We start from the raw sequence: 72089 nt of genomic DNA, 5'->3' as shown, positions 1-72089 counted from the left end.
GATTCGTATAAATATGCGAATACTTCTCTCTGGTCCTCTCAGTTCAACTCAGAAGCTTGTTGCAAGAAACGATTCGGGCGTAAGTTATCTTTAATCTGTCACTGTGTGGAAATTTATTGTGGAAGTTCTTTTGCAGAACTTCCAAAAATAATTTTAAGGCCGGTAAAGCAAAACCTTATCTGCTCAGAAGATAAGTAACAGACTTAATTTGTGAACGGAGTAAGGAATAATTTTTCCACATATCATACATCAGTTTCAGCGTGAGTGCTTTCATGTCAATTACGTACGTATGTCTTCCCAGGAAGCCTATTTTACTTGTATTCAAAATTTTAGGCCTGACCATGATTTCTTTATTGATGTTTTTACTGTTAATGATTTTACAAAGGCAGAATTGACGAGAAAACAAACTGGCATTTCTTAGTGTTTCATTATACAGTGGGGGGAAATAAATATTCGTACACTTGAAAAATCGTATTTTAATGTATGTAAGTACACAAACTTATTTTAAATCACTTTTCCTGTTAAGTTTGTGTACTTACATACATTAAAATACGATTTTTCAAGTGTACGAATATTTATTTCCCCCCACTGTATCTTAGCTTGGTCTAGCACTTCGCCATTACTCCATTCATTTTGAACTTCATTCAACTGTGGAGGATATCACGGGTACATTTTGCTGTTTTCCACGATTTTGTTCAAGTTATAGAGGGTATATATGAGTGGAACAAATTTTCTAGTCTTATTTGTAGCGTTATTTTTGATCTTCAGTAAACTGGTTCCATCTTGTCCACGGATTCTTCTTTAAAGTATTTATCCACGCTTTAATAGGATGAATTGCTACATAAATTTTATGTAGTCTCATTATTCCTGGCTAGGTATTGAATTGTACTGCGTTATGAGCCACTATCTCTTAGTGGCATTTAAAAATCTTAACTGAAATCTGGTGTTGGCAAGTGGAGTTTTGTTTGTTCAACGTAAGCGGTTTTGACTTTAGTTTTTGTGGCATGAATATCATGCGTCCAATATTTACTGCTATTTGATCTATACTCGGGTTGGTTTGTGATACATTGGTTCGTGTTGGAGGTCTTGCTGTGAATATATATACATGTACGTAATTTGAAGTGAAAACCTTGAGGCTAATAAACAACATTATATCATCTTTCTACGATAGTGGCATAGCTTCTGAATCTTCGTGTGCAAGAATTTTAAGTTAAGAAGGCAAGTCATAAGTGTACAGCTGTTTTTGTTCGCTTTAAATCTCGGTCTCCAGCAGAAAATAATTCAGATTAAAAAATGAGGCTCCCAAATAGAAAATTTTCTTCATTTTTCATCAGCTGGCGATTTAAAAAAAATTATGTCAGTCTTACACATCTCCGATTTTTGATAACTTCTTCTTTTAATTTAGTGTAAATTCGGCTTCATGTCAATTCAGTAAATTTACTTCTTGTTAATTTATGTCTCAAATATTCATTAAGTTAGTCAGATTTATATAAGGATTTTCGTGAAATGAGTTTATTTGCCTTAAGAAATCTGCATATCCTTGTGGGTTGCATCAGTTGCAATTCGTCCACGCTAATGTTGGAGTTTTCAGCATAAAACAGGGTAATGACATATGTTGCGTTATGCTTACCCATTACTATTTCATGAGTTTGCTTATTAACAAATTAACTCATTTTAGTGTGGCAGAGCAAGTTTACGTCGAATTGTGTGTCTTTACGCTCTCGACCGCAACTTAGATATTTCTCTGCTAGCTGATCCGAAATATATACATTGATATTGCACGAGTTTTATTGCTGTAATTATGCCGCTGCAAGTTATTTCATGGATCTGTGTATGCATGATGATTATACCCGTGCTGCATATCATAGCCTCCCTTATTTCTTATCAGCAAGTCTTGTTTTAATAACTCAGTTGTCATTATTATAGTATACTCGCTACGGTTTGTTGCTCTTGTGGATGGTATGCATTTTTGCTCGGTTTTGGCGTGTCGACTTTTTATCCAGCCTCGTAATCGGAATAATCTCTGTCAATGTCGTGTATGTTGAACATTAGAATCATTTTCATCGTCGGTATGGTCGGATCAACATCTGAAGATGAGAACTGGCGCTTGACGCTACGTTAGTTTAGGTTGGCAGAAGTTCTGTATTCGTCCTTCCTCTCAGCGATCCAATCTGTTGACTTCACCAAAATTAATTAATGAATCGTCAATCCTCCATCAACTCGCCTGCCAGTTGTCCATGTCTGCTGTCTTTCCACCCTTCGCTAAAAAAAATATTTCTAGGTCATTTAGTTCAAATAGTGACACACTTTTTCCGTGTAACACCGATACCTCTGTTTGCCGAGCAAAGCTGGGCCACGATTCCCCATACAAGGTTAAAAAGTGCATCGCTATTTGGACAAAGTCTCAATTTTTCTGAGTGTTGATCCCCTCGTGTTGCAATAATCAGCAGGTCCAAAGTCGCAGGTTCATCAATGGAGAATATAAGCGGAAATTTTTAATTCTATTTAGCGCTATTGCGTGTCTGTGACAGGAGTTCCTTGTATTTCATTGTAAAGTAAATTCCGGGATATTATTTACCATGACAAAAACAGATGGAAGGATGGATCAACAATGATTAAATTATCCTGTATGGCTTCTTGGATTCTCATTCATGATCCTCATGCAAAATGTTAAGATTATTATAATTTACATCCACTTATGTGAATTTCGTCATTATCTTGTCGATTCATTACAATAGTATCGATATTAGTAGCTTGAAAACATGCTAATGCACTTTAGAGGTACAACAACACTCGTAAGAATGAGTGTACCATGAAACTTACCCTACCTCACTACTGCGTCGTATTAATTTTTCGGGAAAGATTCTTGTCAAAAGTACGACTTGATATTTTTTACCGCTCATCACCAACTAGTCACAAGATTAATTGGATTCCTGAGTCACAATAGCTATCTTGAGTGATAGCAATCAGCTCATTTAGTATACTCATTTAGTGTTCAAATATCTTGAGAAATACTATACTTGGGATTTTAAATCTCGGTACCCGTTACCATTTTTTGATCTTCACAAAGGTTATTCCCTCTAACGGATTTATTCTGAATGGTACAAGTTGGGATCAACGCATATGGTTTTACACTTCGACTCCGATTGCTTTATCTTGTACTACTTTTCATTTTTTGTACTGTTTTTAACATTGTTGCCAGACGGTCATTTGTTTCCGGACAAATTCCGTGATTTAGTTTTTCTCAATTGCGTTGGACGGCTAAAATTTATGATAGGGGTACTTCCTAATTAAATTTAAATACTGCAAAAAGAAAATAAATGGAATTTTTATAGCGAAACCTACAAATAAACTAGTATATATCGAGTTATCGGCCTTTTTTGTTCTCAGATTTGGCCGATTTAGGGCAACCTGAATTATGTACCACTACGTCCTGGAGAAATACATTTTGTGGTTCGCATAGTTACCACTTCGGAGTCAACGTGTTAACGGGAGCGTTACTATATCTATATCCGATCATGGGTCAGGGCCGTCGTTGGCCACTAATATTGTTCTCCAAGAGTAGCCCTGTAGCCGACGCTCGGATTAAGCTTGCAACAGGTCGTTTATATCGTGAGAAAATTGAGTTCTAGCCGATTTTATGCAATCCATCATTTAGGTCCGACGATTTCACTTTCATATACAATTTCCACAATCGTACGCACCAGCTACAAACATTGATACACGCAGTTTAAACTCGACTTGATAAAGTTTAAATTGCGTGCTTCATCCTGCAAATCTCGAGCAAAGTGATTAGTCAGGTAACTGAGAAGTTGCTAATTTTGCAAGGCTAACTCAATCATAATAAGCGGATACATAATGAGTAAACACTTTCGATACATCACCTTAAAAGCTTGGATGCTTTCAGAATCAGTTATTTGTATGCTTTGCGCAAAAATGCGTGCAGCGAAATAGCGTGATATTTCTGATAAAATTCAAACTATAAAGTCACTTAAAATTGTTGATAAGAAATTATATTTTATCTATGTTGAGCAGAAAAAGAAACGTTATTGGAAAGCTTTGTGTCTGCTTCTACTTTTAATTTGTTATTTCGACTCTTCTTGTAACGGAGTTGCCCGGTCGCAGATATCGACCTCCATGCAATCATGAAGGATTAGATTTTTAATGTAATCAGTACATTTGATTATATATTTTATTTCGTTTTAAATAATATGATTACTTCAAATATTCCCCTTTTGACTACTTGGGATGTCTGCAAATAATAAGGCCCACATTCAGATCGGAATGTTAATAATGCTTTATTTAATTTTTACTCTGACAACCAGCAGTTGAGGCAAATGAATGATTAAGAATTCATATGATCAATTTAATCTCATTTCTCTAATCACTAATGCATACTCTTCAACACTCGTACTATCGGGACAAGTAATTGCTGCCTGCGCATTCGTGTCTCGATCGATACTTGTACCTGGTTTGTAATACAAGTAATGTTCTATCAATTTTATTATCGTAAACTCATTCAAGAAATTAGTTGGATATTCTTATTATAACTTCATCGAAATGGTATATGGAATCAAGTCCGAATGCTCGGCAGAGGCTGAGCCCTAGCTATTTTCTCCTCACTTGGCTGCACATGTGGGCCAAGGCAGGTGGGTGGCCCAGTGGTTACAGTTCAGAGTACCAAGATTGGAGCAGAGAGGCGCGGGTTCGATCCCGTACTGTACTATACTATACTATACTATACTATACTATACTATACTATACTATACTATACTATACTATACTATACTATACTATACATCACATCGAAATTTCAATTTTCGCAATTAGGTCTATTTCCCAATTTATTCAATTGATATTGTTGAACAACACAATATTGACAATATTTTCAGAATTTCCACAATTGAACTGTATCATTATAGGAAAAAGATAAGTGAAACGAAATTTGATTGCAATCTTTTATATATTTTAAGACGTGTGTCTGTGCATTTCAAGCCACACAATACAAATAATGTCGGGCTAATATGCGGATCTCAAATACTATATTAGATTTTAAAATCGTCAATCACTAATTGAAGAACCGGGAAGAAGAAGAATTAAAATCGAAAATTTCTAATCAAATAACATCTTTTTATAACTTCTTCACCTTCAAATTTCAAACCTTGAGTAGAATTTTTTGGTGAGTTCGATTGAATAGAGAAGACAAGGTTGATTTAACATAACATAGCATATTGATTTCGGCGCTGAAGTGTAGGCCTGATGTGGCCTGTCGCCGATTATTTTCCTTTTCGTGCCTTGTTCACAGAAGATCTAATATCGTTTCATTTGACCGGATATTTTCATGACTGACGATAGTTTCAAGTAGCTATACTAGACTTCCACCGGGTTCGATATGGTGCTAGGCATTTCAAATCTGAACATATATTTTTCCATAGCTTCATCTAGTCTGTTCTTGAACGCGTTCATACTTGGAGCGCCAACGATGTCATTGGGGAGGCTGTTCCACATGTCGGTGATTCGAAGCGAGAGGAAATTTTGTCGCGTGGAGAAGTTGCAGCGCAGTTTTTTTAGTTTATAGCCGTGGCCCCTGGTGTTGGTTCTTGTTTCAAATTCTATTAATCCTTCGGGGACTTTGAATAAACCATGAGTATACTTGTATATTTCAATTAGGTCCCCACGCAGACGTCGATAACTGAGGCTTGGAAGCTTCATAATCTTCAATCTTTCTTCATAGGACTTGCCCTTCAAGCCTGGAATTATCCTTGTTGCACGTCTTTGAACATTCTCTAGTAACTTTCTGTCCTTTTCAAATCTCGGTGACCACACAACGTTTCCAAACTCGGGCGCACGACAGCAACAATTAAACAACTGCTTCATCGTTTCTGCATCTAGGAACTCGTATGAGCGTCTGATTAGTCCAAGAAGTTTGTTGGATGTGTTAGCTTGCGTTTCAACATGATTAGAAAATTTCAGCTCCTTGTCGACATAAACTGAGGTTAACAAGATGATATAAATATTGTTGCAGCTGATATATAAGGGCTGTTCGAGCGTGTATTCCCAATTTTTTTATATTAAAATGTAACTTGACATAAAAATTTATTCCTAGTGGGAGAATCGTAGAGCATTGCAAAATTTTGTAGGAAAATATCGGATAAAAAAATTAATTTTGATTTGCAAATAAATGTTATAAATTTTATTTAAAAACGAGAAAAGTTTTTTCCTTGTTTTGAGACGAGATTCAAATAGAAGTTCTGTGTAAAACGTGGCTCATCAGTAAGAATATCTATATTGGATGGATTAATTATCCCGGTCAACCCAGTGCCATAATGACATAATATCAAACACGCATTCATAAGTGACGTAAGAAAATCGTGAGCCGTGACAAAAGTTCAATAAGAACATCCGGCTATCATAAGCCTTTGACATTATCAAGTCTAAGAGAGTGTCAGGTCGAAGCATACATTAGGATGCGTACATAATAATTAAGGGGCCGCTTCTTTATGATCAAATTGAATGTTGGATTGAATTTATGATGACAGATGTCTTTACCAAGAGTGTATTTCAATAGATCCTCGCGCACAACACTGGCTCATAGGTCGCAGCGAGGAAAACGGTATTTTCCCAAGACATTTGAATTTTGCCTTCTGATGTGAGAAGAGCTGCAGGCGTCCGTCCGGTCCCTGACATAATGTCGTTTGCAGTGAATACGTCGCCAATTACAGGAGTGTTGTCGGGCCAGTAGAACGTCGCGTTGTTGTGAGTTCGGTACGCATTCAGCCAGGCCACGGTGCCCACGGGGAAAATGAACGTTCCATGATCTGTGAATACGCACAGTAACAGATGAATGAGGGTGGTTAGGCACGAATTAAACCTTATTTAGTACCTCATGGAGCAGTTTCTAGTAAAATAAATAAAAAGTAAAGACTTAGTGACAACTGGAGCCGTGAGGGACATGGGGGACAACCCCACATCCTCAATAAACAAATAAACAACAACAACAGATGAATGAGGTGAATGACGGAGACAATAATTTGAATATCAGCAGTAAATACAGGCTCTACGTTGCACGTATTCCAAACATATTCATCAGAGCAGCTTTTCCATGGTTATTGGTAACTTGGAAATTACGCGTCCGGCAAAAAAGTATAAATAACTTGATCTGTGCGTCAAGTCAACATTTGGGTGGGGTGGGGGATTAAGGGTGAATCGTTGAACATATCAGGCAGCTCGCCAATTCAGTACCTATGGAGAGATGGTCGATAGAGCTTCGTATACAAGTGTACGACATGTTTATTGAAACGACCGTTCTGACATTTAAACACATAAACGTTTCCGGAATTATTTCAGCGTTGACCGTCTTAACCGTGCTCCAAAGTTTGGCAGGACCGTGGAGAGTGTGAATAGTTTCGAAGGAACTGGCTCTGTGAGACCCCTTTCCGGGCGAAAAAAATGATGAGAAAGTTGTGCGTATAGTGCTGGCTTCAATTATTACGCAAGTTTTTCCTAGTTTTGTACAGTTTGATCACCTTCTTATGCAGTCCCGGTTCTCACAGAACCAATTTGTTCAAAGTTATTCACCGTATCGTGTCAAACTCCAATCACGACCATGCAGTCAACAATGAAATTATCCTGGAATAACGAATGGCCAGGTTCAATAAGCGTTTCGAACCCGAACACATGATGCTCTATCAACAACCTCTCTGTTGCTACTAAAATGGCTTCTGTTGATAGGCAGATAGCCCAACTAGTCGAAGTAAGCTAAGATATCATTATTAAGGTTATTTTCAGAACAACGCACCTTTCACCAGCTGCTGTGCCATCCGTAGCCGGTGCTTGGAGTTGATGATGAGAGGAACCCAACCTTCTGCAGCACACATCCTCCTCAGGTTGTCTGGAGAACCGTTCGATGTCTTGCCTTTGGTAATGAAGACTTCAGCGAACCCTATGGAGATATTAAACTGCATGAAATTGTGAGATATGATTAGCCGTCTGATATACCTGACGCACTTTATTCTGATGAGAGTTGAAATGCAAAGATAAATTTCTCTGATATATCGTATGTACGTGACTGACTCGCATGAAAAGAAAACATTACTGCAGTGAATGCATCGGAAAGTTATTGAGCGTACCAGATTTAACGAAGCTAATGGATCCTGGTGAAATTTTTGTTGTGATGGCATCGCCGTACGTCAAATTGCACGTCGACGTCACCAAGTCGTACGTGCCAGCCCAGCACTCGGTCTGCTTGGCGCAGTGCAGGGTGCACACACCTGACAACACAATATTACGTATAACGGCTTCAGCGTTTATTAGGCTGATATAATTAATAAGGCAACCTTCCCAGGAGACAATGTCTGGTAAATCAACGTACTTCGCAACGTTGAAAAAAGTTGAATATTTGTTCAGAATAAGGAATTAATGAATGTCATTTTTCCGACGTTGTTTCAATGTTGAAATCGCGATCATGAATCGACATTCATGATAGAACATATTAGCTTGATACAACTTTTTATAAAAGCGCTTTTAACGTCAAATTTAACCACGATTTTAGCATTAAACAACGTTGAAAAAATTACTTTGATTCACTTTTAACTCTGGACTAATATTCAACTTTATTTCAAAGTCGCGAAGTACGTTGATTCAACCTAACATTGCCTGCTGAATATACATTCTTATTTTTAGCATCATAAACGGTCAATTTTACGTCTGTGAATATTTTTACCTGAAGATGAAATGAATACTGTATTTGATTATGTAGATTCTACTCATGATATTGGGTTAAAACCTAATGAGACCACATTTTGTGTAGGAGATCTCAATTATAGAAAGCGATAATATCAGTTCATTTACCTGTAAGCATTCTCATGAATAAATTATTTACCAAACCGAAAATAAAAATACGGTTGCTGACTGTTAGTCGACTGTCAATTGTCACCATCTAGATTGATATCGTTGACTATAGTGATGAATGGTGACAATTGATCAATTGATTATCTGATTCCTTTGACTAGTGAAACCAGGGGCTGTCTCAGTTTATGATTTTTTTGTCAAACCAGTTGCACTCACATAGCGATGTGGTGGTTATGGAGAGGTTCGGTTGAAGGAAGGCTATGTCTTTCAGGTTAGCCTGGTACACCGTGGCAGTGACAGCTGTGGCCAGTGCTAGCAAAGTTGCTGTCGCTGCCTTCACGTACTGGAAATTCATTAACGGATGCAAATTTCTGCATAACCTAAGCATGATGGACGGGCTGATGTGCCGAAAAAAATTAAAATCTGCCTGATCATGGATATTTAGTTCTGAAATTGTAAGAAATTTATATGAGATGATATTAATGAAACGTAAATATATACATTTACGTCTCATAACGAAGAAAGTTATTCGAAGTTATACGATTGGTAAGCAGGCTGATGCTTTACTTTGAATATCACAACTTTCGATGATGGAAATGTCATTGAAATTCAGGACTCGCTCGAATCCCAAGAAAACTTTTATGGGTAATAACTCTCAAGTATGAGAAAATTTATGATTTAACTGAGGTGAGTTTGATGGAACATTCCGACTTCACTTACATCGTGCAAAAGAGGCTGTTGAAACACGGTTGTGGAAAATTGTAGAAAAATTTGTGTGTAGAAAAATTTTCTTAATAATAATTTTATAAGTTCATTAAAATGTTAAAGCAGAGAACGGAGCTCCTATCATGTGTCTCTGTTCTACAACGGAGCAACTTTCTTATTAAATGTGCTCGTGTCTTATTATTGCCCAAGATTCTAAATACAGTTTTGTGTGATCAGGACGAGAAAAAAAAACTCATAACTAGCCAGCCATCAGTTTCCAAACTGTGTGACTTTGATGGTGGTAGGTGAGAACTTTTGGGAAAAAAGGTTTTTAGTTAGTAATTTTTGGGAAATAATGGTTTTTAGTCAGTTATTTTTTGAGAAATGAATTAATTTCAGTTAGTTATTACTGAGAAAATAATGGCTTTTAGCTAATTATTTTTTTAAAAGAATGGTTTTTACTTTGTTATTTTCGAAAATTAATGGTTTTTAATTGGTTATTTTTTGAAAAGGTAATGATTTTAGTTACTTATTTCTAATTTTAAACGAATTTCTACTAACTAGTTCAATATTATAAGGCAATGATATGATACAGTAATATCAATTACTCTTAAAAACACTCTAAAAATTCCCAAGAACACTTTAATTTCCGCCAGTTTTTTTATCAGATATAATCATCTAAATACCCAAAATAATTTCAAATATTGGGAACACAAGCGAATAAGACTTAGCGTGACAGCCTCGACATGCTCTGTAGGAGTGACACCTCCTTGTACGGGCTGGGGTTCACGCTGGCTTAGAGTGAGCATGGAGTGAAATTACGTCTCATATATATGCTCTTCAAAAGCCATAAAATAGGGGCTTTGAAACTTAATATGAATAATATGAAACGTTAATACCCCAACTTATGCCCAAAGTTTTGTCTCATGATTACAAGGCAAGCGCCATTTTTCTGCGCATGAATATTATTAGCCTTTCATTTTCTAAATATTAAGAACGTTAGCTTCGAGGTATCGGTGTCGTAAATAATAAAATTATTCTCTAATCCTTGCACTTATTTTTAATGATTGGGACGATCCGGTGATGAATGAAGTCACTGCTCGATCGTGTATAAATCCATGTAAGTTTATGACATTACCTTGATTTGTTCATTACCTTGTGGTGTGGTCTTAAAATATTTTCTTGACGCACATTATCGGTTACTAACTCATTTTTGGCAATTTTGAGTCAACGAGTCAAAAAGTTCGCACGAAATTGACTCAGGGAGTTTTAATATAATTAATGTCGAGGTTATTAATTTTTAGTCACTTTAATTTGATATAGCCAAAGAGACCCGATAAAAATATATTTACGAACATCAATGAACTATCGCCTTCATTATCAGCATGATGGAGCCTCATTAGAACCTTAATCTAAGTTATGGAATTGAGCCTCCAGACAGGGTCAACTGTTTAAAAAATATTCACATTTATTAATTGGGTTCTTTCGGGAGGTTCTAATCCCAGAAATAAATACTGACCGACCAACATACCCGCTCTGAACTCCCGATAATGTTCGCCTATTTTTAAATTTGTTTATGATCTACATGTGGACGCATTCATTTCCTGTTGGCAGGAAATATCATTCAATTATTTCCGGGACATTTATTTCTTTGACGTCTTTTCTTGTCACGAACTTATCAACTCCGTGTAATTTATATCATCTAGTATTTAATTTGTCATTGCATAAGATAAACGTTATTTTTCGGTGTTCTCTTACGCGGTATTTTAAAAATTAAATTTCAATACTTTTTATTACTGTTTACTGTTATACATTTAAATTACTGGTTCTTTGCGGTATTTTTCAAATGAATTATCAGCTTGGGATTGTTATATATATTCACTAATTCCAACTATTCCTTATTACACTTTTCACTTGATATATACAGGTTTCAAATATTTTCTAGATAAAAATGATCACGACATTCGACTGTTCGACAAGAACTGTCGGTTCCTAGATTTGTCGGTATACCGACAAATCTAGGTATACCTAGATCAAGATTTAGATCGAAATCAAACGCAGATGTAGATCAAGTTTCTAGGTCGGCGAGCGACCGACAACATATCCATAACTTTTTATTTATGGAAATGTTTATATATATCCATAACTAAATTATTCATAATTTTAGGCTAATCCTCGGTTTTCTCAAACTTATGTTCAAATTAATAGCGCGAGACATGAGTTACGTCTTCGGTAGAAAGCAATGAATTATTTTTTCGAGGTGAAACCGCATATTCTTCGCGGCATTCTTAGCGTTATTGATATGATTGCATGATATTGATATGATTGCACGATATTGATATGATTGCANTGATATGATTGCACGTTATTGATATGATTGCACGTTATTGATATGATTGCACGTTATTGATATGATTGCGCGACATTGATATGATTGCATGATATGATATGATTGCATGATAGTGATATGATTGCACAATATTGATATGATTGCATGAATATTGCATACTTATATGCCAGTAGAGAAAATTGAAATTTTAGATAGATGGATAGACAATTAATTGGATGGATTCTTAATTGATAATTTGTTGCGGCACTAATGAGATCTAAAAATTCTTTACTTACCATCTATGAAATAAGTTTTCCTTACACTAAAAATGAAATTTCATGTGCATTTTGTTTGAGTTATCCATGCGCATGCCGCGACTGCTCAGTGCCGCTCTTGATATGATCCGTTGACATTTTATCGGTGCTAGAGGCAAGCATCGAGGAGTCTTACTCTATTTGCCTGTCTCTAGCTAGCACACGCTTAATGGAACACAAAATTTTTGTCTGACTCTTAAGTCAGCTACTTCTATCGCTGAACCGTCTAATACTTGAAATTGCTATAGTGGCAATTCATGTATTTTCGTAAAATAAGAGGGAAGCAAGTAATATAAGCTGCATAAAGTATAGTAGGAATACTGTAGTAGTATTCTATTCATTTTTCGAGTACACTGTTGGGATAAATGCTGGTATATTAGCATGTAGTTTTATATTATTATTATTTTTAATTTCGGTGAAGTTTTTATTTTATATCTTTGTGTATTTTGTGTTTATTACAAGTGAATGTGGACCTCATAATTCACGATCACCGCCTTGCTCCGGTCACCTATGCTTGGGATTACTCAGCGTTTCCACAGAATTGGATAACGGGACTGGCCAATAACTTTTCTTAACCTTTTACCGCCGTATGTCACTGTCCGGGAACATAACTTTCAACTTAAATTTTACTTTAGCTATTGAGTGCAGCAACCTGAGGACGTTTGTACGCGGCAGAAAATATTTTAAAGTTGTCGTACGTGGTGGCAACCATCAGAGCAAGTCATTTTGCGTTCACTAGAACGTATCCTTTTTGGGATACGTATCCGCTCACGAAAAAAAATTTCATATATTTATAACCACACTTTTGATTGAGTTAGCCGTTCGAGTATAGCAATACCTCAGTTCCTTGCTTCAGATGGTTGATTCACCAGCACTACATAGTAGTTAGAGGTGTACTATGAAAAAGCTAAACTTCAATTGCCAGTTTTACCAGCCTTGAGATTCTAGCTATACTCAGTATGCGATTGGATTTCTCAAGATTTTGCTGCTGAAATTATCATATATATGCACATATAAAAAGAAAATTAATTTGTAGGTCGAGAGTTTCCATAAAACTAATTAACTGATATAATTTTTTATCTTTCGCACAGTAAACCATCATTATTAACAAGATAAAGCCTGATAAATGCTTAAAAAGCACGTCCTAGAACCACGTATGCTGCTAATCAAAAATACTTAATGGATAAATTTAGATGATAGGAGACGCAAGAGGCTATAATACGCGGAATCCAATACATAAACATAATGAGTACAAAGCATCATCACTGTATAACTTACCTCACAAACGTCAAACGAAGGCAGAATCGAAAATTTTTCGCGACCTGAAACATCCCCATTATGTCCTAATGAACGCATATGATTATAATTAGTGCTGCGTTCTGCAGCGTTTTTTGTTTGGGAGATATTTTATGTTCACTGCATGTATGGTTGCTTCTTCATATAGCCGTATGTATATCCCACGAGTGAAGCCTAATTGAAAAATTTCCGTAAGGTATCTAGAAATGTATAATATTCAATGTTCAGATCTCTTCAGTTTAGAAAATATTGTCGTTTACCGCAAATTTTGGCCCCGACAATATAAGTTGAAACGAAGGTGGGATCTGTAGAATAATCACTACCTTAACATCACCGTTAGGTCTTAATGAAAGTATGTGCAAAGTTTCATCGAGTTGCGGTCATTAGTTTGAGAGACATTTTATGTACACGGAATCTTAGAGACAGGTCGGAAAAGTTTCCTAACGGTGTAAGCGTCTAATATGTGATATACTTAATCAAACAGTGAGCATTAGATCTCGAAGCATTTTTTTTATTGATTGATTGATTTTATTCACAAAGGAGCTCTAGTTACAATTAAAAAAAAAACATTTATAAAATAATAGAGAAATCCAAGTGAATGCCCATAAGCAGATAAGCTTCTCAGGCGGTATGAATAAACAGGGCTGAATATAATTAATCACATTACTTAGAATGTCAGGATGATTTTGAAGTTCGAACTAACACGTATTGCACATGAAGAAAACGGTTTAATGTTTTGAATTGGTGCCGAAGACTGCTCAACAGTCAACTTTGGCCATTCCTTTTGTGCTTGAGAGACGGACGTCGTGCTTAGTCCGCGCCGCAGTTGATTCAAAAGTTTGGCGGTGTTAGTATGCATAGTGTGATTAGTTTGATCCACCAAAATGGATATTTTTCGCATGCCCTGTAGAGTTAGAAACAAGCAGGTTCATATTGTGTGAATCTAGGGCCAAAGATTACCGACATTGATATTGTTGAAATACAGTACTAGCCTTCGGCTTCGAGCAATCGACCGCTTAGCCTAGTCAGCTGCTTATGTACAGTTGAGTTCGACTGTTCGAGTGATAGAGCTTGGTAACGGAACAACCAATTCGAATATAATAATAACTCTGAACACTCGGTCAGTCCGTGAAGACTGAAAATTATAGAATTTGATTATAGAACAAGCTTAGCAGCTAAAATTAATTACTTAGGTATTCTATCTAAGCATGGTGGCAATCCATAGGTTATTCAAAAGAACCTGTTCTTTTGTCATTTTGAACCGATCAACGCTTTTTTACGGACCGATCGTAAAACACACCTTCTGTGACCTTCACCGGCAAAAGCTTTTGCACTTCTGAAGAAAGTCAGCTGACAGCTACACTGGCCGTNTGCTCAATGGGTTAGTCCAGTCGTAAATGAGACTTTCATTATTCCCTTCCTACCAAACCCCCCCCCCCGCTGAGCCGGACCGGTCGATGCTCTTGCAAACGCATAAGTACTCACAATAATTCCCTGCCACCATGTATCTAAGAGTACTAAGATGAAAACCTCTCACATGATCACCATTAAAAATTTGAAAGGTAATGAAAATTTAGGTACATCTAAAAATTATTAATTAATAGTATTAGACTATTGATAATCTGTATTTGTACAGTGCTAACAGTGGTACCCCTAGCCCTAGCTACTTGTGCTACCAGAGTAGGCCTAGAGGCTAGGTACCAGTGCTGCAACTGCAACTCTGCAAGTTCAAGATTTTAGTTAGAAATGGGAAAGTTCCAATAATTAATAATTACTGGTAATTGTTAACCATCTATATTTATAATAAATATAATTATTGCTAGTATTAAGCCTAGTAATATATTATATAATATATATTATCTGATTAAGACTGATTGTTAAATTGAGCACATACCTAGCTAATGTCAATTGGCTTTTAGCTAGCCTAAGTAAGTTAGAAACTTGAAGAGCCTTCGAATTTAGATTGGGCTCTGTACCCCAAGCTCATAGTCCAGGCTGTAGAGTAGGGCCTTTTAGCTCGAGATATCGGCGTCTTTTCAAGCTCTCCATCAGCCACATCGACCTTAAATTGGCGTCCATGGCCTACCGGCGTCCAGTGGTGTCCAGTGGCATCCTCCTCGGCGTCTTTGGTGCATGAAATCGGCGTCCTCGACCTATGTTGTGCCATGCTCTACAGTCTGGCTCATAGTGACAAACCAGTGATTTTTTAGAATCAGTTCATTTTTTAATTTTCTCATTTACCCAAGATTTGAGCCAATATCTTATGTATGATGATGCTGGTATCCATGATACTTTTCTGGTCTACTTATAGTTCTTGAAATTGAACTTGAAGGAGAGTCTAAAAAACTCTCTGCTTTGCCACTATGCCCAACCCCAAGTCTCCCATTCCCAACATATTTTCAATCTAGGTAACTGGTAGGTACCGGTATTGGATATTTTTGGACTTGTTAGAATGTTAGCTTTTCATTTTTTTAGAGCAAGTTTATTTTTTGAACTACCTACAAATTTATTTGTTAAGCCTTGCTAATTAATAAATGAAGTTGCGTTGCTATAATTGCAATTGGCTAACTCATGTCAAATCTTTAAATTGGCCCAAAATAGGACAAAGAACAATTTTTACTTTTTTAGAGGCTTATTATATTTATGTATTTTTTAGTTTTTTGTCTAAGAAACAATTCGGTTGTAGTATGAATTTATGAAGTGACTGATATTCTGAGATCACCAATCATTCAATGAAACTTTTTGGGCAGGGCTAGAAAAGTCCAATTTTTTCTGAAATATTGCGGCTCTAATATATAATTTTAGTAGGTATGAAATCTTATGGCTCTAATGTCATGTATTTTTGTTTGATTGAAAAAATTGCAGTTTGCACCCTGCAAACATGTCATTTCATAAAATTTCCAACTTCTGCAATCCTCACTATTTCAATGATCCTGCCAAAATATCCTGCACAACAAAACAACAAACTAACCTAAAACGTTTCCTTATAGATCGCATAGTTGCAGTCATGTAAGAGCGTTCAGACTGCATTGTCACATAATCAGTTGCCACTCAAGTGAAGACAAATGGTAGTGTTGACTGTTTTTAGGATAAAATTAGAGATTAGGGGTAACACGAGCACAAGACTTGGTTAAAAGTTTGTGGCTGCTGGCTTGTAAATGGCTTTTAATGGCTGAGATATGGAATTCATGGCTCCAAGAAATTAAATCACGGCTCAAAGAAATGGAATCACGGCTGGCAGATCCATAAAACCACGGCTTCAAGAATTCAGTTGCAGCTTGCCTAGTAGATAAATTCCATGCCTGCTTTTGGGTGCACTCACTGCACTGTAAAATTACTGTGGACACTATTATGGCAGGCTACCACCTACCATAATAAAAACTTATGTTGTTCAAAATTTCATTTCATAGAATTTCATAAAACATTTGAAGGCCAAGATTGAACGTTGATCTTACAGGATCTACAAGCCCCAAGATTCTGTAATCTGTATCCATCAAGATGTTGAGATTTTGGCAATAGGTAGTCCTTATTAAAGTTTGTGCTGTATATATTATCAAGGAGGAAATCAACTAAAGAGAGAATTTATTTCTTTGCTCAAACCACACAATACCTTATTAAATGCGACATGTTTATACATGCCCAACTTCCCAAGTCAAGGGCCAAAGTGTTATAGTGAAAACATAAGTTTAGTATAATGTTTATTTTGAGAGCTGTTCATAGGAATCAACATTGGAGGTGTTTTAATTTTTTTCTATCATTGGAGAATAGAATGTGATTTTATGTATTTTTTACAGGTGATTTGCTTGTGGATTGGCACCGGGATCAGACAAAAAATGGTGTGCCTTACTATAAAAAGTAAGTTTTTTTTTGTTTGTATGTGCCAAATTATACCAAGATATCTAGGAAAGTCACTGTGTGCATGAGCCAACTGCCAGGGGACTTAATACTTAACATTTTAGCTTCATAGTGGCAGATTCCTGACTATCTGTCTAGAGTTTTGGCAAGATTTAAACCTGGTGACAAACTGAGCATTGTAGTTGTTTTGATTTTATTTTCAAACAAGGCTACCTTGGTGCCTATTTTTTCAGAGCTATAAAAATTGACCAAAAATGTTCTTATGGAACTCTTTTTCTAAAATCAAACTTTTCTGAGTTTCTTTTTCCCCATAGTACACATTTCTCATGTCTATTATAGTATTAGGTACCTACATATTTAGTTTAAAGGTAAGTCAGCCTTGGTGTTCAGCCAATTTTTCACTTTAAGTTTGAACACAAAGTTTATTTCAACTACTAACATGGATGCAAACCTTTTTAGATGCCTGGGTTGCAAAAATAGGTCATTGAAAAAGAAGCAATGGGAAAACAGAATTGTTTGCCCTTCTGTATACTTTTCATATCCTAAATACAAACCATATTTCCTTTGACTGTATACTTCAATGTGTGATGAATTTATTTGGTTTGGCCTCAATGTAAATCTGACCTTCCTTCTGAAACAAATTGACATCAAAAACCAAGGAATCACCATTAATTTTATTTTGATTGCCCATTTTCAACTTTTACATATGTTACCTATCTCTGTTGGATTTTCCTCCATCTCACTTTTTCTGGTCATCTCTATTAAAAAATGTATTGATTAGCCAATAGAGTGTCCAAGAATCACTAGTCTCTTGTTTTAATGCAATCTTCAAGTTTTCAATAACATATTGTGAGTCCACAATAAAATCTAACTTCATTTAATCAGGCAAAAATGCAGAAATTGAGAAGAAAAGTGAAGTATATTGAAATGGATAGTTAGACATAAATTACATATACCTAGGTATATATAATTTATAGTTCTCTAATCGTTGCTTGACCTGCACATAGTAGCAATGCAAAACAAAGGTTGGTTTTATGCTCTGCATCTTGTTTCTATTACCACCTTTTTGGCACCTTTACTATGCTATACTACCTACATTTTACAATAGGTACCTAGGTACTATCTAGAATCTAGATACTACTTCATTGAATCTCTAGAGAAAAATCAGTGATCACCTTGCCCTAGACTTTTGTGAAAGCTACTTGCAAGTGTTTAGATTTGAACATTGTCCAAAAATCTATGGACATTTGTTTTCTTTTAATAGTTACTATATTTCACTTCTCAGTTGTCGGCTGGAGACCAGCCAGTGGTACCACCCAGACTATGTGTTGCTGCTCCAGGGCGTCATCCAGCGCTTCCGAGGCACTCGCTACACTGCCTACAGAATGGCTCAGAAACTTGCTCATATAAGAGACACTTTGGGAGGTAAGGGAGGGAGGTAATATATTTGCCTCCCTTTGGGAGGTAATATATTTACCACCATATATTAGACAAGGTAATTTTGATTTAAATTATTTGCTTGGCTGTTCATACGTTTATTAAAAAGTTAAAAATAACATTGCATGAAATATAATAGCTGTGGTCAAAATAGTGCTTCAGTCAATAGTAGGTATGTTATCAACATGGGCTGATTTTATCTTCAGAAATGTTGATGACTTTATCCATGTTTGAATGGTACTATAATAAAGTATCATAGTCACTAGTAACCGAATTAGTTGTACTGAAATAATTTTATATTTAGTCCTTTATAGACTGCAGAGCTTACTTTTTTTCAGTGACCTCAGTGAACCTACAAACAATGGTGGCAGCCTTCGCAAGTGTGGGCCTCACAAGCAGTGACTGCAATGATGATCAAATTTCAGTTGCTGTTACTGAAGCTCTGCTGGAAAATCTCTTTGTTTTGCCTGAGTCAGAAAATAATTCATCTTACCGGCGCAGAGGCGCGGTGCAGAGCAAACGTCTGAAACAACTGCATTCTGATGACAAATTAAAAGCAGGTGGAGTTAGTGGTCCAAAAAAGCCTTGCAAGTGTGAATCAAGACGAACGAGCTGTTCAGCAAAAGAAGCATCTCAGAAGCAACTTCATGACAAGAAATATTGTAATGTGTGTGCAAATTCTTTCGAAGAAATTGACAAATCTGTTTCAGTAGAACTGCTTCTCAATCTTCTGCTCAATTTATTTGACCAGTAAGTGGTTCTTTGGAGGAGCTAAGTCATGGATTTTTTTCTCTGATGTAGTTGGAATGAAACATGAAATGCATGATTGAACTGCTTGCAAGAATAATCATTACAACAGACTATTGATGGTTGCTATAAGTTACTTGAAATTGATTATATAATTCCTCAATATCCGCATATGGTTAATAATTTGTTTCTTTAAATTTTGAAGGACTATAGCACCTAATTGATTTGGTGATATCATCAGGCATCCAACTCGCGTGTTTAATTTTCATGTAAGATGTTCATGTTCAGATCGTGCGAGTTATGCTTGAATTAAAACTATTATTCAAAGCCTATTAAATTTAATAATGCTTATTCTTCACTTATATACGTGACAATCATATAAACTATTTTTGTTCAGGGGCAGGTCAGGCGTAGTGCCTGTTCTTGGCTGCAAGCTTGTGCTGTGTGTGTTGTGTGGCGCTGATGTTTCTCTTCAGCGCACCCAAGCCTTCCTTGCTGCTCAACTTACTGGCAATGAAGGACAAATTTCCAGGTACGTACAGGTGTGCTTATAATTTCTCTCCAAACAAATCATGTATTTTCCGGACATAGCTTGTTTCTTTTTTTTCTCTCTTTCATTGTAAGCGTTTCAGATACCACCTCCATCATCAGTTGAAAAATTTTCTGGACATAGCTTATTTCTCTTTCATTGAAAACGTTTCAGAGACCAGCTCCATCATCAGCTGAAAAATCTATAGATATTCTAGTAGTAATTCTTAATTGTATGCATTTTAGATCTGGTTATGCAACTGGTATTTCTTTCCAAAACGTTATTGCTGGATGTATGGTGACTTTACTTTGTGTTTTCTTTGCTTTTCATTCATGATGAACTTGCAATTTAAGATGACTAATAATATAAGTACCTATACTTCATTTTATTTTTGGTTGCTCTTTTCATAAAATGGTGAAATTAGGTCTCAACATAACTTACATTCACTTGACTTGCTGGCAACACTCTGAATTATCCCTGTAATCACCTGTTGGAATTGTGACTTGAATAAAATATAAATTCTGCTCAAAGCTGTGAAAACAAAAGTCAATTACTGTTTTTACATAAATGTCACCTTAATACATGAGGAAACAGATATGGAGATTCTAGTTTGTACATAAATCTATGTGTTCTTGACATAAGTTTCTTGCAGGAGTAGTAGCAGTAACAGACAATAAAAAATTTTTTACTAGTACAATCTAAACACCTACCTAGATACCTAATTTTTAACGTATTGATGTATCGAATCTTCGATTCAAAATGTCTTGTCCATTGTTCATGTTTCTGACTGTGCTATAGAGATTCCCTCATGTTATCCCAGCATCGCCCACATTTTATTCATTCACCATGAGGGCATCACATGCGTACTTTGTTAAATTTATTGTTGTTAAATATGAACTTGACTTCCAAAACTTATCATGGAATGCATAAAGTTGTAAATGGGAAAACCTGTTACTTCAATTCCGAGGATTAGATCGGAAGATGAACGGTGGAGCTTACAAGAAAATTTGATTGGTTAAACTTCCTGGGATAAAGTTACATGCTGAATATGAAGTGAACCATTATGAAAATGAATGTCAGAGCTTACAAGAAAATATGAATGTTTCAAATTTGAAGTCTACTAGAAGATTAATGTGAACCATCTTTTCAGAGGCACTCTACACCGGGCGTTGCTGCTGCTTGCTCGACTCCCAGAACTGCTGGGAGAAGAGCTGTGGTTTGGCAGGCAGTTGGTCGACGCCACTGTCAGCACTGCTTTTCAGCCTCAGGTGCCAGTTTTTCAAAAATAAAATTTGTATATTACTCCTGTACATAGCTACGGTAGGTACTATCTAAACCTTATCCGTCTTGCCTTATATCTTGTTCAAAGCATCTCCAGTCTCAATTTTATTGCAACTAATTTCCTTCTCTTGGACGTCTCTCTCATGAAGGCTACATTTGTTAATAAAAATAGGAATTTTGAGTCATCAATTTAATTAAATGCGGATCGATCCTTGAATGTTTGCTTTCTCGTTTAAAAGAGATAAATTTGACACATGAAAACACTATTTTTCCTGTCTGAAGTTGAACACTCGTATACAATTTCTTTAATTCAGTACATTGCTCAACTGCACTAAAATTTGTCCTTAAATTGCAGTTTCACTAATTTTCACCTTGACTGAAAGCAAGTTTTATTTGAAATGAGAACCGTTCCAGTTTCTAAATTGAATTGCAGTTTCATCTTAACACTCCACTTCAGTTCTTTACTTCCTCGTGTATTTGTCGTGTTGAGGTGTGCTGATGTCGTGTTCTGTTGATCATTTGTGTATCATTTCAACTTTGTTTTTACCAAGTCTAATTACCTCACAGCTTCTTCATCACTTTGTTTTTACCAAGTCTAATTACCTCACAGCTTCATCACAAATATTGACTGTTTGTTATTGTGGTGCAGGCTGATGTCAGGAGCCTGACGAGCACCTCTCTCTGTGCCTGGCTGCATCAGGAGCCGCAGACGCTCGTGTGGTGGTCCACGCTCTACAGGCTCACTTATGCTAGCACTGGTAACCTCTAAATTATAGCATTATTCAGACAAACATTTCTCTAATTTGTTGACAATTTATAGATAACCAAATTATTTCATTTTGACAATTTTTACCCTTAATGACTGACGATAAGAATGGAATTTTTAGCGCATTTTCTCATTTATGGAAAAAATGCACTATTTTGCTCGCCATGTCCGTCCGTCTGTCCGTCTGCGACCTCAAATTTTCGTCAACGAGAAAATGTGCTCTCTGTCACTCACTGCAGTGAGTACTGAGTTATATTTTTTATGTAATTGTCTTGTGTGTTAGAGGATATTTCGCCGTCAGCTGTTCTGTGACAACTGTCAACCTAACTCTCATTCGTTTTGAACATTATCGTTATCTAGTTAGAGTTATTTCTAAAACAGTTCCAGAGGTAACCATTTCATTCGTCTAGACTTGACTCACTCCTTTTATGATATTGGTTCTCCTTAATTCAACCTGTACTTTTTTTGCGTTTTTCATTATCAGTGTTTTCTGGGCTGGATAAATCTTTAGGATAAATAGGTTGGATAAATCTCGTTCTATTATTAATTAATTATTTTGTAGAATTGAAATTGACAATTTTCATTCATGCCCGTCACTCATTTTTCTGAATTTATTTGTTTGCATTTTCCTTGTACTGATTTTCATTTTGCATTTCAGTTGAGCACGCAGGCGTGCAGTGCAGTGCGTGCAGTGCTGACTCCCCCACTGGCCTGCTGTACGTGTGCCGTCAGTGCCCAGGCTACGCTCTGTGCCAGCTGTGCTTCTTCACTGCACGCTGTTCTGCACCGCACAGCCCTGACCACGCTGTGCAGGAGCACTGCCAACAGGTTGATTTACGTCCTAATTCTTCATAATGTTGAGAACAAATAATTTTCGTTCATTAGGGTTTTGATTGAACAGCTCCAGCTTCTCACCAGACATTTGCCTTCGAATTAAACGTTGTTTGCTTGAATAGACGTGTTTTCAACGTCCTTTGCAATTTACTTTCAAAGAAATGTATTAAAGTTTTTGAGTTAGAGACAAGATCAAAAATGTTCTTTGACAAGATTGTCACCACTTCAATATTAAATTGATGGTTAATATGGAAACTAATTCAAAATTCATGTCTCTTGGACAAAAAAGCCAGGCACTATCACGAGGGAAATTTTTATTTTTTTTTTGTATGATGTCTAGATCCTGAATTATTCTCTTCTGTGGTATCTTGCCTGCTGTTCGATTCTAGTGAAAAATTTCTAAAATTTTTTGAACCGATAATGTAGCTGGTAGGAAAAACATTTTGAACGAAGTTATGGTGAGCTTACTGGGCGTTTTCTTTTATTTTAAAGTATTAGAGCGATTGCTTAGTGTTATGCATGGTAGAGGGGGTTCAGTCAGGAGGGCGGTATCCTGACTTACCACCCTGGCACCTGCAGGTCGGGTTACGAGAGCGCGGTGCGGCAGCGCTGGACAGGGTGGCCGCTAAGTTGCGTCTCTCATCGCGCTCCTCTGCCACGCAGCGCTTCCTGCCTCTGCCTGGGTCTGCTATCTGCATATAAAAATCAAGAACAATCTTTTATTCATTTTTATATATCTTTCTAATATTAATAATGACAAATTCCTATCTTAAGTTCTGAAATATCTCATTGGCAATTGTTGCACTCTGATTAATTAAAAAAACCTGTAGAATTATCTCTTTTCAAACTATAAATTTTAAATGAAAAGATTCCTGATAATGATCATTTTTCCTACCACTCACTCATTCACATTCTATTCCAGCTGACTAATATTCTTAACGTGTCCCTAATTCTTTAACCTTTTATTTTGAAAGTTATTTATTTGGGTTATGAGAAATTTCGTAAATTCCGTGAATTTGAGAATATGATTTTATCGAGTTCGTCTGTTGGAACGCCCTTAGGTTGGCAATTAGTATGTGTACATATTATTATTATATTTTTAACCGACTTAAAAACATATGACAATTGGTTGCAATAGAATATAAACGACAATTGGTTACAAGAGAAGTTTGTATAATACTTATCAATCGCTGTATACATTGTTTTGGTTCTTTTCCAGCAGCCACGCCACCACAGTGTCAGGGAGAGAGCACAAGATAAGACCCGACCCCACCACACCTGCCCCCTCAGGAGCCGTGCGCCAGAGCCCAGCTTGTGCCGCCACGACGTCTTCCATGCCCACGAGAACTGTGTCCCCTGCTCCTCCTGGAGGCGACGCCTGGTCAGTGTCCATCGTCCCTGACGACCATTGCTCCACTGAGGATGCTTGTGAGAGTCCAAATGACGTCAACGGGTATAGAAAAATTAATGATGATTTTGACTGCGATCCAGTGAAAAATCTCGAGAGAAAAATTTCTGAAGGAATCCATGCTTCGGACGATGATGAAGTTGAGGCTTTAAAGAAGATCGACAGGGGAGTTGCGAAAGATAAAAATGAAGAATACGAAAAGATCAATGACACTGTTAGGAATATATCTGAAGATCCAATGGAAAGGAAGCTGGTTACTGTTCAGTCCAGCCTGATGTCTCGTCAACCTTTAAAACCTTTGAATCCTACAGAAGTCCAAGAAGCTTTTTCTGATCATCGTCTGCCAAACTTCCTGCATCCTGGTGCAGAAAATGTACCAAACAAAGGAAAAAAGTCCAAGAAGAGCAAGAAAAGCCTTCTTAACCGCCTTTTCAAAGGTCCTAGAAGTAACAAATGTTATCAGATGAATTGCACAACTAAAGATGACATCAAACTTCAGTCAAAGCCTGGCGACTCACCCAGTCCGTTTGTGCGCAACGACACACGTTCGCGCAGTCTCAACGTCAACCCTGAGAATCCAAATCATGGAGTTGCCTCAGGAAATCAGAACCTGTACGGACGATTTCGGTATGGCAGCTGCAGGATGAACCCTGCGTACACCGCTGCTGGCAGGACGATAAAAGTCCAAGATGATGCGGGCCGAATTCCTGTTGCCGACAAAGCCCTCGCATGCTTAGATGAAACTTTGCTGAGGATGGAACGACAAAACTCAACAAACCGTTGCCAGCAACAGTTGCAGCTCCGTGAGTACTTGCTACTGCTTTATTGTTCTGTATTCATATTGAATTCGTACAGCTTATGCCGAGCAATCAATGTCAATTAGATGCAATTTTAGAATTAATATGGCGATGGTCATAGATAAGATACAAATTAATTTAACTTGATATTTTGAACTAGCTATTACTTGATTCTAGTAACTTTGAAGATATAAGAACCAGAATTGTATTGCAAGAAAATATTTCGGCACATGTATAAATGTGCAATAAAATGCGATTTCAATCAAACCATGAGATGCTTTCATTTCATTCACCTTATAACTCGCAGGTCTACCACATTATCATTTTGGATACTCGATTCCAAAGTTCTGTCTATTCACGAAGATATTGATTTCGCCTCTTTCTCAGGTGTGAGAAGAACTTGCAGACAAATGTAACGTCTTGAGAAATTACTTAAAATCATTGATTCTGATGTTCCTTACTAATTTTGCGTTCATTATGTGACGTATTTAAATCTATTTCATATTACTCAATGAAATAAATGGTCTTCCAGATGGTTCCAGTAAAACTCACATTTCCGCCGGTGACAGCCCTAGACGGCAGCTGGCTTCTGTCATCAGTCAACTGCAAGGCGGCTACTGGTGAGTCTTTAGCTCCTCTCCATCTGACGGTGAAATGTGATGGCGAATTATCAATACGCACTTGAACTTAATTAACTGCACATGGCAAAATAAGTACCTACACGTAGCGGCCGATCTCTCGTTAGTGCTGATGGGTTTTGCCCGTAAAGCCCTCAGTGATTGCCTGGCAACTTACGAACTCTTAAATTATTTTTGGTAGTACGGCCTCTGGTAGTATATATACAACTGTGACGTGAGTTGCATCAACCGTCAATGCCGCGATGATAGCGTAAACATTGTCTCAAATCATTGAATTTTATCAATACTTTTTCTATTTATGATTTGAGAAATAATGCGTTCTCAAGCTGTGATGGAATGAATGTGTCGTAAACAACTTTCAATTATTAAACAAGTAAAAAACTTTCAGTTAATAACGTTACATTTTTAAGATTTATTTTAGTTATTTCGTTACAGGCTTCGTTTCGCTTTCTGTGCAACAGAAATTTTAAAAGTACTAACCAAGTCTCAAAATTTACTCTTAAATTTTTTCATGGTCTAAGCAAGATGTCACCCAAATCCCTAATGAATTATATGGTCTATCTTAGAAATTTTTAACCTTAATCACTAACGAATTGTATGGGAATTTAATTTTGTATTTGTGTGTTTGTTCAAGCGCCCTCAGCAACACGTCACTACGTGGCGCTAACAGCGCTGCTGTGGTCCAGCAGCATACGCGCAGCCTGGCACAGCACATCGCTGCTCTCCGCTCTGTGCTGCAGGTGCTTCATTGTATTGATGTGTCCTCGACATGCTATTAATTGCTATTGCAATAATTGCTTTCTATCAATTCCTGTCTTGTTTAAAATATATTCCTGTCACTGTAGAGTTTTCGGTCATTATCTTACAGCAGATCCTGATAGTTTTAAGTAATAAATTTCTTCAGAAGGATGCTTAGAGTTAAGAGGCAGCTTACTAATCGTTGTGTAAGTCACAATTTCTGACGAAAGCATCAACTTTGGAAGTTAAGGATCTGAATCAATAATTACCCAAGATACTAATGGTAGGGTAATGTTGCAACAAACATTCCGTGGTAATATTGTTGTAGATTTTCTTTTTTTGTAACAAAGTTCCTGGTTTTATCTGATATTCGTGTTTCTAAATCAACGCTGTTCATACTGCGCATCGCGCAATAACATCATAATAAATGCAATTTCACTTCTCATTAAATCCAATGATATTTACAATATTTATTACGGCTTGAATCGCCTTCTCAATTTACTATCCTTAAGGTTATAACACCATGCATGTAACTGCTGCTGTGTGTCCCCAGAAAATGAACGGTCCAGTGGGCGTCGTGACGCCGTGTGTTCGCTCGACCCTTGAACGCCAGCGTCACGAGCGCGTGCCGTCCTTCGAGAGCAGCACGCCCATCAGTGGGGCGCCTCTGCGGCCCCGCATGCCCACTAAAAATTTTGATCTCGCTCCTCCAAAGACTACTTACATCCCTAGGGGATCGCCAGGACCTCGTGAACCTATGAACTCAAATGTTGGTCAGCAGCAGCGACCGGCAAGTTCAACAGACAAATTGCAAGTTGCGCCTAACAGAAAAATGAAGACGACTTCGTGGTCTGCATTGTCCCCGATTGTACACAGTGGTTGTGACTCGGCGAGGCGTTTGGATGACACGGCCATCGTAATGAAAAAGCTCGGCGAGCAGGTGGCTGATTATGCGAACTATTTTAACTTGTCTTTGATTTGTGGAAATTTCTCATATTTAGGACGTATTTTTGTTTTTTTTTTCTGCGAGTCTACGCCAGCTACATGCTCAGTATTAATGTACCTGCAATAAGATCAGTGTTACTGTACCTGCTACATGATAAGTACTAAGGTAATACCTGCCATAAAATAAGTGTTACTGTACCTGCTACATGATTAGTATTAATGTTCCTGCTACATTGTAGCGGGCGCTACCGCTACACCCACTAGATTGTAGCGAGCGCTACCGCTACAGTAAAATGTAGCGCCGCTACATTTGCCGCTACAATGGCCAAAATTATTGGAAATCTCTAAATATTTATTGTTCTGCTATTGGGATTTACTCATAAACATTTAATGAAAATAAAACATTTTCAAAACATATCAATGCAACTTTATTGCAATTAACCTAACCGAACTATTACGGGTTAGATACAGTAAATAAAAGTTACAGTTATTTTTATGATTTACCTTCCCTACATGGATGTCTACTTTAATCTACCAATCTCAAAAATTACCCACATATACATATAAAAATCAGTAATATATTTGTATATATATGTGAATTATTTTTGAGATTGGTAGATTAAAGTAGACATCCATGTAGGGAAGGTGAAAACATAAAAATATCTGTGTGAAAATAACTGCAAACTGAAACATGAAAAATACCTGTAAGTGGTAACTGGTAACAACTTAACAAGTAACAACTAACATGTTGAGACTAGTAACAAGCTAAGGTTGACAACATTACACCGAAATCTTTCGTACAGTTTTATTCTGTAATTTATGTTATGTATGTATCATGCTGGTTTTTAAATAATATTTTAATACTATTAAATAAAATCTAAAGGCTTTATCTATAAATGTAGCGGTAGCGCTGTAGCGGCAAAACATCGTATCGCTACTTAAATATGTAGCGGGCGCTATCGCTACCGCTACAATTGCTTAAATGAAGCGCCGCTACCGCTACTGAAAATGTAGCGGCCGTTAGTAGCGGTCGCTACATGAAGCGCGCTACTGCCCACCTCTGAATATTAATATACCTGCTACATGATTAGTGTTACTGTAGCTGCTCCAAGATCACTATTGTTGTACCAGCTACAAGATAAGAATTAAGGTTCCTGCTGCGTGGTCAGTATTACTGCAACTGCTTCATGTTCCGTATTCCTTACCTTATCCCTGCTACATCCCTGTGGCTGATGAAATTGTCTTGCCATCAGGAGAAGGCCCAAGCCCTGGGGATCGTTGAGGCTGACAGGGGTTCTTTGGCCCACGAAGCCCCACGCGACCTGCGCTCGACTGGTGAGTGTAACGTTTCTCAAAATGATAAACTGTTAGCATGTTACCTTGTGTCATGTTACCTTGTCCTATATGTGTAATGTATTTCCTTTGCAGAGCTGATATTTTTCTTTCATACTTGCATTCTACTATGCCAAAATTGAGTAACTTTTATAATTTTTCTTCTAAATTAATATCAATTATTGGTGTTCTCTCCGCATTCGTCAAACTAGAATAGGAACTGTTTTCTTTCTTAGAATTTGAGTTAATTTCTTGAAATGCGTGAACAGAAGACTCGGGAGCTCCTGAGGAATGCCGCCTGCCCAGCTTCACGGAAGTCAGCTTCTCAGACCTCACCAGAACTGGCAGTGACAGAGTCTTTAGGGTGAGTGACAGAGTCTTTCACTTGACTGTCAGATTTGTGGTCTGCGGCCGATTCTTTCCAACAAGGGACAGATTCTTCAAATGAATGACAGATTATCAGTGAGTGATTGTTTCCTTCAAATGAGTGTAAGATTCCTTCTAGAGAGTGAAAGATGTCTTCAATGCGTGTCAGATTCTCCTGTGCTACAGATTCTATCAATGAGTGGCAGCTCCTTAGTGGGGGTTATTATTTATTGGTCTGAAATTAAGGGTCATTGTGAACTGCCACGTAATCCGAGAGCCTTTAGTTGCTATTTTGTAAGCAAACCATTAACCGGCCCCTTTGCCACGCGTCATGCGCTTAAAAGATGAGCTGTAAGACGTGTTTGATTAATGAATATCTGGTTACAGACGTGGGGTGGCAGTGGGCGGTCGTGTACGCGCGACGTGTACAGTGTAGACTGCGACGCAGTGCTCAGTGCTTCCGACGGACTCGCTACCCTCGTCGGTGACCAAGCTACCCTCGTCGGTGGTCAGGCTACCGTCACTGACCGTGACAGCGTCAGTGGCAAATATGATTCTTTGAGAAGCAATAACGGTTCCAACTGCGACAACAAAAACGCATTTACGGCGCCGTTGAGTAGAGTCGTTGCGTCTTCAGTCTCAAGAAGTAGTAATAACACACGGGCGAGTGTGCTTGGTAACCTGGATACCACGTCCGGGGTATCCATTTCTGGAAGTAAGTAGTTGTTTGTAAACATGAGTTATAATGAATGATTATGCCTAGCCTAACATTATTTATTAATGATTCTTTATGTTTAAAATTAATTGGGCTTTTGTGGTTCTATACGACTAATTCATATATTAACTGTAAAAAAAAATTTTTGACAGTTTGCCGCTGCCGTCTCGATTTTTTTTGTGCCGCTGCCGTCTCGATTAATTTTCACTAACAATAGAACTTCAGGGCAGAAATATTTTCAAAAATCGAGCATGAAAGAATGTTGTCCTATGGAAACATTTTTACTTCATTATCATGAAGATGACGATTACAAATACATGAGCAATGTGACATTAATGATTAGACGACAGTGTTGTGCGAGGACGACATTGTTGGAAGGATAGGAATCTCTCATCCTAACGCATCGTGCATTAACGTAAATAGGATGAATTTTATCCTGCCTATGTAGTTCTAACTCCTTGATGAGTTTCGTTTCGTCAATGAAATCTGGGTCACTCCAACTCAGGATGCTGCCTGCTCCATTGTTCGTTAGAGCGTCTCCATTACTGGTTATCTCATCAACAATGAATGGACTTATTAATTAAAGTAAAAGTTCTATTTAGCTTCATTCTTACTCTCTAATTTTGTTCAGTTGTATTTTGTTTACTCAGAATATATGTAAATTTTGTGCAGCCTCAATGATGGCTTATGATGTTCCTTGATGTGATAATCCCATTAATAAAGTACACTTCAAATCTACTCTTAGAAACTATCAACGTTTAGGTTAATAGTTCTTTTAAGGAGGTCAATAAATCTTCAATGCTCCCTCGTACTTATATCAGGCAGTCTTCAAAAAAGTGTTCAACTGTTTCTACGCATTGCAGGTAATTCTATGAGCACCTCTCTGGATATGAGCTGTGAGCAGCTACAGCTGGAACTGGAAGACATCCTGCAGCAGCTGGACGCCATGTTTCCTGCTGGGGGACTGTCTTCTGACTCAGGTGTGTGGTGGTGCTACTCTGATGGCGAGGCACGCATGATTCTCACCTCTCATTAATTAACTAAATTCCTGGGAGCAGTTCAATTTGTAGCAAGTATTGCTACGAAGTACAAAGCTAATCTGCCGGGCCTGCATTCTAAAGTAGATATGCAGATCTAAATTCCCTTGCCTCTCGTGCTGGCAGCTGCTTGTTACAGTTTTTCTCCTGTTGTACATCGTTTGTTTAGTTACTTCCCAATTTAAAGGTAATATCAAAGTCGTGTTTGTGCAGAGTGCGACGGTGTGGTGGTAGCAGCGCAAGAATTGGGAGACTGTCTGGCGGAGTATGTCAATGCGGTGCCTTCTCAGGATCAGTGACAGCGCTTCAAGAAGTATTGTGTATGGGACTCAGTTTTCTGTCAGCAACTTTACAATATTTAATATTATTTTTTCTATCACAAACTTCTATATCAACTTGGTTGGCACCAGTGATTTGAGCTGAGGTCAATGCGACTCCGTTTCTTGTCGGCTCATCATTGCCGCAACTGCATCCAATGCGTAGGCATTGTTTGCCATCCAATTGCTTGACCAGATGGCCATTGGTACAATTTTGCTACGGGAAACTAGTTGTTACTCGTATCCTTTTCGCGTTTAAAATTTCAATACTTAACCCGACAACGAGGATAACTGGCGCGATCGAGTTTGACTTAACTGCACACGGAAGCATCCTTATCTTCGGAAATGACGGTGTTGCTTGTGAATGACGATAAAGATGTTAAATAATTACCAAGGTTGTGACTGATTCTCATTGAGGTAGCACTCATCTGATGTAATCGTAGTAAGTTTCAATGAAACTTCCACATTCCACTAGTGTTATGATTAGTATTTTCTCTCGACTGAAAGTAGCAGGAGTGTGCTGCTGCCGTCTCGACTACCGTTAGAGTAACTCCACTACCGTAGGGTAACTCAACTATTGTTAGGATTACTCATTGCTCAACGAAAGCTTTTGTATTTAATGTATTGACCGTTTTGCTTCAGCGAGAGCTCCCCAGGGACTGATGTTTTTTCAGTCTGCATACTTGGTACCTTATGCATTCTTTTCGCCCCTTACTTTCAGATTGGCTTAGCTTGAAATTTCTTCTGGCTGTCTTTTTCTGCTATGCTTACACATTTTTCCAAAGTATTTTCACTTCCTGAAATCACTTTTTAACAAAACTATGGACAGCTGCTGAAGACGCTACAAGCGAAGTTCCATAAGCACGTGTTGGAGTACATCACAGCGTGAGACGTTATAGCGGATAACGTTTATCAGTGTCTTGAGAATTCTCGGTTGTAATGATGTTAGCTAATTGTCCCTTTTTTAGCTTGACTCTATTTAAACACATTTAATTTTCTGAATTTACGACTAGTTAATTAGTTAATTTAAAACAAATTGCTAGGCTCTAATTGATTGCGCTTGGGTGTTGCAATTCAACTTGGATATGTTCGCTGTAAAATTAGTTTTAAGGTATATTGCACAAGACGGCGCGTCATTTCAAAAGACGTGCATTAAAATTCTCCGTCTAAATTGCACAAATTTAGTAACTAGTATCGATTTAAATACTGCAAGTTAAATGTGGTGTTATAATACCAATAGAAATTATTATAATTATTGTGCAGAATTCGTGCATAATGTATAATATATTGCAGATGGCCGTCTGATATTTGACGTTAATGTATTGTGCTTCGGGCGTGAGGACTTGCATTTCTTCCACTACGTTCAAAAATAACTGCCTCCATTATTAATTTTATATTTTATGTTAACATTGATACAAATTTGTTATTTTCACCTTTGAAAATAATGACGCGCCGGTTTGTTCGTTGCGACCTCCTTAGAATTATCAACGTTGAGCATCGCAATAAACGGCATCTTTAGGATTAAGCAGAGCTGTGATTACATTTCTTTCTCACTTTTATTTCCTTGGATAAATGCGCGTATGCCATCGATCTCAGGGCATATATTGTACAACATAACATTGCCCTGCAAACAATAATGAACGTTAAATAATACGATACCTAATATAACAATCTTGCAATCGATAAGTTACATTTTTGCAAAATAAGTCCCTTAAAAACCTCTATATACATATGTGAATGAATCTGGAATGTATATCACCCTTTCTTGTAACGCATTAACCAAGGACACGACAACCGCGTGACGTAGCGCAAGTTTACAACGTTCCTCTTCGTGAGACGTTCGTGGTAAGTGTCAGTAGTGGACATGACATAACTACCCGAGTCGTCTCTTTTGGACGACAAAACGAGACCCGGAGAATTGGATTATGTCAAGAAATCGTCGTGTAAGTATTTCTAAAGTTTCAAGTTAATCAGTATTTATCAGCTTCCTTTCTACTCAGGGCATATTTCACATTCTACTGACGAAAAAAATCGAGGAATAATTGACCTCTAAATTTGCCTACATTGCTTGCGCATTTCCAAACTTCTGATTTTGACAGGACATTTTATTATAGACATCCATAAAGGTATCAATAACTTCGTAGCAATATTAAACTAAGTAAGTTAGGGGTTTGATTGCACGCATATTTGTGACAAGAAAATTTTGAAATTTTCTTAATTGATCACAGGAGCTTCGCGTAAAAATAGTTTCATGAAAATTGAAAAACTGTTTGTCGTGATTTATCTGTTTTGATATTTTTACGGAACAATACGAATTATGAGCGCGTCAAGGAGAACGGATTGGTGCAAAGTCTTCAAAAGATGAAGAATATTAAAAAAATAATAAAACCGTGATCAAATCAACGTTACTGCAGTAAATATTTGTCGTCTAGGTACTGCAAAGATGAAAGCATTTCATTTACAAGGCACGATAGCTAACTTTGTACACGAGTCTCGGCACTTAAATACAGCTAACAATTGGACGGATTAGTTATCAAAACACAGCTCGCATAGTTCTAGATCCCTAACGCTTACTTTCATTATACACTATTTGAATATCCTAACAACAAAATGTTAATAGATGCCCTATGAAAATATCTTCCGCTTTCACAACGTGCAACCGCGCTGGCATAGTGCATTCATTTTACAGTTTAATCGAAATGTTCTATTGCGCATTAAACGTCAAGTTGTCATCAGGCCATGAGAGAAATTCGCGGCTATTATTTTATTTTATGCAATCAAGAAATGCAATTCAATGCATGGCAATGCAAAAAATATTTTCAACGACTCCCTCAATCTCTGCCAAAATTTGCTTGAGAGAATTTCTAATAAAATACATATCAAAATATGCTGAACAATATAAATTGTCGTAATGTTAGCATGTTTCATTGGATGCGCTAGATAGTAATAAAAGATGAAAAAATTAATGAATTAATATCCAGCAAGAGTCAAAGCGGCACTACGCAACTTTCAGCAGTCACACTGAACTGACATTTCTCGTTGCACATCTTTAGAGGCACAAATGTAATTCATGAATATAAGATGTCGATGTTACCTAGAGAAAGAGAAATTCAACAGAACACTGAATGATATGAAAACAATGTGAAATAAATTAATTTTCACAAGTCGTTATCTCAGGCGCGGTAAGAAGCATGGCGATAGGCGTGCTACACGTCTTTCTTGCAACAAAAATCGATTCCTAAATTAAATTATACAAATAACCCTTCACGTATGATCGATGAAACTTTAACATTAATATATAATTTTCGCAGCAATATCAACAAACAATTGGAATAGAGGTAGTAATTATAGTTAAGCTAATACTATCGAGCACCGACAATTTTCCAGGAATCAACATACAATAATTCCTGAAGTAACAGGACTCGCACTGTTACCACCGTTTCTTTACCTCACTCTTCTTATGGGCCTTCATTTACTTTTACAAAAATTGCTGTACACGATTAATTTAACTAGAAAGTCGTATTATCAAAGAAACAATGTCGAATTGTAGCAGCATCTAGAGATTCCAAATATTACATACATAAATGCGGTAATCTTACAGTTGCGAGAAAACGGACGGAATGCGTTTTTCAAGTTAACATAGTCGCCTAGCAAATGGAGAAAATTCGTTCGGGATTTCTATTAAATACTGATAAATATCAATCTCAACCAAGTAGCCTATGAACTAAAAATGAACCTAAGAGAAAATTAGCATATGCAAGTTATGATTTCCCGCACAAAAAGAAAACTCTTACTGAAAATCTTACATAACCTCATACAAGATTTACGTTAGAATAAAAAAAACTGCGTGAGAAGCAATGGTCTACACGGCAGTGCTCTGCGTGTGAATGCGCACCTTCTTCTTGGTGACGGGACTGCTCTGAGCAAACGCGAGGTTAGGAATACCTCCTTCTTCAGCCCCTCCGTCAGTTGTGTCGGTTGAGAGGCTTTCACTCTGAGTCCTGGGCTTCCTCAGAGAAGAACGCAAGGGCGCGCGATTAGGATCGTATGGGACGAAAGCAAGACCATCGTCTTTACTTTGGGATTTGCGGACATTCTTCGGAGACCTGGTCCCTCGAGCACTAGAAGACCGACCATTCGGTGATCTGCTCCTCCCACGAGGCGGTTTATTCTTAATAATCTTATTATTGAAGTCGAAGACAGAACGCTTGGCCTGCGCTCCAGGAGAAGATGTGTGGCCGTTGGAGTTCCGTTGAATCCCCAGCATGTACGGCAGGCCGTTCACCTGCGAGCCTGAGACGCCGTTACTTCTGTGAACGTCCAAAGGCGTCGGCAGAATAGGTTGAGCTTTTCTCACGTTCGCTTTGGAAGCATTTTGTTTCTGGCCTGTGGGAGACATACTTCGAACTGAGGACGTTGAGCTCTTGATTGACGGTGATTCACTTCGTCCTAGCGGGGTTACGCGCACGACTGGCGACTGAGCGCGCGCGTTGGGTGACGCGCATCTTTCAATGGGGGAACCAGCTTTCGGTGCGTCGGGGGAAGTGTTTCTCGAAACGGGGGACGTACTTCTTATAACAAGAGGAGGGACTGACGCAGACACAGTTTTGATTTGCTGCTTGTCGTCTTTAAAGTGAGGGTTGGAGATGGTGTTGGCATGCAGGCCTTGCGAGTCACGGTTGACCATCGTCGGGTCGCCGCCGAGTTTGCGCGAGCGCTGCCATTCTGCGCTGGAGGCCCCGCCTGCCGCCCACAACACCAGCGTCGCTAAAACCTGCACGAAATACGCAACCTGATCATCAGTTCGAAATAAACGGCATTACATCGATTGATAAATAAAAAATATGTATCGTCGTACACCTAACCATTCAAGCCGATGCAAAATGGGAAACAAAAATACGCACTGCATTGGGATCAAGTTAAGTATTGAACTAACTGATTACATCACTTCATTAAACTTTTATTGCTAGAAACACCATCTATTCAAAACTAGAACCAAAAAGAGCGCAACTCTAGAATGTATAGCGTTTAAATATTGCGTACATGAAGAACACAATTCTAAAACGAGTAGCGTTAAAATATTGCAGTACATGAAGAACGCAACCCTTAAAACGAGTAGAGTAAAATATTGCGTGAATGAAGAACGCAACCCTTAAAACGAGTAGNCGCTTCTAGATTTCAGTTGTTTTGTAGGATACGAGGCATTTCAAGACTAAACATATACTCCTGCATCTGTCTCTTATACACATCTAGATGTGTATAAGAGACGAGTAAAATATTGCGTGAATGAAGAACGCAACCCTAAAACGAGTAGAGTAAAATATTGCGTGAATGAAGAATGCAACCCTAAAACGAGTAGCGTAAAATTATTGCGTTCAACAACACCCCGGCCGCTTGGCATGCACAGACCTGGACGTAGAAGCCCCAGGCGAGGGAATAGGACGAGGGTCCTCCGCTTACCGCGGCGCCCCTCACCAGCTGCACCTCCACTACGAACGCCACCATCGCGATGAAGCTCAATAAGCCTGAAAATAAATTTAAGTAATGGTTACTGGCGTTTTCACAAAAGATGGTGAGTTCGCAAAAAAGAAAGTGAACAGCACAAGTTTGTGACTTTCCAAAAAGGTAAGGAACAACAGTATAAGGATACGAGTTTCTAACAAGGAAAGGAACAACGTTAGTTCCAACAAGACCAGCGATCACTCGGATAACTTAGAGGTGAATCCTCAAGCACTAGCATATAATTGTCTCGGTTACCAGCGATGGCTGAGGCGACCATGCGGGAGACGGTCGCGTATTTGTATTTGAGCAGCACGCGCTGACCGGACGCATGCATACTGTAGACCGCTGCTGACAGCACGGTGCAGCACACTGCTAGCACGCAGCACAGCACGCTGCACACTCCAGCGAACACCGCAGCACCTGAACACCAACAGCAAAAGTGAGTTAATTGAGTCCAATTCGGGTTTCTTATTTCACTAAAAATTACTTTTGAAAGGAGCAATATTTTTTTTTCATTGTTCACATAAAATTTCGTAGTCGCATGAAATTCACTAGAAAGTGAACAAAAGCAAATTTAATACAAAAAAGGGGAATAATACTAATTCAAGACTGAATGATGTAAATTAAAGAAACAAGGCTCCCAGGAATGTGATGGTATAGAGGCGCCCGGGAGCATGCCTGCAGCTCAAAGGCAGATAAAATGCACCGTAGATCGAACTCACGAAAAAAAAAATTTACCGAGACAAACCTTTAAATAACTAATTAGTTTCTTTTTTAAGATTAACTTTTTAAAACTTCCTAATTTGAGTATTTGCAACTTATTTTTATACAAAAATGCAAGATACCGGTATACAGGCTGCACTAACGAATTGCATTATCTATGCGACTGAATATTAAATGGAGTGCTTTCTAATTGTGGGTGAAAGACTTTCGGAAATTCCCCACAACATTCTCAATCTCAGGATAAATTGGGTTCTGCTTGTAATTTGGGAATATGAGCATTTTGTAGGGAAATATTCTTTAGCATTGAAAAAAAAACGAGTATAGCACGCATCCTTATGAGTCCTCAGTTTTTAGGCCACTGCAGCTGGTAAATTTGGCAGACAAATTGTCTAAGAAAAACGCAGCGTGGAGAAAGGAAGAATGAGAGAATAATGTTTACGTATTGGCTGGTGGTCGAACCCAGTTCGTGGAGGAAGGATAGGCGAAAAGGTATAATAATAAGGCAATTAATCATCACGAGCGGGCTGGAGTAGTGATAGGGACAAGGGTTTGAAATAAAGTACGATTATAGGCAAAAAAGTGATAACTTATGAAGGAAGGATAGGAAAAAAAAGTTATGAGATAAGCTATAATGATAATAAGGCAATCAGCATTTATTACACGAGGGCTGGGATAGGGAACACAAAGCGTGGAGGAAAGATATGAAATAAGGTATAATAATGACATTAAAAAGGGTATAAAATAAGGTATAATAATAGGCCAAAAGGTGATAACGAACGGAGGAAGGATTGGAAAAAAAATTACGAGATAGGCTATAATGATAATAAGTCAATTAAGAATTCATTGCACGAGGGCTAGGATAGGGAACACATAGCGTGGAGGAAAGATATGAAATATGGTATAAGAACATTAAAAAGAGAATGAAATACTGCATAATAATAATGCAAATTACCAGCGGGCTGGAAGGCGGTGTGGGGCGAGCACTCTGAGTAGCCCTTGTAGCTGTCTTGACACGTCATGAAGGGGCCGAGGTAACCGCCTGCCAAGCCTGCAAACAAATAAAAAGATTACATACTCAAATTATCATCATTAACGGCAATTGAGTGCAAATTTCATTTTTCACAGAATTTCAAAGAACAAGCTGGCAAATTACGTCAATTAGTGAAAATACCTACGTCGCTCACACACAATATGCCAGAATCTCAACTCAATTGTTCTGGTATTATCTTTTCTTGCAATTGATGTCATTAGCTTCACAAATTCTTATTAATCTAATCATAATATTGCCTCCAAGGTGAATGATTACTTTTTTGATCGAAACACCATGAAATGTTTAATTGATAATATATTAATTCGCACCAACGACATGGGCAGAAGCTTCAACAAGGGACATTGATACCTACATATATTGTTGAACTTCAGAGATTATTTCTCGTTGTGCTAGTGAAAATAAACTGCGATGGTTCTTAAAACTGACATTGCGCGGCGACGCAGGGTTCAAAGATTTGAACCTTGGCTGCAGCTGCAAGACGCCGCGAAAAGGATGCGGCTCCAAGGACAACCAGATCCTGACTAGTTTTTTAGGGCTAGCTATAAGGTTCTGGGTTCTCAAATGACAGAAAATAGACGTGCTTAATTTTCAGAACGATGTCTCGCGGAAGCTCATTACCAGTTAGGACATTAATTGCTAGAAGACTTCCAAGATTTTTTCTAGTGTATTTTTTTTTCAACGCAGGAATCGAACGTTGAAATGAAAACGAAGATTTGCGCTTCTGCACAAAATCATCCAACGTAAACAACTTAAACTTCCGAGAAGAATAGTTTAATTCGAGCTGACGTATAATGCGCAAATGGAAGCAAAAGCAAATTTTACTCTTATGTACGAAGAAACAAGAAGTGAAAGTAAAAATAACTGCTTTTGACAAAAAAATCGTAATATTCAAATTTCTGAAACGAAACAATTAAGAGCCGGAGTCATTAGATAAATAGATTTCATTTTCAAATTAACGAGTGGAGAAATTCTCCTCAACCATTATTATAAATTTTACCCTAAAAGAGAAAAAAGACAAGTTCATTACGTAGTATGTCATGCTAAAACCGAGTCAACACTAAGCGGTTACCACGTATCCATCCCGTGCGCTTGCTTGAAAGCGGGCGCTTACAATACAAGGCACCAAATGCGTTACCCTGTATAGGTATACTCCATTAACTATCTAGCCCATCTGAGGCTAACTAAATTGTCAGAGAAAGTGATTGACTAAGCAACATGGCATCATATACCTTTAATCGTGTTACTAGAATTTGAAACAAGAACCAACACCAGGGGCCACGGCTATAAACTAAAAAAACTGCGCTGCAACTTCTCCACACGAACAACATTTCTTCTCGCTTCGAATCACCGACACGTGGAACAGCCTCCCCGATGACATCGTTGGCGCTCCAAGTATGAACGCGTTCAAGAACAGACTAGATAAAGCCATGGAAAAATATATGTTCAAATTTTAATGCCTAGCACCATATCGAACCCGGTGGAAGTCTATATATAGTAGCTACATCAAACTATCGTCAGTCATGAAAAGATCGGTCAAATGACACGATTTTAGATCTTCTGTGATCATGGCACGAAAAGGAAAAGAATCGGCGACAGGCCACATCAGGCCTACACTTCAGCGCCGAGATCACTATGTTATGTTATAGGAAACTTTCCGACGAACACTAATCACAATTTATAATATCAATTTAAATTAGGTTAACTTAAATTTGCCAGCGAAAGGTAAATTGCAGTGTTGATTGGACAATAATCCAAAACACGTTAAGCAAATCGTTGCCAGAAGGATTTCAGCTTAAACATCTTGAACACAATCAATCGTTCATTGTAAGACTCTTTGCGTAACATTATTGTTGCCAAAGAATAGAAGTGTCGGCACTGAAGAAATAGGCCCATGGCCCATTGCCGATTCTTGTAATTTTCGTGACTTGATTCACAAGGGATCCGGCCTTTGGAACCCGATCTTTCCATAGCTGACGATTGATTGAGATAGCTGCTGGACTTATTGCCTGGTCCGTAAGTTGCTAGGCATTTTAAGACTAAACATATACTCCTGCATAGCTTCGTCTAGTCTGTTCTTGAAGGCGTTCAAACTCGGAGTTACGTTCAAGGCTACATTATTGTTGCCTTGACAGCCTCTGAATAAAATGAAGCGAAACTACTACACAAAAGCGGTAACACCGGTACATACATGCGGTAAACAACATATTATTGCAATTCACGCGGACAACTGGAATCGAGTAACACATAACGAGTTAATGCAGAAAAAATTCATGACACCGCCGGCAGTGAGAAAATTATAAGCAGATGATGCCATGATGGTAATTGTGCAGTGCAAGCACGTACGGATGCTTAAAACGATCGCGCAAGAACTACACAATACACACAGAAAACTGGATAAAATCTATACTACTTCAAATAGTACACATAATGCAGCGGCCATACTTTAAAAAACAATTATGATTTCATAACTCCGTCAGCCTATCACAGACGGCTTTTCAAGTTGAACCCATCAATCACAGGCGAAAAATTGGAAGCTGGTGTACTTAAGCAAGTCGGGATGGTGCAGCCTCTGGCCAGCTAGTGGTCATGTCTGTGTAAAGGAATAACATCGCGACATGACCAGCATATCAAAACAGTAGCGGTGATGAAACTCTCCGCCACTCCAACACACACACGACCTCCGTACCCAGCAAGTGGGTTGTGCAACCATTAAATGAGGTGATGCGAGCTCGCCAGCATCTTAAAGAACTACCACATGCCTAAGCATGAGCTTGAGCAATATGCGATTTCGAAATATTTCCCTGCAGATTTCTAGGTATATCAGCAGTTGTGTAGGATATTCGATATGAATAATAGTAATAGACAACTAGAAAATAGTCGTTTTTTTGATTTCCCTAAAATAAAACAAGTCTCACTAAACTGAAACATGGAATTTCTAGAATCAAAATAGAACTCTTTGCGGCTTTGGAACTCAAAGTTTAACATTTAAACGTCATGCCATTGTAGTACGACAATCATTGCAGTTTACGCACGATTCACAGAAACGTTGACAGAACATTATAAGCGAAATAGGCTCAAGCGGACAAGTTAGGAATATGAAGCTGGTAACTCGAGTACATAACATTCTGTAGTAGCACAACTTGCACGCCGTCAACCAAAAACAAAATAAATCCATGCTAATGCACATATTGACATCAATAATTTAATTCAGTTTTCCATTGAATATTCGCAAGTAAGTTCAGAAAATATTTCCTTTTTTATCTTTTTTTATCATGGTTATGAATATTTTTTATAAGCAGTATCTAAGACACTGATTTATAAGCTTTATCTAATACACTGTTTACCGCCTCTACTTCTATTGTAGTTTCAGTTATTCGTTCGTTCACGATTAATTTGAAATAAGCAAAGCGAAATCAATAACAAATCCCAGGTGTATGTGAATTTACTCAACAATGATGAATGCAATATTCTTACAAGTGGACCATCCACGCCTGTCTTGCCATTCAACCTCAAGTAAGACAGATGCGGCCAACAACTGTGAGCTCCTCTGATATATTTCAATTAATTCAGAATTAATCGATAAAAACAATAGAAAAACGTTAAGTTGAAAAATAAAAGATAAATAAAAAGTAACTAATAGTGGCATGAAGCTACGAGGTCACTAATCATACCAGTGGGAGCTATAGCTTTTAGAGTGTAAATGCTATTACGAAGGCGAGCCAGACAAATAAGGAGCAAAAATTAAAAGCAGCGTATTACAGATACAGCACGTCAGTTATGAACCAAGGTTAAATTGGAACACAATCAGATTTGTAATTATTCGTTCGAGGAAACATAAACTGGAACAAATAAAAAAATAATCAACAGTGCAGATCCGCTACAGGAATAGATGACCACGATCTCTGTCCTAACTTGAGTTTTCCATTATTTTATCATAGAAGCTTCTTAAGAACTATTAATGCGTGTCCAGAAAGCAAAGTGCGCCAGAGCATACAAACAAACGCAACGAAGAGCTCGCAATGCAACCTAATAAAACTGTGCAGCTCAACAAGCAACACTGAAGAGCACCACTTGACCAACTGTGTTCTTTAACAACAGATGTTTTGAAGTTTAAAAATTGTTCTGACACTACTTTTTTCGCTGGTGTAAAAATATTATCGATCGATGAAATCTCGATCGATGATTCGCTCGATTGCACAAATCGTATAAAACCAAGAAATTTAAAAGCATAAACTGAGCTAAGAAAATTCACCATATTCTATTCCATATTCATCATCCTATAATGGTGAATCATTGTGGCTTATTATTTGCTTTCAACTTTCTAGTTGAAGATTTAATTGTGGTTACGGTTGCAATTATGTCGGGAAACGAAGGTGAAGCCACTTCGTTACACGCGACACGCTCGTACTATGCTAAATACCTAAGGAACATTAATCACTCGCGGTCGGCGTAAAATGCCACTCATGTTAGACGAGCGACAGAGCGGTAAACGGCCACGTGCTAGCGCTATTCCTCGGCGACCTCGAAGCAAAAAACGTTGCGTTATGAAAAAAGGACAATAAAGACGTCCAGAAAAGTTTGTGCACGGTTCACAGTCCACACTTTATTTCTAACAGTCTATCTCTATCGTCTTTGCCCCTAAACCTTCTCAAACCTTCTCGTCCCTTCTGCAATGTAGAGGAATCGCAATAATGTAAGAAGCTCGCAATTTACAGAAAGTATTGCATTTATCTGACCGCATTTGCAATTTTATAGCAAATGGCTCTCAGAGATCGATATTCAAAAAATCAAACGCTGTTCTAACAGCACCAATTATTCCGCCTATGCACGTTTAAGCTTCACAATGAGAATCTCGTGAAGTGAGAGGCCACCTTCTCATAAAGATTTGACTGTTAAAATAATTATGATGTTCATTGAGCCGCATCACGTACCACTCACACAAGCAAATCTTCCGTAATAGCTCATTACACAGCACAATCAACAGGCAAGAGATAATAGATCACACATTAATTGTACGCAATCATGCGGACGAGTTGAGCGGTGCAAGCAGCGCGGAATTTCACGCGCCGCCAACAACCGAGACGTCAATGAACGGTAGCGGCCATCGCGTTGTTCTCGTTAGTTAGTTGTTCTCAAATATTCATTTAACAATCAATTACACTTCAATTTATTTTTATTTTTCCAATAATTTTTTTTCTTCAGTTTCGATCGATTTGTTCAGTATTGGGAGCGATCGCCGTCCATGTCTCACTTAGAGCGCTTGCTTGGCCGCGGTCACGACTAATCTCTTTGATTCAGAAACATGGGAATTAATAAACTAATTAGCATTAATCAATTAACTCTATCATGACCATTCACCTGAAAGGTGAACGACTGATCATTTTTTGGTAACCTAAACAAGAAACTGGTCAAAATTCATGCCGTGTGTATTTAGCAATGTGGAGATCAGGAGAGAGTGACAGACCTTTTTACTAGTTGAATTGAAAGGGTTAGAATGGAAAATATTGAAACATTGATACAAGATTGAAATATAAATATCTCTACAAATGAATTCTCAAAGTACAAGTATCTTAACTGCATCAATATTCATGTACATGCAAAAAAAAAATTCGAGACTAATTCTCGAATTCAGTGTAACAGCATAGTATTTAAAAAAAAATTATTGCTGAACATTCTATCCATGATGATTGGATATAATGAGAGCCAAACTAAGAATCTCGAGGTGAACTGCAGAACGAAGGACGAGAAAAGTTGCAAATTATCATAAATTACGCAGAAACATCGCAGGATGACGATAGAAATGACAAACAATCCAGGAATGAAACATCATCAAGATTTCCCAGACTCGAGCATCAACTAAACCTGCAAGGAAAATTATCACGAGATCCATCAATAATTCCTTACAGCCTCAAGTGAACCGGCATGAGAATTGAAACAAAAGATCTTCAATGCCTCCTACATAAAAACCCCATGTGAACGTGCAGGAAAAATGAAACACGAAATCTTTCAATATTTCCATCACTTAACCTCAAGTAAACGAGCAGGAGAAATGAAACACGAAAACCGGTTGCTGCAAGCGAGAGCGGCGACTTCGCAACGACACGCTTTCTTTTCCGCGCGCAACAAAGCAAAAGCAATAAATGAAGTGTCATTTGGAGTGCAATACAGGAGCTTTGGCTTGGAGGTTTTAAAATACTGGGTTATTCTAAATGATGGACCCAATTTAATAAATTCTTATGTATTCAAGTATATAAATCCAAAATGAATCATTTATACACAAATGAAAATTTTGAAAGTTTATGCACCAAATTTTAAATTCTTTTTATATATTTATAAATGTTCAATATGTCCCCCTTGTGCTGCTCGGCAAACATCAAAACGGTAGCCAAACTCGTCCTACACACGAGAAAGCATATCTTCTGTTACTGAGTGCACCGTACACCAATGATACGGTTCTTCAGAACCACCGTAATTGATTAATTGGTGTTCTTTTTAGAGGACAAAACCGTATCTGGGAAACCTATATTTCTGTTGGTGCTGTTTTAGGGATTCATATATTCACGTGCTGAGCTCTTACAGCACACCACGATAATAGTCTATAGTCGGAAATGGATACTGACTGAGATACAGACTACAAACAAATGCTGCAATTTTTAAATGATAACCTAATAAAGAGAATGATTTCTAATTTTTTGTTCACATATAATATCAATATAGAATTATAGCGAATAGCAAACAACCTCATGGCTCCGTTGCTTTTATTTATAAGTATGCAAGTTTGATTAAAGACCAGAGCATGCTTTTCACTAATAATCTTCTTATTCGTTTTTTCAACGAGTCGAACAAAATTTCTGGGGGGTAGTTAACAGAGTTGCTGGTAGAGGTGGGACGTAAACAGCTTCCTTGACGTAACTCCATAAGAAATAGTCACAAGGAGAGGGTGAAGTGAGAACCTCGTTGGCCAGAAGTGTAGAGCCAGATCTTCATTTCATATGCGTCTTACCCAAAGCTCAGGAAGTGACTGATTGTCACTTCCTGAGGGGACAAGAGCACTATTGTTCATTTATAAATATGTAAAAAAACGTTTAATCTTTCTCTTTCCATTCGTGTATAATTTATTCATTTTGAAATAATTTATTCATTTTGATTTTAACGTAAATAAGTACACGAATTTATTCCGTTGGGTCCATCATTATTTTAGAATAACACTGTATATCTGAGAAGAACTTAGTTCTCATAAAATAGAACACATTTTAGTAGTATAACCGCAAAACGGAAAGCAATACAAACGAAAAGGCGATACATATTTTCGATGTTGAGGAAACTTCAGAATATTTCAGATTGCGTTGTATCAATTACGCGTTTAAATGTTGATCATTGCATGGCAGTTGACGCCCATTACAAAGACTAAAATCATATAATTTTCATTTACCAGATTCAGGCTTTAAAATTAGGTACCATATGTTCTTTCTGTTCACGCTGCGGTATTTAGAAGGCTACGAGGAACCAGAACAAACATTCAGTAATGTAAAATACTCGTAGGACGCATAATAAGTTGATGACCCTTAACATTACTTGCCAACCATTCGTAATTGAACTAGTGATTTATATTATTTATTTCCAACACATCCAATTATGGAATACTTTTTAAGCCATTAACAGACTTTCAGAACTCATACTCATTCACGGAGCCTGCATATATACCACAGTTTTGATATCAAGCGGTCTCAACAATAATCTCGGAGTGAAGTGAATATCAGCACTAGGCAGTGATTATAGACGGGGAATCGCATTGAAATGCAGCGCCCATCGAGTGCCGAAATGTGCAGGCTAAGAGCCTCGCGTGCATTGAACGTGCTTGGATTGCATGGGGCGGGCGGCATTCACCAAGTCTCGCATTGTTCAGACTTGAAAAGAAACGGCCCACGGCAGCGCTGATTGTGTTTGCAACAAAGTGCGTGAGACGATCTGACGAAACTGCCGCTGGCTACGAGACCACACGACACAAAGACATCGAGGAGGAAAACTCTAACAATGATGCGGGCTCAAAAATAACAAAGCTAAATTAGCCAAACAATAAATAAAACTAGAAAAAATCTTTGTCTTCGTGACGAATAAGAAGATATATCATTAAAGGTAGCGGAAAAACGGTGCCGTTCTTTAACATCTATGAGAACGAAAACGTATATACTATGACAGCGTCGGTGCAGGTTTCCATGGCAGCTTCATACACACAAGCATTGCTAGCGTTAACTCTTCAAGGTCTCACACCAAAAACCTACGCTGCAAGACGCTCAGCGTACTTACGCTATCGTCGGCAGCGTGCGTCTGTCCGCTGGCGTAAATTACGCACTTGAGCCTTGTACAGTTGTACGCAGTAGTTTTTTGTGGCGCTACGCTCGCTTGAACGACTCGATTAGGCTTCATTCACGTGGCAATTATGATGTAATTTGCCAACATTTATCCGTACAATCGAAGAAACCACGTTACCGTGATCCTGCGTGACCATGCACTGCACACTCTATATACATTCTGCATCATAATAATGCATTTTAAAGAAAAATTGTACACGAATTGATCATTGCCTCAGCGTAGCCTATGCAGGAAAGAGGTTATGCCTGGTAGCAGAAAATAGTCTGTAAAAAGGTCGGGAAAATGAAGTGGGTATTTGAGATAAAATCGGATAATGAATATCCGTAAGACATTGAAGATGGTCGTCATTTGCAACGGTAATTTCCAGGTGATATATGGTAAACTTCATCTCTTTCTTATGTTAAAAAATATTTAAAAGGAAACCGTGGCATTTAAGCCACATTCCAACTGCCTTGACATTCCACAACTAAACATTCCATAAGGCGGACTGATACGTTATCTTTGAACTCTACTACCTTCAAGTTTTTATCTTCTAATTAATAATTCTAAGAAATTATCATATTTATAATGATATTTCAGATATCTTGTATGAGAACAATTATAATAATCAAGCTACCTATCCTTAATTTAATGTTAATTTATCAAGTTTACAATTCAAGCTGGATGACGTAACGGAAATCGAAATGAACAAATGAGCCACAAAACACAAAAATTGATACCCAGCTTTAAATATCATGCCATGATTTGCATGTCATACCAAGCTTTTATACTATACTATGCTTTGAATACCACAACATGCATTGCATACCACACTAAGCTTTGAATACCGTGCTATGCTTTGAATACCGTACAAGCTCTGAATACCATACCAAGCTTTGAATACCATACCAAGCTTTGAATACCATACCAAGCTCTGAATACCATACCAAACTTTGAATACGATACCAATCTCTGAATACCTACCTAGTCTAATACCTTACTAAGCTCCGTTAATGACATCAACTGATCACATGATGAAATGAATATATACATTGGGGTGAGAAAAATCTTGTCACGGTATATTGAAATGTGGTAGATTGAAAAGGCACATATATAGTACCATTTTCTGTTACACGTGGTCAACATTTCACGCAATTCACGTGACTCAGAAGCATCACAAGTTCCGCGTTTACAAACGATCGAAGGATCAACATAAGAAAGCTAACATTTTTAGGTGTTGCGCAACTGCCCAACGCTTCCATCCTCATGCATTTCTTGTGAGGAAAAAAGTGAACGAAACTCGAACTTATGTTCATTTTTATCTTCACCCTCGAACTCTTTGCCACTGTGTTATTGTTCAAAGTTTAATGCATGGGTTAACGATATGAACAACCCGTATGGAATGTGGTTTTACTCGAATAAATGCATGTAAAAAATTATTGGCATTGAATTGATTCTCGCATACCACATAATTCGCTTCACTTCAACAAAAGCGTGTGGAGCAAAATTGATTCCGAATACTAACAGCTTTATTGGATCCGCGAGGACTCAATAGGTTACGAACACTTAGAAAACTGAATCGGTCATATTGTCCAATACACACTTTCTTCCACCCGCAGTAGATCGGACTCGGCAATGGCATGTCCTTTTGCGGACCAAACTGGGTTAGGATAACTCACTCAATTGCAATAAGTGCAGCGCTTTTTGGAAAAAATCTCACATTTCTGTGAATTTAGAGGAGCATGGTCTATTTATACTAAACATGGTCGAGTCATAGTTCAGCCTCCATTACACGAATTAGTGTGTCGTACAACGAGGAGACATTATGAACGAAATTAACACTTCAGTGATGAGAGCATAACGTTCTCATTTAACCGAATAGTTTAAACTTGTCGGCCATTATATATCTAGTCACTGGACGACTTAAGAAATAAATGAGTACCGTAAAATGGGGTAACTTAGACTGGCGGGGTAACTTAGACCACTTTTCGTTTTTTTTTTACAAAAACCCCCACAACTCAAAAACTATTTGACATAGAAAAATTTTGTCAATGGGCATTAAAGGCCTAATACTGAGGCTACATAACACAATAGAAAGATTTGAAAAGTTTGCATATCTAATAGGTTAAAAAATTAAAAATGTGACCCACGAAAAAAAGCTATTATTTAAAGCCTGTCAGAGTACCCCCTCCAATTTTTTTATTTTTTGGTTAAATAACTCCAGGTTTTGATGCATTGTAGTAGAACTCTTCTAGTTACATATGCAAATGACAAATTTTAGGAAAGTGTCATAGTTTGCAAATGGGGGGCGCCGCCCCCAAATGGGGTAACTTAGACCACCTAATGTCAGCCCTAACGGCCCCGGGGTAACATAGACCGGCTTGGAAGTTAATATAAAATTACCATATATAACATATTTTATGTTTGACAGCCTATTTATGTTTTTTCTTTATGTTTCAGACTCTACAGAGTCTTATATATGGTAATTTTAACTTAATATCCAAGCCAGTCTATATTACCCCATCAGGGCTGCCATTAGGTAGTCACATTTCCCTCATTATGGGGTGGCGCCCCCCATTTGCAAACTATGACACTTTCCTCAAGTTTGTCATTTGCATATGTAACTAGAAGAGTTCTACTACAATGCACCAAAACCTGTAGTTATTTGGAGTTATTTTACCAAAAAATATAATTGATTTTACCACCCGGTCTAAGTTACCCCAAGAGCTGGGGTAACAAAGACCATCACTTTTTTTGAAATTACATAAAGACTATGAAAGGCAGGAGCCAGCAATTTATGGTGAGTGAAGCTACAGTATAGACCTGTATTCTGCATGTTTCAATTCAAGTTTAATTTAGCTAGTAAGAAAATGGCATCATTTATAAGAAAAAAAGTGGTCTAAGTTACCCCATTTTACGGTATTAGAAAAATTGTTGAAGACTCGGTATTACAAGAACGGTTTCCCATCATGACAGCTGATAGCTTAACATCCATTTGTAACTGCGTGGCAGAAAGAACTGTTAAATAATCCAAGTCAAATCATATTGTAGTTTTTTCGTAACAGCTACAGTATATCAGGACGGAACAGCATATTCAGTTGTCAGTATATTCCATATACCGGTACATCAGCTACAAGTTTTTGATAGTTGGAATAATTGAATTTATCCTTGTCAGGAAGCTGGTAGACCGTAACTCAGTAACTACAATAAGAAGAGATAAATCAATAAATTCTATACGATAAATCACTACATTGGTCTTTGATTATTATTATCACCGAGATCACTGCAGCCGTCGTCTGCAGAAGCAGGTTAAATGACAACAACAACAACTCCCGACAGCGAGGCTGGGAAAGCGTGATATGAAAATCACTTCTCGCGCCACAATGCATTGGGAGCGAGCATCCGGCGGCGGTGTTAATAAATGCAGGGAATCAGGTGACTGTAAGCTGAAGTTTTGGCAAGATCGTAATATTGAGAACAAGTTACGATCGTAATATTGAGGACAAGTTACGATCGTAATATTGAGAACAAGTTACGATCGTAATATTAATATTGAGAACAAGTTACGATCGTAAAATTGAGAACAAGTTACGATCGTAATATTGAGAACAAGTTACGACCGTAAAATTGAGAACAAGTTACGATCGTATTATTGAGAACAAGTTGCCATCGTAATATTGAGAACAAATTTCGATCGTAATATTGAGAACAAGTTACGATCGTAATATTAAGAACAAGTAACGATCGTAATATTGACAAGAGGTTATGATCATAATACGGAAAAAAATTACTACCAACAGAGAATAACTTACGAACGAAATATTAGGAAACTGCTAAGATCGCAGTACTGAATTATGTTACGACATCCTAAGCATGCATAGTCAAGTTACAAGTAACGTCGAGACAGCGAGATGTCAACGCTCAGCGCAACTGGACGCAAATCAGTTTTGAAAATTAATCGAAAAATTAATGTAACCGACCTTGCATGCTAGACAAACATAATAAATCAGGAGGGAACATGAAGAAAATAAAGAGAAACTAAATAAATAAGAACCTGACATAAATGTTGAGAATAATTATACTGATACCTTAAAAACCAAAGCCAGCATAAAATATCATGAAGTCCGTTAGTAATGGAAGGTTTACTCACCAGCAGCGCGCGCCCACTGAGACGTACAGACGGCGATGAGAGCCAGCAACGTCCCCACGAACGCGACGACGAGCCCCAGCAGGGCCAATCTTTGGGGCTTGGGGTCCTTGGGCCTCTCGTCAGCCAGTGCCGTAGTGCCAGGTCGGGCCTCGGGCCCCAGGGACCCAAGGGACCCATTGGTGTTGGCGTGTCCGTTTCTGGCGCCGGGACCGTGATGGACGCCAGTGCTGACGAGGCTGTCGGTAGACAAGCGTGTGGGCGACGCCGTGGACGACAAGCGCGTGGGCGACGCGGTGCGTGTTATCTCGTCCAGGGAGAAAAGTACGCCGTTCACCCCCAGCCTGGGGCTGTGGTCGTCCCTCGGGTTGGGGATGGCGTTGAGGGAAGCTCCACCTTGCGGAGACGGCGCGTTGCTGCCGCTAACGTTGCTTTTATTCGCGTTTTGTCCTCTACTGGTGTCATGGTGATTAGGTGAGGACCTTATCCCTGAAGAAATGGACTGCGCTTGGGGATGAAATTGTCCGCTGCCATTGTTGCTCAAGTGTGTGTTGTTGTGTACCAGCTGGGCGCCATTATTATTCACCAATGCGTTACTGTGCACCACCTGTCCACCACCACCACCTCCACCACCACCACTGCCAGCCAACATGGCATATCGAAGCTTTCAGCAACCAGAAGCAGCGTCTCAAGTTAGCGTCGCGGTTGGCAAATTGTAGATCACTCTTAAGGCATCATTTCAACTCAAAGTTCTTTAGATAAGGAAGAGATTTTCAGATAATAGAAAAGTATGAAAGTATGGTTCAAAGTGCCGTCAGGTTAAAGTATCCCGCCGGTTTGTGTTAGCTTCTTCCTTGCCACAAAAGTTTTGTACTGGCTTGCTTAATTCTAAAGAGATTTCGACTAAAAGTTCGACGCAGTCTTCATTTATAACATCAATGGTGCACTTAAAAATATAACAGAACTGAGAAAAGTTATTATTTCCTAGTATCTACATGAGCAGTGCACTTCTAAAAAGAATACTTCGGACCAACGCTGCTAGGTGTCACTTGACATTTCAATGAGACGAGCGAAAGATCAACTTTCTCAGTCACGAGATGCAGCCAATACCGAACGGAGCGATGATAGCTTAATTCATGCACAGTCGAATTGTAAAACCGCGATGAAGAAATTTGACAAATTCTCACTCAACACTTAATAGACAATTTTGTGCAAATCAATAATATTTGAATCGTCACAGTCGACAATAACTTGGAACACTAGGCACTTATCCCTCAGGAATTGACACTGAACAGTGGAACACTCAATGAGCTTTTCTCACAAACACATTTCACGGGTTACTCAATTAAAATAAAGACCAAGGCTACCTACCGACACATACACTAGAAAAGTTAAAAAAATTCAACATCAACGTAAAACGTAAGTACAGCGCAGCAGAAACCCTGAGAAGCAAGACTCTCAGTGAACTAATGTGATGAATTGGGAGAGGTGCAGCGACTGGCTTCCAACAGGCCACACTTGCGCAGCACGTACAACCTCCTGTGATGCATGACTAACATCACATCAACAGATCAGACTCCAGAGCACGCACCACCAGCAGGCTGTTCACTCTTGTCAAGTTGAAAGAACAAAGTAGGATCTGAGTTATTTTCGTTCAGCTTAGAGTGCTCATTACTTTACTTTCTGAACTTTAAGTGGTTTCGATCAATATATATAAACTAAAAATTAAATACCGGTACTCTGAAAAGAAGAATACGTTTGATTAGCCACAGAAATCTGTAATCGCAAGAGGAAATCCAAATTTCATGATTGATGATATTTGGTTGGTATGAATAACTTGGTAAATTATTCATGGCTCACATCAAGATTCCTGTCCCAAGCTCGGCCAACCTCCTGCTTCAAGCCAACAACCACACAGCGGAACCTGACGCACACAAGCTAGGAATAATTCGTGTCCAGAATAGCGAGGAATCTTGTTGAATCTCAACTATTTCGGTGCCGTTTACAGTTTTGAACAGCACGTTGATCAACTACTGTAATCAAGAACAATTTAAGAGCAAGCCGAAATGTTTGGAAAATAATTTGTAATTAATAGTTTCAATATTACTTTAAATTGTTTGAATATCCCATTTATTTACTAATACTAGGCATATATTAAAACATGACCACTGATAGCATATTTTTATAAAGTTAGAGTCAAACAGAACTATGTTGAATAGAGCTAAATTTTTTAAGGGGAGCGTCTAGGGTAAAATTTTTGATTTTGGCTTTTCCGGTTTTTAGTCTCATCTTAAAGCTGACATTCTGATCTATCCAACGGTACCAAAACCATCTCTGTACGTTGATTTATGCGTTCACGACAGATCATGAAAGGGAGGGGGGGGGGGTAGTTCTTTAACAAATAGAATGGGAGGAAATTCGCTGCGAGCACTTTAAATAGAGTGCTTGAAGTGCACCTTAGTTACCCGCCTGGCGTCGTATGAGGAGGTGTGCATGCAGTCGCTCCCTAAGAATTTCACGTTTTCTTTCATTTTTTTTCGAAAAATTCACACGAACAAAAATGTCTTAGAATTCTATTTTACATATGTGTACCAAGTTTCAGAATGATCCGTTTGTAAATAGCCGAGATAAATTTTACCCTAGACGCTCCTCTTAAGAAGTTCAACAGGGAACAAGTGGCAAACAAAATAGAATTTCATTGTAATTCTATCAAATCTTTCCGTAGATTTGCCAAGGATTCAGTTGTTCAAACAGAGTGCACCTGTTCCGAACAATAGGTAAGCTTTGCTGGTGCACCTGATCAGCTGCTGGTGTAAACTGGCCTCATGCAACACCTGTTGCATGCAACCACAGCTGCACAGTCGGCTGATTATGCAACACGACAGTCATGCCGGCAGCAAGACAGTCCATGCCGGCAGCACGACAGTCCATACCGGCTGCACGACAGTCCATACCGGCAGCAAGACAGTCCATGCCAGCAGCACGACAGTCCATGCCAGCAACACGACAGTCCATGCCGGCAGCACGACAGTCCATGCCGGCAACACGACAGTCCATGCCGGAGCACTACAGTCCATGCCGGCAACACGACAGTCCATGCCGGCAGCACGACAGTCCATGCCGGCAGCACGACAGTCCATGCCGGCAGCACGACAGTCCATGCCGGCAGTACGGACAGTCCATGCCGGCAGCACGACAGTCCATGCCGGCAGTACGGACAGTCCATGCCGGCAGCACGACAGTCCATGCCGGCAGCACGACAGTCCATGCCGGCAGTACGGACAGTCCATGCCAGCAGCACGACAGTCCATGCCGGCAGTACGGACAGTCCATGCCGGCAGCTTGATTGTCCTTACGATAATTGCAGCAGTAAATCCAGGTTCCTGTGATAATAAAACGATAACAAGCACAATAACACTCGTGTTATTCCACACCGTTATGGACACAGCGATAGCAATAATATTCTATACTGTGTTGCAGTGGTTTTCCTTGTTACGCGATTGAATTAATCAATGATTTGAATCCGTGATTATATGATGATAAAACTAATTCTGGACGAATACTTCAAACCTAGAGCCCGACTGCTAAAAAAAACAGTTTAGTTGCAAAAAAAAAACTCGTTTAGCGACCCCATAATAACAGTTTCTCAGATCTTAGTAATAAAAAGCGCCGTGCTAATAAAGAGCGTCACCCGCAACGTTTCCCTGTTCAGTCCAGAGAACAATACGGCGAGGCGCTGCCAAGGGCACAGCTAAGCAAGCTGAATTGACTGATCAGCGTCAGATCATTATAACATAAAGTTATGGAACGCAACGAGAAAGAGAGGGATGGCAATGGGAGAAATATGGCACCAAATGTAATAAAAGCCTACAGAAATTAAAAGTTCCAAATATTTCAGAGTATCAGAATTTATGCAAAATAATTAATGTGTCTAATGTCGGCAACGTGTGCTTCAGGATCTTTAGACTTATCTTCCTGACATCTCTCATTGAAGCAGCTTGAACGCAGGAAGCTAGAAAAGCAAATACTACACTAAATGTAATCAGAGAACGAATACATTGCAAAGGCCAAGACACGTGCAATATCTGCGTGGCAGTGTGTACCCTCCAGGCTCCACCTGTGTGCTTTTTGATACAAGGCCACACGGGGCAGAATAAATTCAGTCATGCATTACATCGTTTACCCCCCCCCCAGATTTATCATGAAGATATGAACTGACAATATAAGAGTGTTGTATAGAAACAGCGTTCAGACAAGAATAATCCATGCAAATAATTACGCCAAAGGTTTACAAAACTTGATAGTCGTCAGCTATCGCATCGTTTCTACTCCTTCTTCAACAATTCCTTTTTAGTTAGATTGTGCATCAGGATGAAGAATATCATTATTTCATGCATCATTTTTTAAGTATCCTTTGAACGTGAGAATACGGTCTCACAATTCAAGTCAGGCCACACTTCAAGAAAATCCAGCAGTGCTGATTTCCAAATTATCGCAAATTTAAAATCATTTAAGAGCATGTATCTGTTCACACACATATTAAATAACATTAATCGTATTCTCATAGAGAGGTATTCTAATAAAGAAAAATTCTTATAATTGCCCTGGAATTCAGGTCTCTCGCTCCCTCGTGGCTTTCCCTTACACGCCACGACAGCGGGGACCCGCTCGCCCCCCTCCCCCTCTCCTGCGAGCCGCGGCGCGCAGCAGCAAACGGAAGCGGCGCGTCTAATTGGCCCCCTGTCTTGGGCGTGACGTCCTCAGGCGTCGAGGGTCCTCCTAATAAAGTGCTTATTCCAAGGGCACGACAATCGCTGAATAACTCAACGAAAACGTAAAAAAATAAACACAGGAAATAAAGCAGTTAAATAAAAGAGGCATTAATGAGAACGAGAACAGCGGACTGTTGGGAGTCTTATTCCATGTACAGGCAAGTAAAGTGGTCGCCTAATCGTCTCCAAATTTTGAACTCAAGACAACAAATGGCGATGGCACTACTGCAGGCCCACGCAGCCGAAGAATACGCTTGTCAGTCTATGTTACTTTATTATAAGCATGATGTGATGATAATAAATACACGACACAATCTGCTAAGAAATAACTACGCGGAACATCCTGCTAAAAATAACACGGCACTATCTGCTACGGTGCAGTCATAAAAGTAGTGAAGCGATATGTCCTAGCGCACAGCGGTCGTGTTTAGAGTCACGAGCGCAATGATCACCTTCCAAGAATTCAAGATTTCCGGTCAGACAAGCGCACGATGTTTCAGGACAGAGATGAGCTTGGTATATCGAGTGTCTATGAGCCAACGTAGGTGCATTTTTGGTTCGAGTGTAGAAGTTACGGAGAGTTTCACTAGTGTCTCCAACACTCTTATATTCACTCCTAATTTTGCACGTTCGTACACCGACCGAAATTTTGGCGTGGCACGATAAAATATCGAAGGCGGACAAATATTAGAAATATGTATGTATTTTAAAAAAGAGTATTTTTATAGAAGTCCAGAAAAATTAACCCATTTAGTCAATACTGGTGTTAATACACAACTATTTAAAAAATATACATATATACGGGCTAAATACAAATAACCTAGAGTATTAAAAAAATACTCTCAATCAAAGCATTCAATTCAGTACCTGTTCATGACAATAAAATACCAGTTCTGACGAAGCAAATTGAAATAATAAATCTTTTACGAAGATACAAACGTATACGTTTTCATTTTACGTAGATACGCCTTACCTAATTCGACCTTGCATTTAGTCTGAAGTTCAGGGTATATATAAACTGTGTCCACGCATCGCTGACTTCCTTGGGCTCAGGAACTTGACCTTTGATGCAAGTCTCACAGTCACACGCGACTCGAAACTCGATTAGATTAAACATGAGTCACTCCAAGGCAACGGATACAACTTACGAAACTTTAGTACATACCAGAGGCAAAAATTTATTCGAAAAATCTGCGGAATATCGTGTTTAATATTGTGAACAAAAAAACGATTTCGACAGTGTTACGGCATTTATCGTGCACCGGCATGATCTGGTATGATATATCTGTATTTTGTTCAACACATAAATAAAAATCGTATACTCGTCTATAGACATAGCCCGATAATACTACGATCCCGAAACTATTTGAGGAAATTTGCTGATACAATGAGTGGAAACCATTAACCAAAATAAATCCATCAACATTTTACAAAGACATTTGCCATTAAAATACCACACGGAAATTTTTATACTAAAGTCTCACCGTTAACCATACAAATTTATTTTAGGTCATATAATTATTTCAGACTGGAAAAAATAAAATCAATTCCCAATTTTCCACGTAAATCAGGGAGTTAAGCAGCAAAAAAGTATTGCTTAACGCCGGAGACAGCTTAAGAAAGTATTTTCATCTCGAGACCTTACACTCAAAGAAATGAAGTGACCATGAAGTGACAAATTTGACCAACCAATGAAGCTCTTTTTGACTTGGTGTGGGTCATCCTGACCAAGTTGGGCTCAGCCAAAGGGCGCATCAGTGTTACATCCACTCTCTAAGAGTTGTATGTGGGTAAACAATTTTGGCAGTATTCGTACAGTACGACCCACTCATATTCGTACTGTAGAAAATTGTTATGATACCATCATCCAATGTTGGCATTGTAGGTGGTGACAATTTTGGTTCGATGACGACTTCCTGCATCGCGCGACGCTGGACATCAAACGCGGGCCTTGACATTGTTTTTACGAGCGCAGCGCACATGAAAAGGAGATGTTGACTCAGTGACGGGAGACTTTTACATCACAAACAAGGTCTTCTTCCGCCTAAAATTGTGCCCCTAAATTGGAGTGACAAAGAGACAACGATATCGTATGTATAATGTCATTCATAGATCTGTGATATAAATAAAAAATCATATTAGCACCTGCCACACCAGGTAAATCCAGCGATAAGGCAATGCTGCAAAGGTTGGTATCCAGCGGGCCACACGACAATATTTGATGAAAAATAGGTGTCACAATCATCGTTGCGCCATCAGAAGTCTAATTCAGATAAACCAGCTGGGAGCTACCATTTATAGAACGAATTGAAAATAAAAATTATGAAAGACGAATAAGTGACGAGTATCATTCGATGCGTCCAATATGCCGTGATGATCGCACTGTTCCCCAATGAATCCAGATAGCGTCGGATGTTTCCGCTCAGTGCACAGCAATCAGTCCAGAGCTTCCGCTGCTGGACTGGTCGACTGAAAAGCAAGACTCGTTAAGCACACCAAACCTCAGCGTAGCTAGCCACATAATTGCGCGGAATTTACATGCGTAAACGGGCGTGAGGTGGCAACAGCTCGGGCTTCTGTAATTTATCATTTATTTGCAGCACTTGTGGCGAGTATTGATAAAAATACGACGGGAAAACCGGTAAAATTTTTATCTAAAAAAACGCGACATGTCTATGCATTTAAAAATATAATGTATACTAGTTGGCAATGTTCTCTTCAATTCACAACGCCTTGATTCAATGGTAATAAATACATTTATTGGATGAATGTGAGTAGCTAAATATGCAGAACACAATCCAACTACACAGCTGGTGCTCATGGTCAGTCCGTCAGCGTAGAAAATGTTCGAAGAATATAAACCCCTAAACAAGTTCGAAATGAGTAAAATTACATGGTTAAACAGTTTTCAAGACTTGTACATTTTTTTAATTTAAGAACAAAAAGCGTCTAGTATCTTCTAATTAGCAGGCAAATAATAGAATCGGACGAGATTTAATGTCTAATTCTGTAGTGAGGTCCGCTTCACAAACAGGTTCCTGACTCATCTCGTACTCAACACACCAACTACTGCTACGGAAGAAATTACAGTCTGGAGGTCGGATTAAACATAAGTTTTTTAAGCTAGGTTGAAAACTGAATTATTTAAAACGGTACTTGTTTTAAATAATTTAGGCAGAGGATGGGAGCACGCATTTTCACGGCCATCATCATGCCTTGCTCTTAACACAAGCACTTTCAAACTCTTATATTTCATGCATACGGTTCAAATTTTTGAAGAAATAATTACGTTAAATGACAATTTATGCAATGTACTCATCAACAACACCACGCACGCTGGGTTACAATTCTTGAGTAGGTATTTGTTTTTTTGTCCGAGCAGCAGACGTTCAACGATTCCAAGGATAGTTCTAAAATGAACTGGATTCAACGAACGCAATTAAAAAGCGGATATGAATCAGCACGAGCGACTGCAAAGGAGTTATGATATTCAATTAATGAACTCTATCAATCTTAGATCGTAGTATATAAATTATATACTAAAAATTATGTACTAAATTATAAATTACCACCATAATATCTTGATTCGAGCCTCTCATGATCCCGAACAAAAGAGAAGAAAATAGCCGTTTTTGACAAAACGAAAAAGCGATCCAGAAGATTTAAAATAAGGCAAATTATTTTGAAGCTGAACCGCATATATAGGATCAGGGCTTTTAAAAGGATGGTTTGGAACAAGTACGATAACTGAAAATTAATCAGCGATTACTCAGAGGTCAAAGCTAATTTTACATTAATCACCAATAAAATGAATATTGTGTTTGTTGCGCGGCTGCTTTTGAACAAGACAAGAAAAAACACTCGTGTTCATGGCCACAAGAAGAGGAACCATTGCCGGGGCAGAAATGGCGTGGAGGTCATACGTTGACTCGGCTTCAACTTCCTGATTCAAAAGGCGAGAGCGAGGAATGCGCGACCATATCGTGACGGGCGATGCGATAGTCTCACCAGAATGTACCCGCGGGCTTCAAAACCGCCCACCTAACTTCTTTGTTTGCGTTCTCAGCAACATCGAATTAGAGGTTCAATAACAGTTGCTTGGTTGCTGTGTCACAGTTCCTCCGTGAATTAGCAGTTACTAAAACATGCATCCACGACTTTTTCTCTGAATGGAGGTAGTAAATGGGAAACAAATCCCTATAGTTTATAGTTAATACGTAAATTTTAACGTTAATGAAATATTCTTCTATATCATCAACTTGTACATGCATATACAAATACGAGCTTTGAATTGAATTTCAAGGTCGATGTTGAAGTATGAACACAAAAATACTGGTCAATGTTTATAATGAATTATTGCCCGGGAAAACGTTATTGTAAAACAGATGTAATCGGCCTCAGTAGCAAAACAATTCGGTTGTACCCAAATAAACACCCTTAATCCGCCCTTCCAGGAGGAGCATAAATTCTATAACGGTCGACTTCCTCTTTTTAGGAAATTGAATTTTTTCGATCCGAAAATTGTATATTTTCGAAAAAAAATTAGTCCGTTATACACTTTCACCTTCTTAGGACGGATCTTCTCTCTGATAGATTGACATAAAGCGGAGAGAAGAATAGAAGTGTCGGCGTTGAAGAAATAGGCCCATGGCCTATTTCTTCAGGTTGACAGGACTACAGGATTATCAGATTGACGTAAAAATGAGGCGAGAAAACAAGATGATCATGAACTCGCGCATGAATATATGCACGAGGATCGAGTAAAATATGCAAAAAAAAAAAACAGACAAGTCTGGAAGCGCTCATACGCCAACTATAATAACGCAGCAGACAAACACAAACTAGCGGAGGACGAGTAAAACAGAGAGGAGTAGTTCACAAAATTGCAAGGATCCCATCAAATTCCAAAGTTACATCGACTGTCGAATCAAGATGTGTTCTAAATTTCATATAGACTCCGAATTAGGTCGTGTTCCCAGACAGTCGATTTCCCGAATGAGCACGCATTTTCCATTTAGAACTTAATTTTTTCCAGGTCAAACATCCAATGATCACATTAACTAACACCTGATTAACATCTCATCTAATATAAGATTCATTTAACACAAAGTTAAATGACGGATCGACTAGATGGATGTCGAGGCACTAAGTGGCAAGTTAGGTCACCTTGGCACGAGACATGTTTACAGGCGTCAGGCAGCAGTTGATGAGATCTAGAGCACACGTTGAGCTCATATTTCCAGCACAAACAGGATTATCAGGTTGACGTAAAAATGAGACGAGAAGACAAGATGATCATGAACTCGCGATATTTCCTAGTTTCTTAAAGAATATATGCACGTAGCGGATTCTTTGTTTGTAAATGGTGAGGCAAAAAAGTGCCTTGGTCAACAGAGACATTTTTATTATAGAAAGCTCCGACATGATTAAAAGCTTCAAGACCATGAATTAAATTATTAATTTATACAAGGCAGACGCAAGTTCATTAAGTCTTAACTTGTTCCGATCTACCTTTCACTATAGCTATATTTAACCTATTCAAATTTTTCATTCAGTTACCAATGAAGAAACAGCCAGCTACCCATATTCCTAAATGAATTAATCGTTACTCATACAGTACAACTTACATTAATGTATTTCTCCGTTGCTAACTGGATGGGATAATTTAAAAACAATTAAAATAACCAAGATTTTCATTTAGATTACATATCCAAGGCAAAACGCTTGAATCCTTAAACTGCTTTTGGCAGAATTTTGTGAGGAAATTTCCACAACCATAATCGAACACTTTGTGATCAAAAGATGACGGCTGTGCATATGTATACTTGTCCATACCAATCTAGTTCAGTTCAGATTGGATTACAAAACTTACTTCGAATAAATCAAACAAATCATTCATGAGTGGTAAAAATAGCGAATTAAATTGTGACCGCACTAGACCAAGTAAAACGCATTTCAAACGCCACAAATGAGAATGAATGACGCAGAACCTAACTCGGACCCGCTGAACGTTCATGAGTCTAGAACACTTGTGCTCTGAACTCGGGTTGGGATCATTCCATCAAAAGTGGAATGCCGTTCTCATTGTGCACGATGAAGGCGAAAAAAAATGCACACAGCCTGCACACTTGTCGCACCGACTGCTTGGCCCGAGCTGCCATGGATAGAATTCCACTTAGGCCTACGTTATTTCATTTATTCAAGATGTTAGTTAGTTCAATTATATTCCAGCGGAATCCAGCCTAGAAACATGATGAGATCAAAATAATCAGTTGAATATAAAAAAATAGCTTCAGAACTTCAGATCCTATTTGATATGTGCACTTGTTCATATGTGATCCCTCGTGAGCTCAATCATACATCGGAATAGGCAATGTCATCGAATGGTCAATGATTGGATGAATATTCATTCGTTCGCGTAGCCTCTTAACTGGATGAGTTACGTATACGGATTGTAAATTCCTTGATCAAGAGAATTGCCATAATATTCGTTCGACGGAGCTAAATTTTGAAGCAATACTGTAATTCATGTGCAAACAAATATTTCTGTCTCAGTGTCTCGTATTATGATTGTATGCATTAAATATCTTACAATACATGTTGGTAGCCGGCGAGGCAGTGATACTAGTCTAACTAGACCCCGTTAATGAATGTGGCAAGTATGCGCTGCGAACGAATATTTGTGGCAAAAAGTATGCGAGGTTGAAATTTCTGACATTCCATTCAACAAACGTTCACTCCTAGGATGAGTGAACTTAAATTGAAGAATGCCCTTGTTTTCACTTGAATACATGCTTAAGGCCATAACATTTTACTCCGTGCGTTGTTCATGAATCATCAAAAGATTATAGTACTTCCAGAAACATATAGCTACAGCCTACATATGATATATACCAGCTTTTCTCTATCTGTACTTTTTTCTGTCTAACGCAGCGTTACAGAATTATATTAAAATAAAATAAATAGAAAACGAGAATGCATTAGCTCAACGTTTTAAAGCATTATATGGTGCAGACCTCTTAATTCTTAAACACGCACATCAGCCACCGAACTACCCTACAATTTAATACAATCGTCAATCGAAAAGCTCGGGTAACGTCAACTTTCAAGGGCCAGTCCGTCTGGCCAGTTTTGAGTGGAGGTCCTGGAGGAAAAATTATTAATTATATTGCGGAATCCAACCGAATGCATTTAATATAGTTCAGAAAATAAAAAACGGAATTGCATAGTAAGATAGTGAATAACAATGTCAATATATCTTTAAAAGCATGGAGCATGCAGTGCAGGCGTGAGGCGTCAGGTTTCAGAGCTGCAATACACCGTGCTAGCGATTGCAACGACCGCTGCACCAGCGAACCTCCGACTATCTATACCGCAACAAAGAATTCCAGGAGCTTGACATGGCTATGGTACGTAAAATCAAATTAGAATATCCGTTTATAAGGAATTTTGCGCAACTTTGATAAGTTTAAACAGCAAACAATAGCACGAAGTCACTTGATACATCTCAATTTGTTTCATGAATGTCACAAACTAATGCACACCACACTGCCCACCTTCCAGGACCTGTACGTCCGGCACACTAAACGCACCTGAGTGAGGAGACTTACGAAGTGCGTTGATTGTTCATGATTGAGAAACTTACCCCAAACTAGGGGCAAATTTCACCATGTTGATGCCACTTCTTCTTGCCACTAAAATCTAAATAAAACTGAAGATGTTTCATTCAAATTAATGTTGAAACAGTTTTTGTATCACTCTATAGTTATTGTGAAATTAAGGAGCTTATATGACATTAAACTGTGATCTATTAGATATATCTCAGCTGCGTAACCATAAGTATTCCAAAGCTTTTGACAATATTTAACATCCAAAGCTTTTAACAACATTAACTAGCAGTTAATTGTCAGATTTGAGGTCAGTGTATTGACACTTTGTACTGTAAATGTAATGTCACATAGTGTACTGAATTTATAATCATGTCAACTCCCGTTATGCCCGTAACCTCTAATCTTGTTAATAATATTAAATAAAGCGAATATATTCCTATACAATACAGATCTCTTCAAACACACATTTAACACAGAACTCCCAATCGTCTGTCGTTTCAAATATGGAAAAAACTAAAGTTGTCGTTTATAATATTATTTATTTTCTTTAATTTTAATATTATATTTCAATTTTTAATCGAACCCAATCTTACAATCATTATAATAATAATAATAATAATAATAATAATAATAATAATAATAATAATAATAATAATAATAATAATAATAATAATGCGACTATGCGACTTATCCCGAATACGCGTCTGAACAACTATCATATGCTAGGTATTGCGCCCGGCTTCTTAGACTCGACATTTGACAAGTATTCAGTATCTTTTAACCATTCATATCTTCGGCGTTCATTTTTGCTAGCGATTCTATGCCCCATTTACAATGATGGACTTTTTAACCCAAACTTTTATATCATTAGCTTGACCTTGGCGAGGTTGGGCCCATATGTCATGTTGCTTATGGTTATGAAGGTAAACTGTAATCAGTGGAAACTGATTGCTAAGGACAAATGACAGTAAGCTTTTAATTGGTTATGGAGTATGAGATGATATCCAGAAATTTCTCTCTGACAATTAAAACTTTAATGAAATAATGCATGCAAAATCTCACGATGAAACGGCGCACGAGACGATTGAATAATTAGCATATATAGTAATGTTTTTGTTGTAAATGTTTTGGTATTGTCAGTGTAACTAACTTTATCGTGCATATATTAAACAATTAAAATTTGAGCGTTATGAGTTTTTCCATCGTTGTGAACTGGTAAAATAATAAAAACAAGAAGTATACTGAAGTACTATTCGCCATAGTTGATGCACATCACGATTTGCTCATTTCCGAATATCTGTGACCTACCTCCAAAAATACATCGTTAATAAATTAAATTGATATCTCTGTTTATTTAACCAATTTAAATTCCAATTTTCCGTAATATTACATCTAGCTATGCAGCTGCTTTTATTACTATAAGCTGTAAACCATCGTTAATCATGTACCTCCAAGTTCGCATCTCCTTCTAAATTCTTACCCCAAACCGTCCAGGTATTGCCTTTAATTTCGTGGTCAACTGGTGCAAGCTGAAATGCTCAGGTAGACATCGCGTTCAGGCAAGGCTTATTATTTTCTATTAGAGCTTTGAATGGTGTAATATCATTTATGTATATTTATATATATATCAACTTTTTATTTTAATAAATAAAATCTTAGCAACGTTATTTATCAACCTTAATTGATTCTGTATAGTATATAACTGTCGCATTGTGTAATATATTCCTTGTGTAATGTTGAGTAGAAAATAAAATATAAAGCTGTGAAATAAGAATAAGCATTGATTTATCAAGGAAATTTTGACCTTAATTTTCTCAATGATAAATTTTCATATGATGACAGCATAAGTATATTTTTGTTAATGAAAATAATGTTACGGTCTTTATTACACCTTTTGAAAGGATGCAAGAAATTACTGTAACCCAAGTTGTCATACGCACATCCCTTCGTTCATCTGTGAGTGCATCGCAACGCCTCAGGCAATGATAGTAAAATTGTGTCCACTCTGCTGGTGAGCAGAGGGCTCAATGCAGCTCCTTAGACCTGTGTTTGCTAGCCATTGTCATTGAGATAAAAAATCAATAATCTCGAACTAAATACTGTTCATCATTTATTCATTGTGCATACCCTATAACGATTGATAAAATCTCTCAATAATGCGGATAATACAGTCAAAACACAAAAAAAGTAAAAAAATCGCATGATAAATTCATCATTTAAACCGCCAAACTCTCTAAACCGCTGAAAAGCTGTTCAAACAAAATTTAAGAAGATGTATGATCATGAGAAAAACGAATAATTTATCGAAGTCTTTTTTACTGTTTGTGGTAGAAATTATTTATGCACAGTGGAAATTTTTAGACGAATGATGCAAGCAACACGCTGCAGTCGTTATTTGTAACAATTTCGCGTTGTCGTTATCGGATTAAGCAGTAGACACCAGCGCCACTTCCGATAATTCTCCCTTAGATTGAATCATTTGAATGTAGGTTAGAAAAATAAAAGTTAAACACAAAACAATGCAAGGCTGTTCACATGATCATAATTTAAATAAGTTTTACTATAACTGAGCAAATAATATTTTCGCTGTCTGTCTAAAATGATCGAAGCTACTATCTGAATATGTTATTTTCTATCCAAACTCTCAAGTAAAGCGTCGTAAGTAACGTCATCATTTAACTCGAGTTTTCCTCAACAAACTGCGTTTTCTATATAATCACATAGAGAATACGTATAGATGGCAAACTATTTTTTTATGTGTTAAGTTACGATCAGAGTCGTTAGGCTTTAAATACCCTTAAAAATGTAGAAAAATCAAAACCACGTGTTTTCATTACATTTACCAGTCTATTTTGACTTTTAACATGCTTAAACAATGTGGTTTTTTGTGGAACAGAGAGGTGTGCGTTCAATCCGATCTCCATTGTTCAGTCTTTGGTCGGAATAGGCCAGGAGGCCGTGCGGTTCACAGAACTGAATTGTAGCAGCTGTTACATGCTTGAGACCTCAATAAAATATGAAAGCTTGGAAATTTTAAGGATTGGCGACGGGCCTATGGACTAATAAATGTTGAAAGCGTTATTTGATTAACGAGTTGCTTAGAAACAATAAAGGAACAGAGCGAGTATATCATTCGGTAGGGAGCGCAGCCGTGCACCACTAATTTTTCGCACCAATCAGCCCTGAATAGAATGCCTAGCATATTTCCTTAAGGTCACCAATCAGCAGTGTATTAATCCTGCGGCCAGTTACCAGTGAGGGTTGAGGTTACCAATGAATGTGTTGGAACTTTGCCTATGGTGGAATGGTATACTAGTTCAACCATGGGTGGCGGTCCTCAAGTTTACTGCAAGGCAGGAAACTGCAGAATTTTTTCGCTCATAGGCAGGCGATTATGAGCCAAACTATTGCATGCTATTCTCCGGTGGACTGATTGGTTTGCTTCAATGCATGTGATCTGTCTGGTGGCTTGCGGCTGATAATGTGTAGTCTGGAAGTGTTTGAGACTATACGTTCGTGTGGGAAGGGATCATTTATCTATATTTTAAAATGCATCCTCACCCGCGGTACAAGTGTAATGTTTTCCGCTATTTTTGTAATTGCGATGTTCGACTTGATCAATTATGAATAAGTGCCTTTTTGTCTCTTTTATTATGCTTTTGTGTTGCAATTGAAAATACATTTTGGAGGAGCACGTTTCAGTCATTGCAACATTTATTCATTTGCGTGCATCTTTCAAATTGTTTTCCTCATTGCTGCACGTCACATGTCCTCCTGGCATGTGCTTATCCACTCAGCAGTTCTCACGCCGGGAATTGCACATTAGAGTGCACAATGGTTTGCTTATTAACTCGACACTCAACTCATTAACTGTTCAAATTTAATGTCGACTTACTCCATGATCGTGTAATGCCGGAGACTTACTACTTCGGCACATTTGTTAATTGTTAGGAAGAAAACATCAACCGAATTAAAAAAAATTAAATAATGGTTCCGATTAAAAAGTGATAACTCTTTTGTTGGCACATTCTAAATCCATACTTTCTGTGAGGAAATAGTCGTGCCTTGAATAATATTTTTCTCTACAATTATTATTTCCTCCAATTATTTGGAAAATAACTTTCGTGTATTCAGCATTAAAAATTAAAGAAGCAGGCTGGGGATCAGCATGCAATGCAAGGCCAAAATATGTTGCTCAGGTTGTATAGGAAAAGTGTCCCTTGATACAACCCCAGATGTCCCTTGATTAGCTAGCTGAACGGTCCTTAATTTAGGGTAAGAAATTTAAGCGACTTCTTTTTAATAGTTCTATGTTCTAGTGATTTTTTGGTAAGAAGAATAGATAATTTAGGGACAGAACGCGTTCACATCGCTCATGCTCAAGACTGACTCGGTCAACTGCAGCACTCGCTTGTGCGCCTTTCAGGACATTCGGGGCTGTTAAATGAGTATTTTTGATTAATTAAGTTATTGCTTCTGAATTTAATTCTTCATCGAAGTTAACCATAATTACCATCGATTGAGCTACTTTCAGTTTTACATTTAAAAAGCGATGCGTCGCCTCATTTGCATTCCGAATTTTCCTGCTAGCCGAGTGAGGCTCGATCGAGGGGCAGCTATCTCTTCATTGATGGCCTAGGTAGGGATCAGTCGTTATCAGGCAGCTCGTTATCACCACACGACGATAAGGCGGACAACTTCCGGTACATCCTCGCGCCGAACACTGCGGGTTTTAATCAACTTTCTTTTCTCGATTGTTTCCCGCGATCAAATTGAATTGATCCAAAAAATGATGTATTCTTATTTTTGCAGGCGTTAGAAGCTGAAATTTAGCAATATAAAGGAATATGAATAAATTTAGAAGAGTTTGTCAAGCAATATGAATAAACTTTTAAGAGTTTGGAAACTTGATGGGAGATGATCCCCCCGCGGACACAATCAATTAATATCTTCAAGACAGTATAAAACCTCTGAAAGACAGGCCCACATGCTGAAATTACGAGGTTAAAGTTTTATCAAGAAACTATACTTCTTATTTTTGCAAGTATTTAAAAGTTGTGGATTTTTCAAACAAACTCCAACGTTCTACTGTATCTATTAGAACACGTAATAGAAATATATTATCCTTATTTTTATAACCTCTGCCATCATAAAGGTTAATCACTTGTTCCGGTTATTGGTCAAGCCTGAAAATAGATTGTGAAGGCCATATTCAATATACGTAAGTACAGGGTATATATAAGATATTGTTTTTTTGTGCGCATATCAAATGACATTGAAGACTGATGTGAATTTGTATGTTATATGTATGCAGCCTTGTACTATAATGGTCACAACTCAGGTGGCCATGTACCGCATCAAGCTACATTGTCAGGTGTGATTAATAGAGGTCATCGTAGATACCCTGGCCCTGCTCTCTTATATTTACTCGACTGTTCGCTGGGCCGTGATATAAAAAATAATTAACCTCAACCAATCGCTGAAGATTTTCAAAGCTAAACTCACCAATCACAGACCTGGAAATCAGCCGCTACTTGTACTTATGGCCGCTATGTGCACTAAGAAAATTTCGATAGTATATATATGGCCCCTGAACAAATTGGAACCGTTGCTGCAAAGTCTGTTCCCAAAAATAGCTTCAAGTCACCGAAAAGTTTATTTATTGATGAGGTATTTTCGGAAATGATAACAAAATTTCATTAAAGATGATAACAAATACTACCATATTCCTGCAGATTTGATTTGATATTACTGAAGTCATTATAATTTAATTACTTTGGATTAATAGTTATTGATAGCATTTCCAAAGTCTGGTACATTTGACGCAGGAAACGTTCCGTCTCTGATTCATATGTACCATATTTTCCGTTCGTTCCGTCTCTTATTGAAGAGATTGCCGATCTTCCACGGAAAACAATGTGCCTAAATTAACATCAAATTGATTTGAATTAGTCGATTTCGTTATCAGTTGTTAATAATATTTTCAGACACATCGTGACAAATAAAACGTTACGTATCGTTACGATGATTGACGAAGGATTCGAAGGCATTATTGTGTTTTCACCGAGCCGATAATAAAGCTAATAACTTTTTGCGACTCATTCTACTGATCTTTCAGCTTATCCGATCATTACGTCATTTGGGGCATTTCATGGAATTATAGGAATTTTATTGTAACTTAATAATGGTCTCACTTCTAACTCCTCCCAATCAACTCGATATTTTGTTGATTACATCAACAGAATTACTTGATCTCAATATTTTAAGGTGCGTCTAAATTTGGAATGAAGTAAGGAATAGTAAACGTTTCGCTCAACCGGTACATATCCCGTATCTACAGTATTATTCTATGAAATAAAATGTAACATCCCTCGTATGTTATTTATCGCCTTTACATTTAATTTAATATAATCTGCCACTGCGCTCAAGTTGGCTTTGGACAAGTTGGCTATTCTGATGTTCGTCTTCACGCTGAAAAGTGCAAGATCCTGTGGCTGAGAGCTATTCTGAGATTTGGGTCCCACAACTGATGCTTCATATTGAAGGATATTGGAATCGCTGCTTAGTTTCAAACGGAAAACTTGCCTTACCAACACTTAGCTCTTATCCACTTGAAAGTTTTAACTGAAGGGCGTATATGTTTCATTGTCCGTTTTAGGGTAATATGGCTTTTTTTTCTTATGAGAACATTTTATTTTATCAATTTATTGGAATTTTGTTCCTTTACTTTTTCAATTGATTTGGGAATTGGTCATTGAACGTTTCTGTTCAAGATATGTTGAATTTAGTAGGTGTTTTTATTGCTTTTAAATTTTGTATACACAAATAATATCCACTGTTCGTATTGCATTGGATTATTATTATATATTATAATTATTTTTCTTGACGGAATCATAATGAATCGCAAAATTTTAGGAAGTTAATTGGATTGGGATAAAAATGTGTCTTCTCCTTTGATTTCACTGATTAATTTTTGCAAAAAATAAAAGTCCTTGGAACTGCAAACTGGGAGTTGAATAGGAATTGTTAAATACGGATTTTAATGTGTTTTTATTGACATTATTTTCGCTTAAAAATTGGCACTGGTCCTCGAAATTTGGGATAACGGATTTCGGGATGACAAAATTCGGGATAACAGAATTTTAAAATCTCAGCTATCATCAATCCCCGCCAACGCTGTTGGTAAATTGACTTACCTTGCCTTTTGCAGTGTTTCAACACCGTCTATACCTAACTCGGACCATATATTTTCGGAAATATCTCTCATTTTCTACGCCCAATTTAAATAAAAATTTTCAACGTATTTGTTCGAAAGATTGATACATTTTCTAGAATATTGAAATTTCCATACTTTATCTTATTTCTTGAAATGTAGATTCAAACAATTATTTCAGAATAAATCCTTATTTCTCATGCTTTTCTCTCATTAATTTCCTTGATATAATAGACCCAACCGAAATTTTGAAAATTTAAATCAATTTACTATTTATACACACATAATATTTTCTAGTTATAATGACTCGAAATGCAAAGATAATCGAAGCAGCGTGCCTTAGAAAATTAAATTCAAAGAATTAAACAGCAAGAAAACGCCAAACAAATCCATTATGCCGTCATAAAAAACGTTTCACAGACCAACTTCAACATCTATCCAAAAACATCCACTGTTGGAGGTGGTCTCAGAAACGTTTTTAGAAGATATATACGTATGTTGAATTTACTTTAATTTTAGTACCCAAAGCGGCGTTTTTATAACTTTCAAATTTTTGGTGAAGTTTTGATTCAAGCAAACTAATGAAAAAATATAACTCAGTAGTGACAGTACTCACTGCAGTGAGTGACAGAGAGCGCATTTTCTCGTCGACGAAAACGTGAAGTCACGGGCGGACAGACAGACGGACATGGCGAGCGCCTTTTTTCCATAAATGAGAAAATGCGCTAATAAGAATACAACAATATAATTACAACTACGTTCTTGAGAAAGAAACTCTTGACTAACATGTACAAGGTTTCTATATACGGGCCTCAAAGCTACATATCTTCTTAAGATGTCAATGGGAATTATTATATCTGACATAACATTCCTGAACGTATTCGTCTGTACAGCCTTCATTCTTATCGCCAATCGCTGTCGGCTTGTTATCAGGCGTTTGTGCTCTTATCTTCTCTATATTGCGTGCTGCCCAAGCTCTGGTGGATTGATACGATTTCCAACTCTTCCAACACACCGGAAACTCGACATCAAACAATATCCACACAACGATATTGCCCGCAATAAATTATATTCAAGGAATGCAGTAAATGGAACATGTGAGAACATCTATGCCACTGGGTCACTCATGTAACAGAAATATCTTCTAATCTATTGTGTGTGCACTAATTACATCACTTGGAACAATAGTTATTTTTAGTTGCGTACTCAAATGTTATCCACGAGTCTAATAACTATTTTTTAATGTGCATGCGAGAATAATATGCAAAGGTGCGATACTAATTCTCTTAATTGCATTCACAAATATTGACTGAGGGATTAATGATCATCTTTTAATGTGCTCACATAAATGGAATCCATGGTTACAATACATGTTTTCTTATGTGCGTGTAAGAATATCAGCAAGTGATAGAATAATACAAGCTAGCACCTCTCGTTTGCTGATAAATTCACTACGAATAAATTAGGTCTTCACGATTTCATT

General features: G+C 38.0%; 3 protein-coding genes across 4 annotated transcripts in view; 2 read left to right on the top strand and 1 right to left on the bottom strand.

Annotated features, from left to right (window-relative positions):
* Positions 1 to 296, top strand: part of LOC108679753 (protein phosphatase 1L) — a gene marked incomplete at its 5' end in the record, with an annotated part of 3638 nt that extends 3342 nt beyond the window's left edge. The window contains 1 exon segment of the mRNA XM_018168471.2: positions 1 to 296. This exon segment is cut by the window's left edge and continues 264 nt beyond it.
* A 14734-nt stretch (positions 297 to 15030) lies between these two features.
* LOC108679752 lies at positions 15031 to 32782 on the top strand. 2 transcript variants are annotated; one of them, XM_047883323.1, is made up of 18 exons: positions 15031 to 15056; positions 17289 to 17349; positions 18635 to 18774; positions 19125 to 19536; positions 19931 to 20065; positions 21213 to 21330; positions 21993 to 22101; positions 22768 to 22937; positions 23523 to 23626; positions 24166 to 25154; positions 25681 to 25768; positions 26421 to 26526; positions 27078 to 27464; positions 28723 to 28804; positions 29071 to 29165; positions 29555 to 29882; positions 30746 to 30862; positions 31133 to 32782. In XM_047883323.1, exons 1-18 carry the CDS (start codon positions 15032 to 15034, stop codon positions 31216 to 31218), a joined length of 3552 nt encoding a protein of 1183 aa, XP_047739279.1. In that variant the 5' UTR covers position 15031; the 3' UTR covers positions 31219 to 32782. The 2 variants fall into 2 exon arrangements, with proteins under 2 accessions (XP_047739279.1, XP_047739278.1); XM_047883322.1 differs by having other exon boundaries at positions 24163 to 25154.
* LOC108679754 lies at positions 32774 to 63362 on the bottom strand. The gene is made up of 6 exons (XM_018168472.2): positions 63340 to 63362; positions 51015 to 52751; positions 38414 to 38509; positions 36994 to 37158; positions 36646 to 36761; positions 32774 to 36010 (listed from the first exon to the last, which is right to left on the bottom strand). Exons 2-6 carry the CDS (start codon positions 51661 to 51663, stop codon positions 35099 to 35101), a joined length of 1938 nt encoding a protein of 645 aa, XP_018023961.1. The 5' UTR covers positions 51664 to 52751; positions 63340 to 63362; the 3' UTR covers positions 32774 to 35098.
* Positions 63363 to 72089: the final 8727 nt, after the last annotated feature.

Source organism: Hyalella azteca, unplaced genomic scaffold (genome assembly GCF_000764305.2).
Source record: "Hyalella azteca isolate HAZT.00-mixed unplaced genomic scaffold, Hazt_2.0.2 contig12607, whole genome shotgun sequence".
NCBI lineage: Eukaryota > Metazoa > Arthropoda > Malacostraca > Amphipoda > Hyalellidae > Hyalella > Hyalella azteca.
Note: the sequence above shows the minus strand (reverse complement) of the source record. Positions and strands in the feature narration are given on the sequence as shown.

Excerpts from the sequence above, each read along its gene's own strand:
- LOC108679754 (XM_018168472.2), bottom strand. The coding sequence starts at position 51,663 with ATGTTGGCTGGCAGTGGTGGTGGTGGAGGTGGTGGTGGTGGACAGGTG. Across the intron at positions 38,510-51,014 it reads TCAGTGGGCGCGCGCTGCTG|GCTTGGCAGGCGGTTACCTC; the intron begins GTGAGTAAACCT and ends ATTTGTTTGCAG. Across the intron at positions 36,011-36,645 it reads CCTGGGGCTTCTACGTCCAG|GTTTTAGCGACGCTGGTGTT; the intron begins GTCTGTGCATGC and ends TATTTCGTGCAG.
- LOC108679752 (XM_047883322.1), top strand. The coding sequence starts at position 15,032 with ATGATCACCATTAAAAATTTGAAAG. Across the intron at positions 15,057-17,288 it reads CACCATTAAAAATTTGAAAG|GTGATTTGCTTGTGGATTGG; the intron begins GTAATGAAAATT and ends TATTTTTTACAG. Across the intron at positions 29,883-30,745 it reads CGGGGTATCCATTTCTGGAA|GTAATTCTATGAGCACCTCT; the intron begins GTAAGTAGTTGT and ends TACGCATTGCAG.